Source organism: Phragmites australis, chromosome 12 (assembly GCF_958298935.1).
Source record: "Phragmites australis chromosome 12, lpPhrAust1.1, whole genome shotgun sequence".
Classification (NCBI taxonomy): Eukaryota; Viridiplantae; Streptophyta; class Magnoliopsida; order Poales; family Poaceae; genus Phragmites; species Phragmites australis.
This window is the reverse complement of record NC_084932.1, coordinates 16,682,220-16,754,308: the sequence shown is the minus strand read 5'-3', so window position 1 is coordinate 16,754,308 and position 72,089 is coordinate 16,682,220. Positions and strand designations below refer to the sequence as shown.

The window sequence follows — 72,089 nt, the reverse complement described above, 5'->3', positions numbered from 1 at the left end:
ATTCTATAAAAATATTGCTTTTTTACTTCACCTGTGACGTCCTTATGTGTGTTAAACATCATGGGCACACATAATCCGTATCTGGTTTTATCCGTTAAAATTGGGTGTGACAAGAACATATCAAGAATTCTCGCAACCACTACACCGCTACTCTGTTGCTATCAACCGTATCAAAACATGGTTGACCTCACTAAGAAGGCTTTTCCTGCAAGTGAATCGAGAATAAAAGCAAGAAAAAGATAGATGCAATCTAAATATTGCTAATTACCAATGAAGTACTTGAGTTGGAGTTTCATAAACCAATATACGACGAAATTGTCTAAAACAGAATAATCTAAGAAAAACCCGAGCCTAAGCTATGAAAGCTACTATATATATGTAGGGGGTATAAGAAGGTTGATCTAGGGTTGTGCAGTCATGGAAAGAGACATACACAACCTGGACTCTGACCCCGACAAGCTTACAAGACCCAACAAGGCCCACAACAGTGATGTAGCACCTTATTTAAATGACTCTAATTAATTCCTAATGAATCTAAGGGTAATACTAGATCCATTGGAAAGGTCTCATCATAAGCTTTCCAGCAAGTCTAAGAACTCTCCAATTGGACTCCGTATGCGAAAGTTATGCTCGTTTTATTGACATATTGTCCTGAGACTCCAAACTAAATTTGGAGTCTGACTAGAGCTCGACTTTGAGTCCGAGTAGATTTGGCCTTCTAGGGATGACGTCCAGATAAGATTACAGTGCTTCTCTAATGTTCCTAAACAGCAAAACAACACAAAAACTTAGTAGTATCCTATTGTGTTCCAACAAAGTATGAACAGTGAGGAACAAGTTCACCTTGTGTGTATTCGAAGAAGCGATATCCTCATCATTAGCTCATCTATTCTTTTTCACAGGGTATCAAACTTTTGGTGTTGATTTAGACTACACAGCCTCTTAAAAAAGTTCATCAAGATCTTATTCTTGAACTTGCGTGAAGAAATTAGCACCTAAATACCTCATGCACCAACTTGGCGCTCAACTAGATCATTGTACAGTTCTAGAATTGCCTTCAAAATACCTGCATGTCAGTCATGTATAAAACATATATTCAGCCTATTCCGCACAAAAAAAACTTTATGCGCTATAGGAACCAATACCAATTGTTTCTATTCTCACTCTCAACAAAGGTGAATGCCACAGGAAATACTTGGTTGTTCCCATCGATTCATATTGTAGTGAGTATCAGACCCTTCTACTTGCCAGTAAGCAATGTGTCATCGATGCAAAGGATAGGCGACTGTAGGAACGAGAATGGCGACTAGAGGGGGGTGAATAGGCGTCTCAACAATTTTTTTTCAAAATAGATGACCTTTTACTATTTCTCACCCAACGCACCTCAAAATGCTCAAGTGAAAGCAAAAGAATCAGAGAGACAAAGTAAGAAGACTAGTTCCATGGCAACATGACTCCACGAATAGAATATGAACCATAGGTTCCATTCAAGATCATTCCATGTGTCTTTGTGCACAAAAACTCGCAACTTTCAAAGAAACTAGAGAAGATGGACATCGGACATGGTTATCTTCCAAGATGATAATCTAGTGGCAAGAGGACTCAACACCTGCTCAAATACATGAGTATGTGAGTGTTTAAGCTACTAGCATCAAGAAAAACAACCTTGCAAAGGTCAAAAACTGCAGCTCAAAGAAAAGATCACTTGGTAAAGAATCTCTCCAAGTTGATGATCTAGAGGCAAGGGTACTCAAGCCCCATGAGCATACACTCGTATGTGAGTTTTATGCCTCTAGCAACAAGAAGAATGACCTCACGAGTTACTGAAATTTCAGCCCAACAACCAAAACGAAAATAAAAACCGAAAAACTTGCAAACTTGCAAGGGAACCAATAGAGGGAAACTAGAAGGAGGGGAATTCAAGCATATGCAAAAAAAACATAAACTTCATTACTCAAAGTGGTCAGCCTTATTTTAGACAGATTACAAAGATTTATCTCTCAAAACTCTCACCTATTATATACGCTAAGCACTTATACTTCTCTACTCTAAAACCCTAGCTCTAAGACTCTCAAATGGGAGGCATAAGGGGGCTTAAGTGGCTGGTTCAAACTCTCCCATAGCCCTACCCCTCTATTTATAGGCTTAGAAAATTTGACCCCTAAGTTTCCTAGCTTTTCCCCAAAATACCCTCTCTTGTAGTACACTCCTACCTACCACCGAGGGTATTTTGGTCTATTTTTTCTCCATTCATTAGACGGCCACGACGCCTTCACGACTTAGCTTCACCTCGACGCAAGCTTCACGATGGTGCCACGTACTACTCCAGTCCTCCCACGGATTTGAGGCTAAACCGCGAAACAGCCTGCATGCTTCTCAAAGTGTGACTCACCTCTTTGCTTACACCTTAAGCAAGCGCTTCGATGTCGACGCGTATACTCTGTCATGCGATCTTGACCACCGGCATGTCTTTCCCGCTCCTGATCCCTCAGGCTGCCTTATCACTTGCAACGGCATCCCCTTCGCTTGACTTTGTCAGCACACCATCTCCATCTGCCTTCAATGTTTTGCTTGAGCTCCACGTGTTTAGCTAGGATCACCCTTGACTCCGCCTGGCCTCCTTGATCATCTGGCACCAAGCACTCTGCTTGGCCCCGATCATCCTACCATCGACCGCCAAGTTGCATCCATCACCTGCACACCATGAGACAAGCAAGCACATATCTCCAACTCCAATTCCAACTAGTCCATAATCAATATGCTCAAATGAAATCCGAAATCAATTCAATCACATCAAAATTCATGCAAAACCGAAGATCATCAAACCAAATAAATGACAATATCAATCACTCATCATAAGTAAACCAAGGCACATTTCAACTTGGTTTCTCAATCTTCCTCTTGATGAGTGTATTGACAATCCTCAAAACACAAAGATTTTGGTTTGAAGAAATTAAAACAAGATAAGCTCATCCAAGTAATCAAAAACTCGAGAAAGAGAAAAATATGTCACTTGGCATAAGAAAGGTTGAAAAAGCCCTAAGAGAGGTAAAGACGAGCCAAGAACCTCAAAAGAGAAAGAAAAACTCAAAAAACCCCAAAACTCATGCTCCTCCTTGATGTTACACATTTTCCATTTTCCCCTTTCATTTCTAGATAAATGCAATTTTCTCCCCTTTGTTGAATATTTGTGCATAATATCTTTGGGCATATTTTCTCCCCCTTTGGCAATGCAAACAACAAGGATAACAGACTATACAAAAGATGCGCAAATAAAATGCAAGCCTACAAAGCTTCACATATAGATCACAAAGCACTTGCAAGAACTAGAGATGTCAGAGCACTATGAGAAGTAAACATTATAACTCAAAGGTGCACAAAGTCTCGAATTGAGTTCATGTCACAAGCACCGGGAGCGAAGTAAGTTTTGATCATGTTGTTCAATTATCCAAAAGATGTCACCACAAAAACATCCATAGTTTCATGATCAGTGCAAAGATTAGAGAAACTAGTACTATATCATGTTCAAACTAGGCAACCAAGTTCAACCCGACAAGCTATGCAAACACCCACATATCAATCCAAGCCTTAGTTTGACAACATGAAAAATAAAATTCTTAGCACATTAAAAAGCACAAGTTAACTTTCTCATTTGATCATTTAACTATCCTCAAGTGAGTAAAGCAACTATGGGTTCACTTCTTTGGCAAACCACATGAAGCCTTAAGCCACTGTATTGGATTCAATTTTAGCTTAAAACTTGATCATTTATTTTATTGACTCAACATAGGATTCGAGATATGCAATTTTTCACAAAGTCAAAACAAGTTGTGCCTTTGTGACATAGAAGAGCACATGCTCTCCCAAGGGTTAAGCATGGGCTAAACATTTACATAGACAAAGGTCAAAGACGCCCAATCCACTGAACTGAACAAAGCGGCCTAGCACAAGCTTTTCACAGAACTAGCCCTAATTTAAGCACTGATCAAGCTAAAGCAAACACTCAAGGGTAACAAGAGATTATGTTCACATTTCAAGTTTATTCTTAGAAAAGACACGCTTGCTCAACTGATTTTATGCCATGTTTCACTAAGAGCCTAAGTTTGCACAAATGGTTATACATCCACTACACTTAGCACAAATTCACAACTAGTACAAGAAAGTGCATAGAATATATAAGTGAAGCTTGCTAACATTTTTATCTTAAAAAAATGCTATGTAATGCAAATGCAACAAAAGAAAGATAGAGTACGTACAAAAACAACTCCCCCTCACACAATACCATAGGGATGACACACACCAAACTCTCCCCTCAGAAAGGCAAACCTTGTAGCATCTAGAGACTTGGTGGATATGTCGTCTAGCTAGTGTTGGGATCAATGTAGCTCGACTCAATGTCTCCCTTCTCATTGTAGTCTCTCAGAAAGTGGAATCTCACATCTATGTGCTTGGTTCTGGAACGCTGAACTAGGCTGTTGGCTAAGCTGATAGCACTAGTGTTGTCACACAAAAGTGGCACACTCCCAAAATCCAACCCAAAATCCCTCAAGGTAGCAACCATCCACAAAATCTATGAGCAATAGCTAGCAGCAGCTACATATTCACCTTCAGTAGTAGACTGCGCAACGCTAGACTATTTGCGAGAAAACCAACACACAAGAAAATACCCAAGAAATGACAAGTACCAGAGGTACTTCCTGTCAATTCTACAGCCAGCAAAATCCGCATTCAAAAAACCTCGAAGAGAAAGCGAAGAGGAAGCAGAAAACCAAAGCCCATACTCGAGAGTGTGCTTGAGATACCTTAGAAAGCGCTTCACCTCTTGGCGATGAGACGTCCTCGGTGAAGCCTGGAAGCGAGCATACTAGCAGACGACGAAGTGGATATCGGGTCTTGTCGCCCTTAGGTATAGAAGGGAGCTGATCATGCTCCTGTACTCCTACTGTCCACCTCCTCGCCATCTTCATCCAGATCAAGCACTGTCGAGGTAGCTATCGGTATCGCCAATGGCTTTGCATCTCTCATGTCAAACTTCTTTAGCAAATCCTTGGTGTAGTTCGTCTAGTGGACGAATGTACCTTGCTTACATTGCTTGATTTGCAGCCCAAGGAAGAAGTTTAGCTCGCCTATCATTGACATCTCGAACTCCCTACTAATAGTTTCTGCAAACTTTGCCACAAGTGCATGATAAGAGCCACAAAAAATGATATCATCTACGTAAATCTGAACAAGTAAGAAATCATTGCCATGCTTGAGAGTGAACAAAATTTTATCAACTGACCCCATCACATACCCATGCCCTAGCAAGAGAGACATAAGCCAATCATACCAAGCCCTAGGTGCCTGCTTAAGCCCATACAAAGCTTTCTGAAGCTTGTATACTCTACGTGGGTATTTGGGGTGCTCAAAGCCAGGGGTTGCTTGACATAGACCTCTTCCTCTATGAAGTCATTTAGGAAAGCACTCTTGACATCCATTTAATACAACTTAAAACCTCATGATGCCGCAAATGCAAGAAGGATCCTAATGGCTTCTAGTCTAGCTATTGGTGCAAAGATTTCTCTAAAGTCTATCCCCTCTACCTGAGTGAAACCCTGTTGTTTCTTAGTACAGACCCATCCTCCCCTTGTTTTTTTTTAAAACTCATTTGGTGCCCCTATGGTGTGAACATTAGGGGGTGGCTCTACAAGGATCCAGACTTGGTTTCTCTCAAAGTTTTCAAACCTTTCATGCATAGCATTGACCTAACTCGAATCAGATAAAGCATGTCCAACATCATGGGACTCAAAAGAAGCAACGAATGCAAAATTAGTAAAATAAGCAGAAGCAGACATGGACCTCGTTACCCTCTCCTCAAGATCTCTGATCATCATGTGTGGACGGTGTTGTCACTGAATGTGTTGAGGGGCCTTACGCCTAGAGGTGAACTCCCCCTCAAGCTGTGCGGGTGCAGGCTCGAGAGCAACCGAAGTGGAAGTAGAGGCTACAGGACCCTCTGCTCGAGTAAAAGAAGCAAGAGCCAGCTTTGGAGTAGGTGTAGTCGAGGGAAGTAGTGGATCATCCTCGTCATCACCGAGAGCTGGAAGATCGTCATCTACAAAGATACTCTCGCTCATATCCTGATCACATGCATACTTAAAGGCAGAACTAGCATAGGGGGTTGATTCATCAAAAGTCATATCAGAGGATTTCATGATTGTGTTAGTGTCAATATTATAAACCCTGTAAGAATGACCATGAAGAGAATACTCCAAAAAAATACCATAGGAAGAACATGACTCGAACTTGTCAAGGTTGCCACGCTTTAGGATGAAGCAACGACAACCGAAAACTCTCAAATGTGAAACCTTCGGCTTCCTCCCAAAACGCAACTCATAAGAAGTCAAATTCAAGATCGAGCACAAGAAAATCCGATCAGAGATGTAACACGATGTGCTAATGGCCTCAGCCCAAAACTTTCTAGGAGTCCTATGCTCATCGAGAATCGTCCTAGCCATCTCCACCAAAGTCCTGTTCTTTCTCTCAACCATGCCATTTTGTTGAGGAACGCGTGGAGTAGAAAATTGATGTTGAGCCATGTTCAAGGCAAAAAGTATCAAAGAGATAGTTCTTGAACTCAGCGCCATTATCACTGTGAATTACTTTCAATGCACCAGGGAGTTCTGTGAACAATCTCAAAGCTAAGCTCCGAAACTGTGAAAACACTTCATCCTTGCTCACAAGAAAGAAGACCCAAGAGTAGCGAGAGAAATTATCAACAATGACAAGAACATACCACTTCCCACCTGCCGAACGAACCTGAGAAGGACCAACAGTGTCTATATGGAGAAGTTCTCCCGGTCATTCAGTCATCACCAGATTGACTAGTGGGTGAGGAGTGGCAACCGTCTTGCCATGCTGACAAGGAGCACACACAAGGTTTTTCTCAAACTTGAGCTTGGGCAATCCTCGGATCAAGCCTAGGGCACTCAAATGAGTAAGCAAATGAAAGCTCATATGCCCTAGTCTCCTATGCAACATCTAAAGCTCAGAAGAAGGATGAGCAAGTAAATACCGAGAAGAACCAGAAGACTCAGAAAAATCAGCTCCAAAAACTCTCCCAACTCGAGAAATCTTACAAATCAAAGCACCAGAAGAATCAAGAACTTGAGAAGTATTGCGTTTGAAACCCACTCCAAAGTCCTCATCTAGCAACTGAGATACAGAGAGAAGATTTGTATCCCAGATGCTCCACCTAAGCCACATCTTTGAGAGTGAAACTCCCATTCATCCTTATCATACATTTGGCTTTCACCCTTCCTTTTCGATCTTCCCCGATTGTGATGTACTCATGTTGCTTCACGGGGGTGAGGCTAGAGAACCATGATGAATCTCCGATCATGTGGCGCAAATAACCGGAGTCGATGAGCCACTTGTTCTCCAGGCCTCCGTCTACCACCTACATATGAGAAGAATAGAAGGTCGATGGCTCAGTACTGGGGTTGGTCAAAAACCTCCTAGGAATCTAGCACTAGGTCATCTGCCCTGAAACAGAAACAGTAGGTAACTTAACACAAACACGCTGGGGGTGAGTACCACGATGAGAAAAATGTGGTCCACCAAAGCACTGGGACTCAAAGCCCCTTACACGTGGAACAAAACCATATGAGTCATGGTAAAATCCACGCGGGCACCACCACTTGGAAGATACTGAAAAGTGTTAGGGACTCGTGAGTAAAAGCGAGGAAAAGACTCATGTACACCAACAAAGGGGCAGTACATGTCTCGGGTGCTCTATTCCCACTCATGCCGCTCATCTCTCCTACAGCGAAAGCAAAACCCAACCAAGTGATCATCTATCTAGCAGTAGGTGTAGTGGTAGCGTCTCTCGGGAACTCGAATATCGGTCACTCGGGGCCCTCTTACAGGCTCTCTCATCTTAGGCTGTGGAGCTCTCTTGGGTTGTGGTGCGAGTTTCTTGTTTGTGGGTTGTGGAATTGGTTTCTTGATGGGTTGTGGTGTGGTATTGATTTTGAACTTCTCAGCTTCTAGGGTAGTAGGTGTGGTGAACGCAGTCTTACTCTCCCTATTGTAAGCCACTCTCTCCAAACCCAACCCAAGAGCCAAACCCCAGCACACATCTTGGTCTTGGCCAAGATCAAATTCATTTTCCCATTGCCCTCTAAACACTTCTCCACCAGAGAAACGAGATACTTATTCTCAGTCAGAAGCTTTTGAACTTGCCCTCTAACAAAGCTGAGTTTGTCCTGAAAGATGGTGCAGGTGGAACAATTCAGCTGCACATCCTTAGAACTCTCAGCACTCTCCAATTTAGACTCTAGCTCCTTCATGCACTTGTCTTTTAGATCAACATCCTTTGCAAGCAAAGGATAATTTTTACAAGCACCTAAGAGAGTAGACCTAGACTCCTCCTCGAGGAGCTTCTTCTCGGCACTCTCAAGCCGACTGGCGACTTGAGCATGCACATTACGAAGCTCGACAAGTTCATCCATGACAATCAGGAAGCTCTCACACTCCTCAACATTGGGCCTAGACCTAAGCAATGCAAGTTTAGTAGAGATAGACTCATACTTAGGTCTAAGATCCTTCAACTCATGCACAGCTTTCTTAGGTAACCTATCCTGACTAATGAGAGCATCATTCAAGGTATTGACTTGGATGGAAAGCTGGTCGTAGGAAGGCAATACCTCAGAGGGATCCAGCTCAGGGTCGCTGTCGTCATTGTGGTTGTTCGCCATGAAGCAGAGGCCGATGAAGTCCTTGGTCTTCTTCTTATTCTTTGCTTGTGGTTCATCCTCCTCCGAGCTCTCCTCCGAGCTAGAAGAGGTGTCGATATTGCTGAGAGCCACCACGAACACCCTAGAAACCGCCTTGGGCACCTTCTTGGCCCTCTTGTCATGGTTCTTCTTGAAGAAGAGCTTCTTATTCTTTTTCTTGTGCTTGTTGTAGTCGTGTTTGCTGTCCTCCCTCTTCTTGAGCTTGGGGCAGTTCGCCTTGAATTGGGAAGTGTCACCACACTCAAAGCAGGCACGAGAACCACCTCTCTTCCGGTCTCGGCGGTTGTTGTAGAAGCGGATGAACTTCTTCACAATCAGCACAAGGTCCTCATCATCCAGCGCGTTCACTTGCTCCTCTGTGACAGAAACTAAGGAAGATAAAGCAAATCCACTCGATGAAATGTTGGCATAAGAAAAGCCATATGCAGACTGATTGCCACCACCAGATCCAAAAACCAACACCATGTTCTGAGACAAGGGGTTTCCAAGACCGATACGAGCTGCCTTGGCTATCTTAGTGGACTTAGCTTGCTGATGAGCTCATCACAAGTCAACGTGTAGTACTTGGAGACTCTTCAATGCTCGAGATCTTCACTTCCCATATACTACGGTCAAGAGCATAGAGAAGCTTGATCGCTCTCTCATGGTCAGAATAGGGCAAAACACCAATTGATTGAAGAATGCTAACATTTGGCCATCAAAGCGAGCAAACATCGCATCCAAAGACTCTCTGGGGCCTTGCACAAACATTTGGTATTCTTGGTTGTGTGTGCTTTGGCATCTGGCCTTAATTGATTAGTGCCTTCATGAAAGACACTCAGAGTAGACCAGATCTCCCGGGCTATACAGAGGTGTTGAACCCTGTCAAACTCATTCGGACTCAGGCTTGTGAATAAAATATTTCTGGCCTTATTGTTGCCTCATATTGTTCGATTTGAACCTGAGTCGTGCGAGCAGTAGGGATCTCATAGTTGGAATCAACTATTTCCCATATTGCACTTCCTTGGCTTAGAAGATAAGCCTTCATGCGCACCTTCCAGCACGAAAAATCACGGCCATCAAACAGGGGAATCTTCCCACTTCTCTCCATGTCGCCTATGGATCACAAAGCCAGTTAAGGTCAACAAGTGATCAAACCGGCTCTAATAGCAATTGTAGGAACGAGAATGGTGACTAGAGGGGGGATGAATAGACGCCTCAACAAATTTCTTTCGAAATAGATGGCCTTTTCCTATTTCTCACCCAACGCACCTCAAAACGATCAAGCGGAAGCAAAAGAACCAGAGAGACAAAGGAAGAAGACTAGTTCCATGGCAACATTACTCCACGGATGGAATATGAACTATACGTTCCATTCAAGACCATTCCATGTGTCTTTGTGCAAAAAAACTCGCAACTTTAAAAGAAACTAGAGAAGATGGACACCGGACAAGGTTATCCTCCAAGATGATAGTCTAGTGGCAAGGGGGCTCAAGACCCACTCAAATACATGAGTATGTGAGTGTTTAAGCCACTAGCATCAAGAAAAACAACCCTACAAAGGTGAAAACTGTAGCTCAAAGAAAAGATCACCGGGTAAAGAATCTCTCTAAGTTGATGATCTAGAGACAAGGGTACTTAAGACCCATGAACATACACTCGTATGTGAGTTTTTATGCTTCTAGCAACAAGAAGAATGACATCACAAGGTGCTGAAATTTCAGCCCAAAAACCAAAACGAAAATCAATACCGAAAACAGTAAAACTTGTCAACTTGCAAGGGAACCAATAGAGAAAAACTAGAAGGAGGGGAATTCAAGCAGATGCAAAAAACATAAACTTCATTACTCAAAGAGGTCAGTCCTATTTTAGGCGGATTACAAAGATTTATCTCTCAAAACTCTCACCTATTATATAGGCTAAGCATCCATCCTTCTCTCCTCTAAAACCCTAGCTCTAAGGCTCTCAATTGAGTGGCACAAGAGGGCTCAAGTGGCTGGTTCAAACTCTCCCATAGGCCTAGGAAACTTGACCCCTAAGTTTCCTATCTTTTCTCCAAAATACCCCTCTCTTGTAGTACACTCCTACCTACCACTGAGAGCATTTGGTCCATTTTCTTCTCCATTCATCGGATAGTCGCGGTGCCTTCACGACTTAGCTTTGCCTCGATACAAGCTTCGCGATGGTGTCACGTACTCTTCTAGTCCTCACACAGTTTTAAGGCCAAACCGCGAAACCGCTTGCACGCTTCTCAATGCGTGACTCGCATCCTTGCTTACACCTTAAGCAAGCACTTCGATGTTGACATGTGTACTCCATCATGTGATCTTGACCGCCGGCAAGTCTCTCCCGCTCCTGATCCCTCGGGCCGCCTTATCACTTGCACCGGCATCCCCTTCGCTTGACTTTGTCAGCACACCATCTCCATCCACCTTCAATGCTTTGTTTGAGCTCCACATGTTCAGCTAGGATCACCCTTGACTCCGCCCAACCTCCTTGATCGTCTAGCACCAAGCACTTCGCTTGGCCCCAATCATCCTGCCGTCGACCACCAAGTTGCATCCATCACTTGCACACCATGAGACAAGCAAACACATATCAACAACTCCAATTCCAACTAGTCCATAATCAATATGCTCAAATGAAATCCCAAATCAATTCAAATCACATCAAAGCTCATGCAAAACTGAAGATCATCAAACCAAATAAATGACAATGTCAATCACTCATCACAAGTAAACCAAGACACATTTCAACTTGGTTTCTCAGCAACAATGCCTGCAAGCTTTAATACAAGTTCAAAGTCAAATAATGCGTGTTCTAGGACCAGCATACCATGTTCCTTCAACAACGGGTAGTGCACAATGTCATAATAAGTTCTTGGGTTCCTCTAACCAATGGTGTGAAGCAACAATGAGATATTATAATCCGATGCTTTGTGCATCCCAAACCTTATCTCAATTGTCTTTCACTTTGCCCTCCAGGCCCTCCAGGACTCGTCCTCAATTGCCCTAATTATGGATATGGGTTTAAAGTTTAGGTTGTTCACAATCTGTGTGTACATGAAGTTAGCAACAATAATTAATGATAGGTTCATGTGGTGCTTCTCCAGTTCGTCCAACTGCAAGTATGGTCTTCCACTATCGAGCACTCTTGATAATCAACCCACTTTTTCCTTGAAGGCATGCACCTGCCACGGGCAACCATTATTAATGCACTTCACATCATACTCCTTTGCTGAACTTGACAACCCTGAACTACCTCTGAAGAACCATTGAACTACAACTTCTTTGGCAGCTTGGATGCTATGGTATCTAACATCCTGGCACATCTCGTTATGACTGTACTCCCATGACACATGATAACCTTCATTCACCACTAAGTTTGTAAAATCAGGATAATTTCCAGTCGGCAAGGACCAGAACACCATCCTCATCGTCCAAGATGTCGTATTTAGGAACTTCCTCATCCTCCTACTCCTCCTGCTCCATCTATTCATTTAAACCAGGGATGAGTTCCCCCTCACCTATCTCACCTATTGGTTCCATCGGATCACAGGAGGATTGCCCAAAATCCGATTCTTCCACCTTATGTACCACCATTTCTTCTTCCTCTTTCACAGTACCTCCAGCCTAAAACTTCCCAACTTCCTCCATGTTCCTCTATTGAACAAACATAGGTGGCTAACCATTCTCATTTGCACACTCTAGGCACCTCCTCCAACCCGATGTAGTAGTTATTGGGAATAGATCCTATTAAACACCTTCACTTTTGTGGCTCACTACAACGCTAATATGGTCAGCTCTTATTGCTTGGAATCTAGTCTGAAACCCGGTATTAACCAGTTGTACAATACCCCAAAACTCTTTTCTATTGGTCTAACTATACCCTTGTCCACTGAGTTAAACCCCGATAGTTCTACTCCTTCTAGACCATAAACAATCTCCCCTTCTCAAAAAAATCTTGATATACCATTTATCTGACATACCTGCCTACAATCGACAAAAAAATTATACTATTACTTTAGCTTACAACAACTATATGTGCTAGATCTATAACAATAGAACATAATAAAGCAACTTCAAATGTTGTACTCCCAAATACTCAACCAACTAAGCTTCACTATTAAATCCTAGGTCTAACAATTATTCTACCTTGCTCTAAAAACCTACATCTAATAACAGTACAACTATCCTTACATTAGATATGCTAATATTGCTCTAATATCACTAAATCCTAGATCTGATGTCTAACCTATGTCCAAAACTAGATCTAATAAGATTATGATTTTTACCTCAAACATGGATGGATTCCGGTAGGGCTTTGCAGCTCTCACCCCCCCCCCCTCCTCTCCTCCCCCCTCCCCTCTCTTCTCTCTCTTTGAGCTGGTGAGAAGGGAACCAAATGAGCATAGTGTTCGACGCGAGGCTAGGCGTGGCTTTTTACAGGAAAAAACTTGTCGCCCATTGGAATGACAACATATTTTCCATAGGCCCTGTGCGGCACCAGGGCCATTGTCGTCCATCCAAAGGGTGATAGGTTGATGGCATCAAACATGGATGCTACCGTGGCCTGGTTGCCCAATGTGAGGCTGCTCACTCCTCCTGTCGCTTGTTCCAATTGTCGTTGGATAGTTGACAAGAGTATAGATGTGCAAATTTTAAAAATGAACACATATATTTACAAAATCCAAATTTAACAATATAGAGATTAATAAAATCTAAAATCCTCGACGTTGGGTGAATTCTCCAACCAACCTCAAATTTACGTTTGGATGAGGCTGGGGACTAGAAAATCCCAACCCGCTCCAACCCGTTCCACAGGAAAAATGAGCAAATCCTCCGGAGGTGGGTTTCTTTTCCCCACATGTTCTCCCCGTGTGCGACGCCATGCCTCCATGCCCCATGTTCTCTTCCCCGATTGGCTCTGCCTCCTCTTTTTGTTCCCTAGCCACTCAATGTCGCATTCTTCTCTCCTCATCGTGCATTTCTATGGCCCCTTCATGGCACAATTAGGGACCTTTGCCACATCCCACGTGTTCGTAACTTAGAACATCGTCTCCATGCAAAGGATGTTGCTTTGGCAGACACGCAATATGTTATCACTAGCTCTTGTATATTGTATTCATCCAGCCCTGATTGGTTATCTAGGAAAAAAACTTATATATGTAGTCAAAGATAATAAAATAAAAACCATCAACCGGCCATTATGAATCATCTGGATGGGGTAAGAAAAAATAATTGAACGCTCATACTTTCCCTCTGGTCATAGAAACTCTTGTTCCCTAAAGTCAATTCCCGTGTGACCTTGTCCAGGCTTATCTAGGTGCGCGTGATAGGTAAAGATACCCAGTCTATGGCTTACTGCTACTGTACCTATCTTACTGGTGCCAGACATTTAGTTTAGGAAAGACAAAAAAGTACACAAAGAGATTCAAATGAACTTACGAGAAATATGAACATTTTCTAGTGTAAACTTACTTTTAGTATTTACACATAAAAATTTTGGAGTTGGTCGACGTTCCAAGAATTATTGAAGACTCATCCATCCTCCATTGTGAAGAGAACCAGAGCGAGTAGACTCGACCACCGTGTAGAGACCCTCCCACTTCGGGGATAGATTGTTGCCGTTACGTTGGCTTTGAATGGGTCATAGAACTAGGTCCCCGGTGTTGGGAATGATCTCACGCCCCCCCCCCCCCCCCCCCTTTCGTATGGCAAGTTGAAGTCTACCGGTGGCTAAACACTGATGGATGTTACAGTGGTGTTTCAGGTAATGCAGGCGAAGGCCATGGCAAACCTTCGGTCAGAGCCCGAAGGTTGGCCTATAACCTCCCCATCCGTGCAGGCGAAGGCCACAACGGACCTTCGGTTGAAGCTCGAAGGTACGTCTGCGACCCCTGTTGCCCGCATAGGCAAAGGCTGCGGTAGGCCTTCGGTTGGAAGCCGAAGGTTGACCAGCGATTCTGCTCACCAGAGCAGGCAAAGGTATTGGCGTGTCTTTGGCCGGAGGCCGAAGGTCGACCCATGGCGTTGGAGGGCAGGAGTGGAGGTCGTATCATACCTTCAGTTGGAAGCTGGAGAGGGGCCCTCAGCGCAGCCATGAGACTGGCCGAAGACCACAAATGGACATCGAGGCCCACTTAACCACCCAGGGCACAGTTGTAATTATGAAAATGTACTTGATTGTACCATAATGCCCTCGAATATGCCGGGAATGTGGCAGTTGAGAGGGCTAAACTGTAAACCCTAGCATTAGGTAGTTGGGTACGGGCTATAAATAGGGCCATACTATACCTGAAGTGACGAGAGAAATCAAGATTATTTACTCATAGTACGTGTCACACCCTAGAGCCTTTGGTTTTCCCCTAGAACGAAGGCCTTCTTTGGTTGGGGTTAGCAGTTCCAACACCCAGTTTGGAGGGTTCATTATCGGACGTCTTGGTTGTAGCAGCTTCAGAGGGATTTGATATTCGGTTAATTATATCAACACTTGAGTCCTTTCTTGGTAAAGGTATTAATGGAGATGAAAAGGAACTTGAAGCCCTCGGGCGCTACCCCTCGTCCGAGAAACTGGTTCTTGGTGTAGACTTAGGTGGAGTCGGTGACATGTTGCATGGCGAAGATTCATCATCGTTCGTCATGATCCCCACTAACGGCGTCATCTGTCGATGATTTGTAAACCACCGATCTTACGAACTTGTAAATGAAGTAGGTGATACTCACTATAATCGAATCACACTTCACACAAAGAGATTTATACAAGTTTAGGCCTCACTTAGGATAATAATCCTACGTCCTATTTGTCTTGTATTGATCTTCGAGACTGTTTACAAGAGTGGACTTGGCTAGCCTAGATAGATCTAAACCTAATCGAGGGGCTCCTTGCATGTAGTCTTGGTTGATTTGATGAGGATATCACTCCTTCAGATATGTTCAACACTACTCCTCATGATATATAAGGACCAATTATAGTAGCACGTGCGTGACAATTAAACCACTAGGTGAAGTCGTTCCTCACTGTTCATGCTTTTTGGACGGATTACTACTACTTTCTTGTGATGTTTTGTTGCTTAGCAACATGGGAGAAGCACCACAACATCATCTGGACGTCACCCTCGAAGGCCAAGCCTACGCAAACTCAAAGTCGAGCTCTAGTCGAACTCTAAATTTAGTTCGGAGTCTCAAGACAGCACACCAATAACATGGGTATACCTTTCGCATACGGAGTCCAATTGAGACATTCTTAGACTTACTTGAAAGCTTATGATGAGACCTTTCTAAAGGATATAGTATCACCCTTAGATTCGTTAGGAATTAATAAGAGTCATTGAAATAAGGTGTTGTGTCACCATTTTGAACCTTGTCGGGTCTTGTAAACGTGTCAGGGTCGGTGTACAGGATGTGTATGCCGCTCCTGATGGCTGCATAATCCTAGGTTGACCTCCTAATGTCCCCCTATATATATAGTAGCTGTCATAGTTTAGGCTTGGATTTTGTTTAGATTATGTTGTTTTAGACAGTTTCACCGTATATCGATATGTGGAACCCCAACTTCGAGTTCTTCATTGGTAATCAATAATAATCAGATTGCATCTACCATGTTCTTACTTGTGTTCTTTAATTCACTTGCAGGAAAAACCTTCTTGGTGACAATAATAAGTTCTTTATTATTATGAATTATTTTTATTATGTGATTTATAGCTCATCACACTTGTTGCGATCTTCTGTAAAATGTTTTTATTAAAATACTATGATTGACTAGTTAACCCTAAAAGTCTAGGATATGGAGAACTTGACAAGTTCTCTCATCATAACCTACATTCTAATTGTCAATAGCTGCCAGTTCTAGGATACCAACAGTCTGGCCACTGGTGCTCCATTCCTGGATATACATGAAACAACTTTGGGGCTTCTGCTTTTTTGCCCTAGGACCACCAACATGTTAGGACTGGCCCTGATTTGGATGCTTGTTAGTTTCCTAGGATATCTATGGTATTGTACCAATTCATTCAGTAAATTTGACACAAGATACCATAAAGCTACACATCGAACACATCTTTTCCACTAACAATTGGGTCCCACATGTCAATTACACAATGTTTGCCCAAATTATTCATCGGCCAATGAAGTTCAACTTAAAACCTCACCAGTGTGAATTCAAAGATCAGTCACCTGTTTGATCACGTCCTAAGCATGCGACCATTCCACTCCTTTCTACCAACCCCAACCCAAGTGTGACCACCAACTCCTATTCCAGCCTTCTCTCTTGTTGTTGTCGTCTTGCGACAACCTCGTCAGAGCTGAGAGTGAGGGTCCTGCATTCCATAGCTATAAATCTATTGTTGGGGGTCGTTGTTAAGGACCCCCAATAGCCCTATGGCTTCGCTGGCCCACAACCATGGGCCCACGTCTCCCGAAGGTCGCTTTCTGACTTACAGGCTTCGGAGTAACTACCTCACGGAGCTATGACTCCGGAAGCCTCCATCTCCCAGAACCATGCCTCCCAAAGCCTCCATCCCCCAGAGTCATCCCTCCCGAAGCCTCTATCTCTCGGAGCCATGCCTCCCAAGGCCTCCGTGTCACATTCGGTTTTAACGGCCAAAACTAGATGCGGCTTATGTGTGCCCAGAATGTTCAACACACATAAGGACGTCACAGGTGAAGTAACAAAAGCAATACTTTTATTGAATAAGCGTTAAACTCTTACAGCAAGTGACATATATTGTCTTCTATGAAGATATCTGCAGCGGAATAGAAACACTGGTGCCCAACAATACCGCAGGCAACTAACCGGGAGAAATGTGCCTAGAACGTCATATCCTCGTATTGATAGTCTTCAACATCTTCACTCACTGAGCAGCAGCATATATGTCGCATGGTGTAGGGAAAATAGCAAGTGTGAGCACATGACATGCTCAGCAAGTGTGGGAAAAATAATGATATGCAGGCTTATATCAAGAATAGGCTAACACATGGTATTTTTGCGTAAATGCGAGTAATGAAAACATATTTGGACTCAAAAGCATTAAGCAATTATTAAGTGAATGTAACCCATACAGTCCAACACGCAGCATACAAGGCTCCTTACCTTGCATACCATAACCATCTAATACTCCCTGTACTATAACCAAAACCACAACCATCTAGTACTCCCTATACCAGAACCATAACCATAACCATCTAGTACTCCCTGTACCAGAACCATAACCATAACCATCTAGTACTCCCTGTACCAGAACCATAACCACAACCAAATCCATAACCACAACCATCTAATCATGTGAGGATCCAAGTCTCTCATAACCGTGAGCACGGCTGTTATAACAGTTTTACACTCTGCAGAGATTGTCCAGCTTTCCCCACGAATCAGTAAATTCCATGTTGTCATGTTCGTGAAACACTTAACACACGCCAGTGGTGTGCCGCCAAGAATCACTGAATGACATTTTCCACTAACCAGACACTAATCTAGTATGTGTCTGCCCACTAGGTTTCACCGCCAAGCTTTACGCGAGTTCAACTCCTACCCAGAAGCCCCTTTTTGCGCTGATACAACACACACTGGATAGACTCTAATCAGTATGTCACGCCTTACCCATATTAGCCTCGTGGTTGGTACGTTACTTCTTGGGTTGTCGCTCTACGAACCGGTCCTTACTTAGGTTACTTGAGCAAACACTAAACCAACATCATAACCATGACAACTATCAAAACCACTTTGCTCAAGGCCTAAGGTTCCATGTTGCTAGACCATTAACACATTAACGACCATTGTTGCATATGTTCATTAGTCAAGATTATGAAACTTCTCAACATCCCAAAAGTATGTCTAAGCAATCTACCCATAAAAGACACCTAACCATAAACCATGTAGGTTCCAAGGGATGATAAGGGAAAATCTAGGGAAAACCCTAACATAGGTGACTACCCATCATATTGACACTGCATGCAATTTTGTAAAACAAAATATTTAAAAACATAGATTCAAGATGATCAAGGACACTTGCCTTTTACCCAATGATGCACATCGTTATCGAAATCTTGGTCTTGAAATCCCTCGAACAGATCCGAAGCGTTGTCGACTAATCGCGAGAACTACCAACAAACAACACAAAGGAAAACACTAAGAACAACATACCAAACATCATTAAAACACTTTAAAAACACTATAGTTGGATAGGGATGATTTTAGAAATATTTAGATGTTAGAATCGCCTAAATCGGAGTTAAGATGAAAAGAGAACAGCTTTCGAGAGATGGATTAGACTGAAAAGAAAATGCTGATTTATCGGAACTATCTTCCTATGGGAAAAGGCTTTATTGCACAATCACTGCGTCAGGCTTGATAACATCATTGCGCAAGATTCAAGAAGTGTAGGGCAGACCAGACTTCGCTGACTAGGCTAAGGAGAATGATAGGACGTTGACTTGGCATGCTATGCAAGTAACATCTTCGATTAAAGAAAGAATACGCTTAAATCTAGTATCAACCACCTATGATGGATCAAAAAAAGCCGAAGGTTGCACTTCTAGGTTAAGGATAGTACTAGTGACTCTATGTAGCGGTGGTGATTCGGGTTTCGTCGGAGATGGCGATCGGGCAAGTGGCCTCAGACATCGATTTCGGTTTTAGTGGTGTTTCAGTGAAACAAGGGAAGCATAGCGTAGAACGTGAAAAGACTAACTCAGCGGTATGGTTGGTTTTGGAAGGGGTCATCCGAGGTAGCGGCAAAACAGCGATGACTGCTTCTCGGTTTTGTGGTGACTGCGAACAGATGCAGGAACGAAGACGCTCGCGTTCCAGGAGATTGGTTATGAAATTTGAGAAACCGTTTGAACAAAGATGTTCATATATCCTGGGAACACAATGCTACAACAAATTTTTGGGTAGATCATCCACTGAGAGGAAGAACAATCAGCAAAGATGAGATGGGTGATGGTTACGACGTGCTATGGTTGGCAATGGCATCCTAGTCGTGTTGCTGCACAAACGGGGATGGGCTCCTAGGGTCATGTAGAAGACTCCATGGGACACGCCGTGACATGGTTGGTGCATCCATACGGCTTTCGGATTGACGGGGAACGCAAATGTAAATACGGTGCGCATGTAGAATGCGTCCAGAATCCGGACAGTGGGTATGTCGACCTTGATTACGGTGGTTTGGCTGCTCTACTGGCCGAACTGGTTGGTGAGGGCATGGGGAACATCATGGGACATGCACCGGTGAAAGGGATTGGTGATTTGACCTCTGGTCCGTCGGGAACGTCGATGCCAATCGGCTACAGCGTGGCTGTCCCGCGGTTGTCCGCGACGGCAACGATCGTGGCGGCGTAGATCGGGCTTTGGCCGGGGTTAGGGCTTGGCTAGGGACTTAGTATGATGCTAAAACAGTAGTAAGGAAGGATAAGAAGGGGTCCTCACCTTGCTTTGACGATCGAGGAATGACGATTCGCGGAGAAGACAATGTAGCGCATCACAGGCGGCGGCGGCTCCGGAAAAGGCGGCGCTCCGGCGACACATGGACATGGCAGCAGCGATTTCTAGGGCTTAGGGGCATGGTATATGGGTAGGAGAGGGTGTGCAACTCATATTTATAGGGCTAGGGGCGGCTGCTTGAGGTGGAGTCCAAGCCGAACACGAATCGGATTCGAGTTCGAGTCGGTTACGGTTTCCTTTTTCGCAGCTCTGTATTCCGAGGATGATACTTCTATCGTCCGGACTCCAAATTGGACGTTTCTTGATTCTAAATTGTAGTACTCGAAACAATATATAACTTTGGTATTAATTAGAACTTCTTAAAATGTGATCTTGATTTCCAAAACTGCACCACAAGATAAACTGTTTGAACTCAGACTTATCTACACAACACTGATTTCGAGGGCCATAACTCCTAGCTCCATTATCTAAAAGAGAACTTCCATATGTTTGAATCTAAGCCCTTGACGAGGCCTACAACTTTGGTATTGTCAAGATTTGCATTTGAGGCCGTTTCGAACTCCGAAACTTCATACGAAGATGAGGTGTTCAGAACTCCGCGAAAATTTACAGATTTTATGGATCCTTTGTTGGGCCATGTAGAAGACTTGGCTAAGGGTTTGGACTTGAGCAAGATTGAGCCCAAAGACACTTTAGGTATATTTAGGGTTTACAAAAGAAACTTTGCAGAGAAATTTGAATAGGATTTGAATTTGAATTGAGTTTGAAGTGAATTTAAGATAAACGAAAAATTGAGGTTGAACAAGAATAGGAGTAGATATGGAATTTGAATTTTGGATTTGGGTAGAATTTTGAGAAAGATGAGTGATTGGCTTTAAACAAGGATTTGAATAAGATTTGAATTGAACTAGAGAAGGATTAGGTATGATCAAGGATTGAATAGAAGATGAATTCAAAAATTTTGAATTCCAACCATTAAGATACTTAACTTATTCACTACTGAATTTTGTAAAAACCTTTTCAAAATATTTTTCACTCAAAACACCAAAGAGAAAGGAAAAGAAAAGGAAGTCTAATGCATTTACCTAGCTCCTAACAAAACTCAGCATGCAATGCACATAAAATAATAACCTATATTGATTGATTGATTAAGAAAATTGGTTTTAAACCTATTCTACTGGTGAAGCTATTTAATAATCTTGAAAAAATTTAGAAACTTGAGAAATCTAAAAATTATGGTGTTACACTTCGTCTCCCGGAGCCATACCTCCCCCGGAGCCCCCATCTTCGAGGCTTAGGTAGGCTTCCCAAAGGCTACGGGGTAGGCCATCGGGACCCAAGAAAGATTGCCAGGAGAGGAATGCCGGTCATCCTTTGCCTGCAAGGAAGAGACCGGCATTAATTACCTAGGCTAGTGGGCGCTGTCCTGACACCCCAATACAACGGAAGTTATCCTAACACCCCTAACATTACGGCGCCAGGCCGCAATTGGTGACCGGATCACCCCTCTAGGTAGGGTAAAAAGTAGTTATGCAGGATAAGGCCATGTAACTCGGCCTGATCCTGGATATTTTGCACATAGCGGTAACTTGTACGCTAAGCTATGCCCAACCCAATAAATAAGGGGCCATGGACGTCTGAGCAGAGGGGCACACTCAACACAGCACGAAGGAGCACAATCACAAGTCTTCCTGTGATACTCTTCCTAGCACAGTCCACATTTTTACTATCAATACATTTGTGGTGTTCCTTCCTCTCAAACTTCGTCTCCAAACATGAGTCTCCTCCTTAAAAGAAACTCTCACCATACTTTCTGGGCAAGACAATCTCTTGCTCCAATAGTGCATCGTCCGTGGGGATTTCGAACACACAAGTGCTACGAGAGGTAGGATGCCACCCAAGAAGAAGACGATCAAGGCTGTGGCGATGACAATTGACCCCTCGGTCACACCTGTATGATAGTTCAGGTGACCAGACGCAGGCTGCCGACGACAACCCCCCAATCGGGGGGAGCGAGGGCCTTACAACCACCATCGACCTAGCCATGACCATAGCTGCGACTGGCACCGAGGGGCTCCCTACCCCGGAGACCCAGCAGCAACAGGGCGGGGTCCCCGCTGCACCCTTAGGGGTTGCGGCCAACACCACCGCCTAAAACACCATTCCATCCGAGTGTCAATCACGCCTAGCGGCACTCATGACCTGTATGAAGGAACTACAAATGGCCCTGCGGGTCGAGCAACAGGCTACACGCACAACCGCTGCTGCCCTCGTGAACCGGCGCTGTTCTGATCCAAGCTCTATGGGCCGATGAACCCTTCGACGTCAGGGCCCCGCACGTTAGGCCTTCGGAGCTTGAGAGCTAGCGTCGCGAGGATCCCCTGCAAGACTATGACTCCCCCCTGCAGGCCGACCTGCAGAGGACACCCTTTCCAATGGGCTTTCGGACCTCAAAGCTACCTAAGTTCAGGGGAGATTCAGACCCTGATGAGTTCATTCGGTCCTACACCCTCGCTATAGAAGCTAATGGGGGCGGACCGGCCACCATGGATAAATGCTTTCCTCTCGCCTTGGAAGGGGAGGCCATACGTTGATTCTGGGCCATGGACCCTGGCGCTATTCACGCCTGGTCCCAACTCTGAGACCTATTCCGCAGCAACTTTCAGGGCACCTTCATTGAGCATGTAACCTCTGGAAGCCTGTTCACTATCAGATAGGAGCCAGATGAAACACTCTACGATTACTTTCGTAGGTTCTCCCAGACCAAGGCACAGATTAGAGGCATATCAGACTCTTTGGTAATCGATGCAACGACCTAGGGCCTGGCCAAAGGCCCCCTGTATGATCGGCTGAACCGACATCCCATACGCATGGTGGAAGTCCTCATGAGCAAATTCGAGGAATATGTGCGCGCAGAGGAGGAAAACCCCCGCTGTAGGTGCTCACGAGCTATCGAGACTTCCCGTATCAACCCCGAGAAGTCACCCTCGGAGGCAGGACCATCACATGCCCTTTCTCCCCCAGCAAAGACGGGCTCCAAGGAGGCTCATACCTCTGGGCCACAAAGGGGCGGCAGCTGCAACGCCAAAATATCAACAATATCAACCCCAACCACGGGGCTCCAAACCAAAACAACCCCATAGGACGTGGCCTAGGACGCCCTGGAGGCATCCCGGAGAGAGGTCGCGCTCCGAACCGGCGCTCTGGGGAGGAATCCTGGTGCACTCTATACAGCGTAGGATGGGGACACAACGTCGGCAACTACCGAACCCTCACTACCTTCTGAGAAGAATACCTCGGTAGGTAGGCAGCGTTCACCTCAACTGAGGGGGCCACCTAGGAGCGGTCCAAAGATCGCAAGCTACTGGCTAGCCAGCGGGTTGATCATCTGGCCTTGCAGAACCCTCTGTAGCTGGCCCTACCTTCTCCGCCCCGATCATCTACAAGGTTTACAATGATGAGGGAGCACGGGGAAAATAGATCGTCTTCGCTACAACCGGCGGAGGGAGCTCCATCTGCGCTTTGAAACGGCAGCGGTGAGACTATACATGCGGGGTGTACCACATCGGAGCAACCAGCATCCATCGACAGGCCCCTGAATGGACCAACGCCCCCGTGACATTCTCCATCGACGACTCTGAGCGGTGAAATTTCCCCACTCTGATGCCCTGGTCATCTCAGCCAACATCGCTGAAGTCAAGGTTCCGAGAATACTGGTTGACAGAGGTAGCTCAGCGGACCTCCAATTCATACATGCCTTCGACTAGCTTTGAATCCAGTGGAGCCGGCTCTGGCAGGCCACAGACCCCTCCAGGGGTTCAATGGGCCCGCCTCAATGCCTTGGGCCAGATAGAACTCCCAATCATCTTTGGTGAAGGCCTCGCAGCATGGACAAAAGTAATCACCTTTGACATTGTGGACGCACCTTACTCCTACAATGCCATCCTGGGACGAGGAACCCTGAAAAAATTCGGAGTTGTGCCCCATCACAATTACCTCTGCTTGAAAATGCCCAGATCCCAGGGACTGATAGTTGTCCACGGTGAGCAAGACCTGGCTAGGCGCATCGAGTACAGGCACCCTACTCCACTCCTCGGTCGCCACATCGATGAAGTAACCCAAGAGGGCTCCAAGGACCCTCCGTCGGCATATCCCTGGAACTACGGCCCTCCGAGGCCACAAGCAGAGGGGGGACATAAAGCATGTCCCCATACACCCAGACCAACCCTACCAGGCCATCCAAATAGGGGCAGACCTCACCTCCGAGCAGGAAGCCCAGCTCCTGGCCGTCCTACAGGGTAACCTCAACACATTCGCATGGTCACCATAGGACCTCCTAAGAGTCAACCGCTGCATTATCGAACACTCTCTCCAGGTTGACCCAAAGGCCCATCCCGTACGCCAGGGGCTCTGCAAACTCTCCCCAAAGTAGGCAGAGGCTGCAAAGGAGGAGGTCCAGAAGCTGCTGAAGGCCGGATTTATCCGAGAGGTAATCCACTCCGACTGGCTCTCCAACACTGTCCTGGTCAAGAAACACAGCGAAAAGTGGCGTATGTGTATTGATTTCACATCGCTAAACAAGGTGTTCCCTCGGTACCCATACCCCCTTCCTCGCATCGACCAGCTAGTAGATTTCACTGCCGGCTGCGAACTACTGAGCTTCCTGGACGCCTACTCCGGGTACCACTAGGTGTGGATGGCGATAATGGATGAGAGCAAGACTTGCTTCATTACCCCCTTCGGGGTATACTGCTACGTCTAGATGTCTTTCGGTCTTCGAAATGCTGGGGCCACCTTCTCTCACCTACTACACAAGGTACTGCAACAACAACTGGGCTGTAATGTTGAAGCCTACATGGATGATATCGTGGTGAAAAGCCGACTCGAAACCAACCACGTCGCCGACCTACAAGAAACGTTTGATAGCCTCCGGGCTACAGGCATACGGGTGAACTTGGAGAAATGTGTATTCGGCGCCAAGGCAAGAAAAATGTTGGGATATCTCGTCTCCTAGAGAGACATCGAGGCCAACCCTGGCAAGATTCGTGCCATCACACAGATGTCACCTCCCACAAATCCAAAAGAAGTACAACATTTGGCCAAACGCCTCGCAGCCTTTAGCCGCTTCCTCGCCAAATCCGCCAAACATAGCCTCTCCTTAAAAATGTTGAGGGGCTCCAAACCGTTCAGTTTGACTCGGGAGTGCCAGGCGGCATTTGAGGCCCTCAAGACCCACCTTTCCTGCCTTGAGACACTCACAATACCCCTCCCCGACGAAGGGCTGCTCCTATACATGTCTATCTCTGCCTCTGCCATCAGCGTCGCCCTGGTACGGGAGGAAAAGAGTGACAATCACTTTGCTCAGAAGGCCGTATACTATGTCTCAGAGGCCTTAGTCGGGGCCAAGACGTGCTACACCGAGCTCCAAAAAATAGCATACGCCCTGCTGATGGCCTCACACAAACTCCAGCACAACTTCCTCGCCTACGACATCACTTTTCCAACCTCATACCCACTTGGCGACATGTTTCGCAACCGGGAGGTGATGGGACGCATAGGCAAATGGAAGGTAGAGCTAGCCCCCTTCATGGTAAGGTTTATGGCCCGCACTGCTATCAAATCCTAAATCTTGGTAGACTTCATCGCCAAATGGACTTCGGCACCCACCAAACCCACCACTACCCCTCCCCAAGACATCTGGACTATCTACACTGACGGAGCATATGGCTCCATGGGCGCTGGAGCCAGCACGGTCCTCATCTCCCCCACAGGCCAGTAGGTCCCGTTCACTGCTCGCCTAGACTTCAAGACAACTAACACTATAGCCAAGTATGAAGCCATCCTCTTAGGCCTCTGGAAGGCCCAAGCATTGGGGGCAGCCAGAGTCATCATCCGGACCGACTCTCAGATCTTCACCGGCTACATCGACAAAAGCTTCCAAGTTCGACATTCAGACATGGTAAGATACCTCGAAGCCATTCGCAAAGTAGAAGCACACTTCCGTGGTATATCAATACACAACATACCATGAATGGACAACGGCCAAGCAAACGCCTTGGAAAAAGCTGCCACCCACCGTTAGGCACCATCCTCGAGACTCTACACTAGTCGGCTGCTAAAACTCTTGATGAGACGGTCGCCACTATCCTCCGCATCGAAACCACCGACTAGAGAACTCTCCTCTTATCCTTCCTCAGTGGAACAGAAGAGCCGGACGACCCAGTTACACTGCGTCGCATTCAGCATCGTGCCAGGGGCTACCGTCTCATAGAAGATACTCTTTACAAAATAGGTGTCTACGCTCCCCTCCTTCGCAGCATCGCTAGACAAGAAGGGGCCAACCTTATCTAGGAAATACATGAGGGCCTTTGTAGAAACCATTTGGTGCCTTGCACCCTAGCCGGCAAGGCCCTCCGCCAGGGGCTCTACTGGCCTACAATCATATCCGATGCAAAAGGCCTCATCCGCACCTGCCAAGGATGCTAATGGATGGGACGATGAAGCCACTTGCCCCCGGCTCCCCTACAGCCAATTGCTCTTGTCTGGTCCCTAGCTCGTTGGCGCATGGACCTAATCGGCCCATTCCCCCATGCCAAAGGGAACCTTAAGTACACGATGGTAGCATTGGAGTACTTCTCCAAATGGACCAAGGCCGAACCCCTCAGGACGATCACATCGAAGAATGTCCAGAAATTCTTCTAGAAAACATAATCTACCACTTCGGCATCCCACGATAGCTCACGGTCGACAATGACACACAATTCGACTTTGGGCTCAGACAATTCTGCGATGACCTCAGCATCGAATTATTCTTCATTGCTTTTCGACATCCTCAGTCCAACGGGACCGTCGAATGGGCCAACAGCAACATTCTTTCCAACTTAAACTGCCGACTCGTCGACCTAGCTCAAGGCTTGTGGGTCGAGGAACTACCCAAGGTTTTATGGTCCCTCCGCACCTCTATCACGCAAGCCACAGGGTTCACCCCTTTCTGCCTCCTATATGGCGACGAAGCCATGACCCCTACCGAGGTCAAGGGATGCTCACTACGGGTACAACTCCCACAAATTACTGGAGAAAGAGAACTCTCCCTCGATCTCATTGAAGGAACGCGGCTCTGTGCCGTCCAGAACCTCGATTACTACATCGCAAAAACCAAGGCCTGGTATGATCGTAAGGTGGCGCCACGAAGCTTCGAACCTGGCGACATAGTACTTCGACGTGCCCTGGCTCTGGGATAATTGCACAACAAATGGGAAGGCCCATACCTGTTCCTCAGGTCTAATAGACCCAGCTCCTACCGCCTGGCCAACATAGAAGGAACCCCCGTACCACACAGTTGGAACACGGAGACCCTCCGCAAATACTATGTGTAGAGGCCCCCAGACTCCGCTCTCTCCAAAGGTCCAAAAACAAATAAAACCATAGATTACGCACCCACAAATAACCACCTTACCTACCGGTATCACCTCCCAAAAAACACCTACCCCACAAAAACAAACCCACACAGAGTCTATTAAGATCCTCCGGCATCTTGAAGGCACTACCTCCGTGCTGAAGGGGTAAGACCCTCCGGCATCTTGAAGGCACTACCTCTGTGCCAAGAGAACTAAATCCCTCCAGCATCTTGAAGGCAGTGCCTCCGTGCCGAAGAAGTATATCCCTCTTTCATCTTTAAGGCCTGGCTGATATACGTGGCAGAGAGGCAAACACCGCTCTAGCATCTTGAAGGCTTAAGCCTTCGTGCCGAACAGGCATAAGACCCTCCATCATATTTAAGGCATGGCTGACCTATGTGGCAAAGGGATAACCTCCCCGGCATCTTGAAGGCCTAGCCTCCGTGCCAAAAAGGATTCATACAAAGTAATGATCCTCCAACACCTTGAAGACAAAAGTCTCTATGCCAAAATCATCTCACCCCTACGATATCTTCCTTGCTCACACCTAACGCTACATTGTACCCCTCGGATATCGCACCCCGTGGCCATTAACAAGCCGCAAAATACGAAGGAACTGGGATAGGGGGCACAGGCAAAACGTCGATATGATATCAAAGCATTGATGCGATACAATTATAAAAACAAAACTAACACAATACAAGTTTATTCATACATGGCATACAAAGAGTGTGCACTCAACTAACCACTGTACATTGAATCTATGCCTCGCAAACTCGCTAACCTATTACTCCTCCCCGAAACACTACCGGAGGACGAGGGCGCTCGACTGCCACACCTCCTAGAAACACCACGGGACCTGGAGGATGGAGCCCAGTAACTACGCACAGGGGTCGACGCGAATGTCCTCCACGGAGGGAACCACAGCCTAAAGCAAAGCCCCCTCGACCTTAGGAAGACGAAGGGCCTACTAGGAAGGGATACGAGTCGAAGGCTGAGAAATCCAGCTCATCCTCCTCCTACTATTCCAGCGGGGACTCCACAGCCTACACCTCCTCCACCTTCACCTCGGCTAGGATAGGCTCAAGAATTTCCAAAGGCACCCATCCATCAGGATCCCAAGGGAGGACAAGGCATTGGAAGAAGAGTGAACCGGCAAACTCCCGGGCTATTTGAACTACACACCAGTCGTCCTTTTCAACAAAACATACATCCAGGCTAGATACAAGGGGGTCCTCCGGCTCGACCTTAACTAAGACATCGACGGCCACCTTTGGATCCACGCGCCCCTCAGAATCACGGGGCATAACAAAGAAACTCCACCGTCGGACAGACGGAGTGGCCCAAGACGCTTCGGACACACTTGATCCCTCCCCGGAGGCACCATCGCGGATCTGAGCGAGGCCCCCTCCAGCTTCGGGCCGCTGCACCTATGCACATAGATCGGACTCCAGTTAGCCTTGAAGGCATGAACACTCCAAAGCAACACAGGCGAACCACAAGAAGGAAGACATGACTCCATTTATATAATAAAAAAGCCCAAATACATAAAGCAGAAGGGGGTAGCCAACATACTAAGACCTTGCCCCTTTCGGAAAGAAAGAAAGCAAAAAATAGACTGCCTGCAACAGAGCTACACCTCCAGGGCATCCACACACGAAGACTGCTCCTGCGGGACAACGGCGCGAAGCGAAGACTGCAAGCTCCGAATGAAGGGCCAGACCCCCCGATGAAGAACCCGGACAAAGACCTCCTGGAACATCTGGAGTCACCTGACCTGCCATGTAGCGTAGCGTCATGCCCCAGCCGTGCCTTGCCCACAAGTTATGCCGTAAGTTCTCCAAAGCAGCGCGGATCTCCACCAGAGGTGCCTCGGGCCAAAAACCCTCGATCACGGAGTCTGGTACTGGCTACTCCAGTACTTCGAGTGGACCAACCCCCGCTTGGTGCAGCAAGGTCGGCTGGAGCACCGCGGCCACGTGTGCATTAGACCTCGCGTATGCCTTCGCCGCCCTAACCATTACATTCGCGGCAGACCGAAGCCAAAAGAGCGGCATCACCGAGGCCTCCGAGTCGAAAGGGAGTGGCGGACACCTAGCCCCAAGGCAGCTCAGGGCATCAGAGGTGATCCGGGCAACCTCCGACGCAAGTGCAGCTAACCGCTGGCACTCCGAGCGCACTGCTCCCTCCGATGCCTGAGCCTCCTCCAGCTCCCGAAGGGTCTTAGCATCACCTTCAGCCAACACCCGGGTTGCATTGGCTGCATCGGTGAACTCCCTGGCCTCCCGAAGGTCTTTAGCAGCCTTCCGTGCCTCAGCCTCCACGCGCTCCCGCTTCAAAGCCACCTCCCACCAGAGACCCTCCTCACGCTCACAGAGCACCATCTCCTCTCGAAGACGATCCTCCGAAGACTCAGCTTGCTTCCGAGCCTCCTCCAAGGCTTGACGAAGGCCGTCAACCTCGTCATGGGCCGCGACAAAGGCTACCCCCCATCTCCCAGTGCCCTTATCAAAATTGCTTGCTACAAGGCACAACAGAAGAAGGAAAAGGACCAAATAAGCTACTGAGAATCAGGCACTGGACCCGGTAAATCATGACTAAACCACTAAACCTGCAGGGTCACCGCTACCAGATGTGTCTCCACTTCCTCCAAAGGGCGCTGGGCCAAGGATCGCTCAACCTCTCCACTCCGGAGAAGAGAGGAGGCCACAGCGAAGGCCCTTGATGCCTCCGAGTGCAGCGCGAAGTCATCCAAAGTTAATACCCCAAGGCTGGGGCCCCCCTCGACCGTCACGGAAGGAGCCCCAGCGGAGGGCAAGGTGCCCACAGCACCGGCTACCCGGGCCAAGTCACCAGCTGGCTTGGGGCTCCATGGAAATGAGGCCACATCCCCCAAGACGGCCTTTGGGGTCACCTCCGGAGAAGTTCTCGACCCCTGCCGGAGCTCCCCAGCCTCCAAGGGGGATTCGAAGACACATACACCTCGGTGGTCACTGCGAAATACCATGAAACACAAGGTCAAGATCCCGATGCATGACCCAAACAGAAAATAGATAACAAAGCAACAACGCCTCACCAAGACCCCAAGCTCTCTCATAGAAGGGCCCGTGACGTCATCGACGTCCAAACCGGCAAACCCAAAATCTTATTCCACGGAGGCCATGCCTCCTCTCTAGCTCTGGCCACCGGCAATATTCGGAGAGCCCAAGCCCTTCCCCCGGTCACTACCACTGAGCTGACCCTCACATCTGGGTAGGTCGCTTGTGCTCCTGGCCCACCTCTGACGCTTCCTGTAGAGCAGTGGCACCACGGATGACTCAGCCATCGAGCCAGTCTGTGAACCTCTGGAGACAGAAGGCTGCCGTGCCCGAAGTGGCTTTGCATGGATCGCAGGAGCGACACGCGCTCGTTTCTCGGTAGCTTAGGCTCCAGCGGATCCTGCCACGCCAGAGCCCCCACTCTGAGATAAAAGCAGACGTGGTTGTACTGCTCCCAACTCTGTGTCAAAGCCACCCGCTGCTCCCGCTCCGCGTGAGTAGGTGGGCCCAGGATCCCCTCGACGATCTCCTCTGCGTGCTCCAGCGGGAGACAACTATCTGAAAGAAAAAGGTAGCTCACATGTGTGAATGAAAAACAAGACAACAAAGATGACTCACCAGAGCTGACGAGGGGGGGGCAGAGTACACCCTCGGCCACTCTTCTGCACCTTGCTCAAAGGCGTAGTCCCAGCCTATTTGAAGGGGCCGAATGCTCAACATGGTGAACTCCTTCACGAGATCATGCATGCTCATCCTTTCAGCCACCTTCTGGAGAAGGGCCAACCACGAAGCGAATTGGTCATCAGTGATCCCCGTCTCCGGCTCCGGGACATATGCGATATCTCAATTGGTGGAGCGAAGGGGGGATACGAGACCAACATTGTAGTAGAACCACTGCTACAACCAGCCGGTATACCACCAACCGTTAATAGCCTTCGTCGAGAAGGCATCGCGGTATTGTGACCGTATCTGGAAATTAACGCTGCCGAAGCTGAGGCGCCTCTTTCGTCCCCTCACCCTTGACCATCTTCGGCTGACAACTGGCGAAGTGGAGGGTTACAAAGAAATCCACCCTCCCTTCGCACCCCTCCGCCCGCATGACCCACTCGAAGGTGGCCAGGAAGGCGATGATGTTGGCATGGAGCTGCGGAAGCTCCACATAGTAGTGCAAAGCACCGCCTCGAGCAGTGGCGCCGACGGAAAACCAAGCCCGCTTCGAAGAAAGCCATGAACACCATGACTTCGTGGGCTAAAGGCTCCAGGACCTCCTCATCCAGTGGAGGCCGAACGTTGGCTCTGGAGGGAATCTTCCCCTCCCTGACCATCCGATCAAGCTTCTCATCATCGATGGCAGACACACCTAGCACGGTGGTCTGCTGGGGATGACTCTTGCTAGCGCGACGGAGCTCTACCCCAAGCAGCGGCCCCATAAATAATGGGTGAACTGGTGCCACCTGAGGGCCCCCCACCGTGGCCGCACTGGCAGTTTTGCTTGCCGCCTGAGTTCCTGCTCCACCCAGGGCACTCGAGTCAACCATACGGATCACAAGAAGACGGCGAAAGGCGCTGAACGGTAGAGAAGAAAGAAGAGCATCAATTGACAGACACACACGCAAAGCAAGGGCAACTGGAGGCCAAGGGCAGATGAGAATAAGGCGCGGGTGAAAAGGCCTCTCATGGTAATCCCTCCCCTTATTTAAAGGTAAGGGAGAGATTACCACCCCCCCACCTAGAAAAATGAGCGTATACCCTATCCCTTGGCCTATCAGGCCAACATGATTTCGAAAGTCATGATGATATTACTGAGGAACGTCTTTATCAGAACATTTTTGCTTCTCACTTTGGGCAGTTAGCAATAATCTTTCTATGGACGTCCGGAAATTTGTTTCATGTAGCTTGGCAAGGAAATTTTGAATCATGGATACAGGATCCTTTACACATAAGGCCTATTGCTCATGCAATTTGGGATCCTCATTTTGGTCAACCCGCCATGGAAGACTTCTAGAAACATCTCAGATGCAAGTCCACTTTCGATATATCTCTGTCTGTATACTGTATACACGGATACAGAATCCGCTATATCCGTTTGTGAAATAAAGACTAAATCCCACCCTCAACCCCATATCCAAATAAAAGCAGTAAGGAAAAAGTTTTAAAGAGAAGAATCAATGGATTCATGATTAAACCCCTCCTACTTCTTGTATAGATCATGGGAAAGCGGAACCGCGACCCCCTAACCATAGGATGCCACACGTCCCACGTCCGCGTGACAAGGCGTAGTCACGCCCTTCTCACAGGGCGCATTCAATGCCCCTTGTCACTAGCGTCATTGAATGGACCGTTCAGATCAAGTGGGTCGAATCTTCCCAAGCAAGCCAAGGGATATTAGGGACCATAAGTCATCGATAACAAGCTAGGGACCGCCGGAAGCCCTGCTCTGAAAGAATCACGGGCCCAACACTCCGCTGGCCGCCCTCGCGAGGGCCTACTGTTTGGGGTCCTTGTTAAGGACCCCCGACAGCCCCATGGCTTCATTGGCCCTTGCCCATGGGCCCACGCCTCTCAAAGGCCGCTTTTTTATTTTCAGGCTTCGGAGTAACTACCTCCTAGAGCCATGACTCCGGAAGCCTCCATCTCTCGGAGCCATGCCTCCCCTAGAGCCCCCGTCTCTGAGGCTCAGGCAGGCTTTCCAAAGGCCATGGGGTAGGCCATCGGACGCCAAGAAAGATATACTAGGAGAGGAATGCTGGTCATCCATTGCCTGCAAGGAAGTGAGGCATTAATTACCTAGGCTAGTGGGTGACGTTCTGACACCCCAGTACAACGGAGGTTATCCTGACACCCCTAACATCACGGAGCCAGGCCACAATTGGCGACCGGATCACCCCTCTAGGTACAGGCACCCTAATAGTTACCATAGTAGATATTTATCTCCTATGTAAGGTAAAAAGTAGTTATCCAGGATAAGGCCATGTAACTCGACCTGATCCTGAATATTTTGCACATAGCGGTAACTTGTACGCTAAGCTACGCCCAACCCTATAAATAAAGGGCCATGGACATCTGAGCAGAGGGGCACACTCAACAAAGCACAGAGGAGCGCAATCACAAGTCTTCCTGTGATACTCGTCCTAGCTCAGTCCATATTTTTACTATCAATACATTTGTGGTGTTCCTTCCTCTCAAACTTCTTCTCCAAGCTTAAGTCTCCTCCTTAGAAGAAACTCTCGCTGTACTTAATAGGGCAAGACGATCTCTTGCTCCAACATCTATTATTTTTTTGTCTCTAGTTATTAGTCGCTTGAGTGTATTTGCTCTATGTCATGAGATTCTCTCCCAGTTCGCCTTCTTCGCTCCAACCCTACTAGAGCTTCAGTCGCAACTCCCAGATCTGTGGCCGGAGCTGACAGATCAGGGGTTGCCATCGCTAAACCAGTGGCTCTGCTACTAAACAAGATGGTTGGAGTTCAAGACAGCTCCATTGGAGCTAAGGGTGATTCCCGGGTGTCCATCCTTTACCCTCATCATCCTCCTCACCACAATAGTTGTCGGCATCACTGTCAGTCCCTTCATCTATCGGTTTAGGATGGAGGTAGCTAATAATAAAGGAGGTTTATCCTTCCTTCTCCCCCGATTTCTCGCTCACCATGGCTCGGATCTGTGTTTTACCACTACTACCATGTCACCTCCTCCATTTTGCCGATATGGTGCCCCCGCCATATTGTTGCCGCTCATGACCTACTCCACCTTAGAACACCTCTCATGCCATCAGGAACCACCACGGCCCATCAATTTGTGCCCATGAACCCTAGATCCATGCTTCTAAAGTCAACTCTCAACTCCTTTGCTCATGTTCTGCGTGTACTCCATTGATATCATCATAGGCCGACAACACCAAGCATCAACTATTGGCACCATGTAGATGGTCAGAGCTTACCGTGTCGATGACGACAAGTCCCATGGCCAGCAACCTACCCTTTGGGGTCAAATCCTATAGCGGCGGCTGTGTGCATTCACAAAGGCGTGTTGCTCCTCATGCAACCTCAACTTCTGAAGAAGCAGAGGCCCTTTTGCCCTGAGTGTTTTGCTGTACAGCACAACCAAGTCCAACGATGACAAACCTCGTTGGCGTTCAATTGACCGCCAAGCTATTCTCGATCAAGGTTTACAAAACCGTTTGGAGCACAAAAACCGAGACCCGGTGGTAATCGAGAAATTACGGTTATAGCAATAACCGCTCAAAATTCAGCGAGAATTCACTCAAATTCACTCGGTCAAATTTGAAATTCGGAAAGAATTCGTACCGAATTGACCGAACGATAACCGCTCGGTTTGCACTGGTTACTGAGCTGTTTTGCTGATTTATCGAGCAGTTTTGCTGATATATCGAGCGCATTTTCTGCTCGATTTTGTCAGTAACCATTCAGTTTTAACAATTTATCGAGCGGTTTTCTCGAATTTCAGTAATGTTCAACAAAAAACAAAAAAATAGCTCAACCTTGTAAAATCAATAACTAATTCATCTAAGCTTCAAATCAAGTGAAACAATTTTTTTCCCTTGTAACATGATCTTCATTGTAAAAGTATTTATACTCATAAAAAAGTTGAATATTTTCTGTGAGAAAATGTATTTGCTAAACCAAGTTAAATGCATAGTTTACTCTTTGCTAATCCAAAAATCATGAAACCAATTTGTTAGTATTCTTACATGATCTTATGTCTTTTAAAGATACATGAACTCATGAAATAGTTATTGTAACATGCAGCATTGTCTAAATGTGTTGCAACTAGATTAATTCATAACTAACCAATCACACCTCCAAAATTTGTGAAGCCACTTTTATTAGTTTACTTATAATATGCTTTATCTAGGAAAAATAATGGTAGACATGAAAAAGTTAATTACGGTGATGTTTCTTAACATATTCACTTTATGGTTCTGAACTTTGTAAAAATCATGGAGAAACTAATAAAACTTTAATTGAAGTTTAACCAATTTTAAAGATCCTCTTCAGATACATCCTACACAAGAAAAATATGTGTTTGCATGTTAAGTTTTTTCTTAACATGAGTTAATAAATGAGCTACGCGCTTCAAGTTTTTTCTTTTTTTTTTCAAACTTCCTCCCTATCGAATATGATGCAAATGACATTATTATAAAAATTATTTTCACGGAAGTTCTTAGAATTATTTTTAGTTTTTTTTAGGATTGTTTCTATTTTTTATTTTCTATTTTTTAAAAATTTTAATTTAAATTCGGTAACCGACGGTTTATATTATTAGAACGGAACCATGAGATCGGTTATCACGAATTTCAATGATAACCAACGAATTTATTAACCCTGTTCTCGAGTTGTTGATATCATCAATAGACATCAGCGGAGCATGCAAGCACGCCTTCGAACACGTCTCCAGTGATTGTGAGTGTACGTGTCAGTGTCGATAATGCATGCTGCTTCATTGCAGTTACAGTGTTGTAATTGACGCCCTCTGCAGTTAAGTGCAAGTGCTCGTATATTATAAAAATATATAAATATTAAATATAAATTCAAGATATAGAGATATAAATGTGCTATGGGAGTATTACTAAACGAATACGAGCGATACCATAGTTTGATTTCAGATGAGATTAAAAAAGAGATTATTCCCTAATTTCTGTGCTAATTTATTTATTTATTTTTGTTTGTAAGATGGGTTACATATCCATAGCGACGATACGGGACGATTAGAAGTTGAGGATGAATACTAAAAATAAGTAAATTATTTAAATTTTAAAGATTTTTAACATATGAGAGAAGAGTAGAGAAAAAATGGCTCAGAACCGACTCGAATTTATTCCAAATGTATCGAGAAAAACTTAAAACATCGTCTATTGCTCGCGATTACTTGAATTAAGGTGTGCGTAGAGTTTATCTTGCAAATTGCAATTACTCCACTTCATTTTGGAAAGACAATTGGTTGATAGACTTGACGATTTACTTGGGAAAAATTTCATGTTCGATTATATATCTATATATGCTCTGCAGTTAGGAAATTAAGTTGAATGGTTGATATGAGGCAACAAGCATCCTATGGTCAGACGTCCAATGCCTATTTACATCCTTTTCCCAAATAAGCCTATATTCTGGTATTGCCTAAATGACATTTTTCCTACTGAAGTAAGCCACTTGAAACAGAATAGAAATTTTTCACCTGAACTATGCAACAAAAAAAAACAATTGTTTCAACTAAAGTATAATCATGACTGATCTAGTTGTTCTGACAACTAATATAGCATGTATGCTAAATAGAATTTCGGGAAATTGTAACTCCAATAACATGCCATTGTATAGTTGATAATTGAAATCAGAAAAGAAATTTGGTCTTACCGTAAAGCAGACATACTAGTATGAAGTTTAAACGGTGTTATCTCTTCTTCAATAGTTTGGATTGAGTCGTTGAATTCGGAATATGCAACTCTGCAAGTAGTATCATCAAATGCTTCCTTGTCTACTTCAAAATGCAGGGGAATATTTTGAATTGGAAATCGAAATGCGCAACTAAGAAGTTATGGACTACAGCAGCTGGTGCAAAACCTGATGGTTCTGAATTTGAAAGTGTGGATGCACCACTTGAGCCCCAAACATGGGAAGGGAGTTTCTTGTGTGGTTTGTTGAAGAGCCAGCCACATATTTTTCTAGTTGCTGCAGCAAAGCAACTGCAAGAACTGTCTAATCAAAGAGAAGACACCTTGAATCGCTGGGAACACAGTATTGGTTCTAAAGGGGACTGCCTTCACAGGTTGGTAATTACTCTCTGGTTTACATGCAGGAAACATGTAGTCAAACAGTAATTTTGAGCACAAACCATGATGCTCTTTTGTGAACTTGTAAACACCATTCATTTGAATCGGCAATTTTAGCTTGTATCACTTATTTAATTATGAAGAACAACATAATAGTTATTAAATAAATCCTCGGTCTGTAAGCTACTTGTCCTTTGAGGAATAGTATGGCACCATTAGCAACTACTCTGACTTATTAAGTAAATGCATAAAATAGAGGTTGAAGCAACACTAGGATACACCATTTTGGTTCTGCATGTTGCAACGAAGACTCAGATTCAGATCAAGATTGTGTTACTGGAAGTTTAGTGACGAGAGGAAACAGGATCAAACTGACAACCTGTTGCCTTGTTCTTTGTTGTGTGAATAAGATATAAAATTGTAGACCATTATGTATCTAAAATAGTAGATCAAATAAGATAATAACAGGGTGTGAACTCATATATGGTTAGAGGGGTTCTAGGTGATGTTACATGTGTTATATGTTTCTTCAAGAGCTATCGTTAAGAGTTCACGGAATCTAGCTCGCAGTATTCATTATGGATCATATCAAGAAGATACCCTGATATGGCAAACAGTACCAAACCCTGAAAATATTTCTGAGTGTACTTAATAGATTGCTTGTTCTTTTGACTTTTGGTATTGTAATTTGGTCTGGATAATTAACTAATTTGTTGGGGACCCTTGCAACTAGGAGGATTGCTGAAATGAAGGAGCAAGAGTGTCAGCCTGCTATTGAGGACATCATGTATATGCTGATTGTTTATAAGTTTTTCAAGATTGAAGTTCCAATGGTTCCAAATCTATCGAAACTCATCAGCAACAGAAGATTACAACTATGGCCACCAAGGGAGACAGATCTTGAATCCATTCACGGACCTGAGGTGCTAGAACTAATTAGGGAACACTTGACCAGCATTATCAGATGGGTGCACAGAAATGGTCCCAAGATCAATCGCTCGACACTTCGTATTAAAAGACTGCAATTTGGTCGGATATATTCCGCTTCAATAATGTATGGGTACTTTCTGAAATCTGTCAGCATCAGGCATCGTTTGCAGCTGACTCTCACTCATTCTGAAGAAATTTTACCTCCAATTCAGTTTCTGAATGCTCAATTTACTAGTCCCCAGAAACAAGAACAGGAAGAGGCCGTTGGAGGTTCTGGGGAAACATCATCTTCCTGGAAACCAAGCTCCGTTGTCAACCTGCATGACTTGAAGGGTTACATGATGGGCTTTGATCCAAAGACCTTGCAGCTCTGTGCGAAGCTGCGCTCTTGCGAAGCTTCTAATCTCATCGAGAAGCACAGCTGGGCACTTATCGGAGAGAACATGGTACTTCCCCAAGAGAACAATGAAGCGGTTATACTTGATCCTTCAACCCTAAAAAGATTGTTGCTTGAAGCCATTGCATTCGGTTCCTTCCTTTGGGATGTGGAAGATTATGTGGACGAGATTTATAAGCTGTCGGATAGCTGAGGACAGTGCTGCAGAAAGTTCTTACAGCCTTGTAGATATGAATCCAGCTGAAAGAAGAATTTTTGGCACCTCACTAGTCTTTTGCTGCAGAAAGTTCCTCCAATTGCAGAAGACTTTCCTGAAGCCTTGTACATATGATGAACTAGCTGTTATGTACATGTACATGTACACCTTGATCTCAAGATTGATTTGGAGGTGCTTGGGTGTATGTCACTCGTGAGACATGTTTGTTTCTGTAGGAGTTTTGTAGTGCTACTGCATTGACAAATCCAATCCAAACTGTTGCTACTTTCAGAATTTTTGGCACGCGTTATGAGACTCATTTCGATGTAATTTTCATCACTTCAAATCATCCTGGTTTAGAACTCAAAAGCATCAACCTGTCTGTAACTTTGAGGACACCTAACATAATTTCACATGACTAACTAGCAGCATGATGACACATGATAACCAGTCAAGCAGGCAACACCTGAAAGAATGGGGCCAGCCAAATTCAGACCCATCAGTTGTCAAAAGTCAGATGTCCAAAACTACTGTGGATTTAAAGTTGCAGCAAACAAAATGTAATCTGATGATCTTGGTGAAATTTAGCAAGAATAATCTTACATGAGGCAGAACACTTTGTCTGAATTCTCAAAGAAATTGTGGACCCAAACATTTTGTAAGATGAAATCCTTCTCCCATGGTAAATGTGAGGTCAGTAACTAGTAAACCTCATCCTCTCCCCTTTTGATTTTTCCTCCCTCCATTGCAGTCACTGCTCTGGCCCCACGGCCACAGGAAAAGGCAGTACACAACTGGCTGTCCCGCACTGCATTTAAGGCCAACTCCTCCACTACCTCACTCACGGGACAACAGAAGCCCTCCATCAAGAGAACAGCAAAGATCCAGTGCAGAAAGAGAGAAAGCAAGAAACTCTATGACACACTGAACATAGGAGAGGGCTGGAAGAGGAAGAAGCGGTCCCAATCTCACTCTCTCCCACAATGGAAGAGGGCAAACTGATCTTGCTCTCAAGGGCATGGGCAGCGGCATCGCTCCTGCTGCTGCTGCTCCTCCAGGGGAGAGGAGGCCACTGCATCAGCCAGGGCATGGAGATGGAGATGGAGATGGAGATGGACTCAGAGGCTCACCGGAGGCAGCTCTGGGAGGCGACCACCGGCAGGAGGTACATCAGCTACGACGCCCTGAGGGGCGACGTCGTGCCGTGCTCGAGGCCCGGGGTGCCGTACTACAACTGCAGGATCACGACCACCGCCAACCCCTACAACAGGGGGTGCGAGAGCATCACCATGTGCAGGGATGCGGCAGATCCCTAGATTCTTGGAATGGAAGGGGCTACGTGCAATGTATGGCTTCTTCAAGTGTAATCTTTCTCTATTATCTTATTTTTTTTCCTTTTCTCTTTTCTTGGTCTTTCCTCCTTCGCTGGAATATTAGTAAGTGTTGTAAGGAAGGATTAATGGATAAGCTTCATGTTTTTCACCTCACTACTCTTTTGCTTCTGGTGTGGAGGTGCATGCGTGTGTGTATGTATGTGAGCTTGGATTGGGAGCTGCATGGAGGGGCTCGTGGCAGTTTCATCAAGTATCCTCTGGATTGGGATGTGTGTGTGGTGCTGTTGGCACTGTAAGATGTTGATGAACAATGCTATAGATTATCTGAGAAAAAAAAACTACTCAGCTGCTTTCTTATGTTTTTTTTTCTTCTTGCCATTTTTAAAGACTCTTTTTTTTTTTCTTTTTGCCATTTCGTTCACCTCTTTTAGGTTACTCAAGAATCTGATCGCAGGAGTAAATCTCCAACAAACTAAGACAAAGAACACCAGGGCAATATCAAATAGGGAAATGGCGATGCCACAGTTCCAGAATTTTTGAGAATATGCAACTATAGTCATAATGTTCATTTTTCTCATAGAGATGAGAAGTTTCCGGAAATTGCAACAATAAGTTCATAACGTCCTCATTATCTAAAAATAAAGTTCAGAAGATCCTATATATTGGTAGAAAAATTGGACATTTTAGTGAGGAGAAAGCGTAACTTCATTTTCCCAATGTGTTATACTGAATGAACAACGGCAGGAAACGTCAGCTCCGTGCCTTTCAGTATGCTGGAGTCCTGGACCTGAAAATGATGTGATGTATGCAGCTATCCATTTGCTTCTTCATTCAGAGCTCAGACTTCATTCCACATGGATGCACCGACACACTGCACGGTTTTCCTTTTTTTCGCAAACGGCCAGAGAGCACACCCAGTTGGGTCCCTGACAAGAAATTGACTGTTGTCTGCAGGTTCTACAAAATTTGGTCAACTATGTGACTGTAGATATTCTTGTGCATGCCGACAATGGTCAGTTTTACTATATTACCTTGTGGTTGTGGGCACAATTTAGTGGTTTCAATGTACAAGCCAGGTAAATCAGCTGCTTGAAATTTACATCTACACCGGTTAGCCACATATTGAGACGGGAAATATTTCAGGTTACAACCATTTGCGAATAACTTTGCTGAATTATTTATGAACCATCTCTAGTAATTTCATCGTACGCAAGTAGTAAGAAAAATGCTTGGGAATCTTGGGATTTATCGTTAAGTCGTAAACGGGCCAAGGACTATTGCATCATGGTATTTCCTGAAGGTGGTGAAAAATTTCGCTAAAAATATTGTTACAAGCTAGAGTCAAATCTATGCAAAAAAAAAATGTTGCATAGACGCTACGTACGACACGCCGAACGTGCCATGTACATACGTACGTACCCAGAGGTAGGGTGGTACAGTTCATCAAAGCTAATTAATACTCATCAGCAACAGAAGCAGAGCGTGAAATATTCACTTCGTGACACTTCAGTCACGCCCGTCTGAGTACGTCACAATTCTTGTGACACTCATTGATAATGGTTTTTTGGCAAATTATGGGCCGGTCGATTTTCCAAAACTACATCTGAAATAGTATAATTCATTCACATACAAGGAACGATAATCAAAAGTGAAAGAAGAATCAAATATTGAGTAATCAAATCATTCATTCTTTAGCTAAGTGCCATATTAGCTCCACATTCCACCCTTTTATTTTTTTACAAAACGCCCGAATTAATTATTCCCATCGAAAAACTTCGGCTACTGAGCAGAGAAGATTTGAAAATCATGGCATAGGACTCTTTTTTTTCTTTATTTATATTTTTCTATATGCACAATGGTTCAAATTTCTATTTCCTAAATCATTTGTTTGGAGGTTGTACGCGGACCTTTTCAAATTGTTCCTTTTTTACAAACAAAAAACTTGTGCCAAAATAACAGATCAGAAGAACAAAAGGCATTGGACACGCAATGGATTTCAGCGTCCCCGCCAAGATCCCCACTGCCAGTAACGGCAGAACGATAAGGGTAGAAACCAAAGGACTATAATTGGCAAGCACTTGATTGACATTCCCATATGATTGCAAGCGAACGGTTCCTAGAAGAAAATCAAATTGACGGAACTTGGATGACCACCAAACCAGACCAAGGTTTCATTTACCGACCGGAGCTCGGTTACCGAGCTCCGGCGGTAACCGAAAATGCGCGATAACCGCGTTTACCGGTCAAAAATTCAAAAAAAATCGGAGAAAATTCATTCGGCAAATTTTAAATTTTTGCGAAAAAATCATGTTTTTGCCCTCTCGGTAACCGAGCGGTTTGGGTCGGTTACCGAGCGATTTTCTCGCATTTTTGATTCGGTCGGTTACCGAGCGGTTTGGGTCGGTAACCGCTCGGTTTTCTCGATTTATCGAGCGGTTTTATCGAATTTCAGCGCAGTTCAACAAAAAACCTAAAAAAGGGTTCAATCTTGTAAAATCAATAACTAATTCATCCGAACTTCAAATCAAGTGAAACAAATTTTGTTGGCTTCCTTGTAACATGATCTACATGATAAAAGTATTTATACTCATAAAAAAGTTCAAAATTTTCTGTGAGAAATTTTATTTGTTAAACCAAGGTAAATGCATAGTTTACTCTTTGCTAATCCAAAAATCATGAAACTAATTTTGTTAGTCTTCTTACATGATCCTATATCTTTTAAAAATATATGAACTCATGAATTAGTTATTGTAACATGCATGATTGTGTAAATGCGTTGTGACTAGATTAATTCATAACTAACCCATCACACCTTAAAAATTAGTAAAACTACTTTCATTAGCTTATTTATATTATGATTTACGTAGAAAAAATAATAGTAGACATGAAAAAATTAATTACAGTGATGTTTCTTAACATATTCACTTTATGCTTGTGAACTTTGTAAAAATCACAGAGAATTTAATAAAACTCTAAATAAAGTGAAATCAATTTTAAAGATTCTCTTAAAATACATTTTATACAAGAAAAATATGTGTTTGCATGTTACACTTTTCCTTAACATGAGTTAATAATTGAGCCGCGCGCTTCAATTTTTTTTATTTTTTTCAAACTTTCTCCCTATAGAATATGATGCAAACGACATTATTTTTGAAAAAAAATTTCACAGAAGTTCTTAGAATTATGTCTAGTTTTTTTAAAGATTTTTTTTGAATTTTTTTAAATTTTTTTATTTTTTTAAATTTTTTGAATTCAAATTTCGGTTACCGAGCGGTTTTTGAAATCGGACCGGACCGGGAAGGTCGGTAACCGCGATTTTTGAGCGGTTACCGACGGTTTTTTGAACCCTGAACCAGACCAGAGTGGTAGGAGGCTTTTATGAATATGTCATCCTGACGGGCAGACGAAATCCATAAGGCATCATCATCATAAGGGCGGCGGCATAGGGCGATGATGCACTGCGGCAGAGAAGACAGTTGGCAGAAGGGCGGAGCAGGTGGATGATTAGTACAGGAGGTCACACCGTGTTGCCCTACTCCTTGTACTTCATGCTCTCGAGCGTGAACCCGGGCATGTCGAAGGAGTCGGCGAACTTCTCGACCTCGGCCTTGAGGTTCTCAATGTCCTTGTTGTTCACCAGGCCCTTGTTGAAGTACTTGAGGAGCTTGCCGTACTCCTCCTGGATGTTCAGGCAGATGGTCACCGCCTGGTGGAGGAACTCGCCGATCTGCTCAAAGTCCTTCTCGACCAGGCCCCTTGAGGTCATCGCGGGGGCACCTGAAAACCATACCAAGAATGCATAAGAAACATTGCTTTAACACTTGTACAACAAAGAACAGTGATATAACTGAACGAATTTCCATCCAACGATCACCAAAAGATATCAGTAACGCTAGATAGCGTCAGGTACGAACAAATGTTCTACAGTGAAGCTTGGGGTGCAGTACTTTTATTGTATGACACTTATCCTGTAGAGTTCTTAGCTGTGCTAACATGCACTTTCAGGGTAAAGCATTAGCTCAAGGATGATCCTGGACTTGAAGGTCCAAACACAAGTCATTCATCACCCATGTAGGCCATGGAGTTTATGACACCAACAAGGCTAGGTTTGGATCTTCACTACTAAATCATTAACATTTGCAAGAACTACACTATTTCTGTGTTGGAAAATGTGAAAAAAATAGCCAAGTGAAATGGAACAAAATTAATAAAAGAAAGAGATCCTATGGTGCTTCAGAGTATAGTCACCCTTCACACAGAACCCGAAAGGACTAAAAAAAGTACAAGGAACAAACACTCAATATGGATGTTGGACCTCACCAGTGGTCAAGGGCCACGGTCCAACACTAGACACTTGCAATGTAGAATTTAATTAAAAGATGCCACTTGGCATAAGCGGATATGTGAATGTCTCAAACAAATGTCAGAAAACATTGAAAGTTCACCACTTTCTGAAGTCATTTTGTTCACAGATGGAAAAAAGGCTACAGAATGGACCTGTTTGGATATGGGGGACTGGGACTAAAATACTTAAGAATTAAATCAGTTCCCATAAAAAAAGAATTAATTCAGTTCCCATAAAAAAGGAATTAATTCAGTTTTGAACTAAATCCAAAAAAAAAATCCTAGACAAGCCGTAACTTTCAAAGTGCATTGTAAATAAAAATATTGTAATAATTTATTGAGGCTTGCATCACCAGCAGAAGTAATGAACAAATTAAATGATACTGACTAATGCGGACACCACCCGGAGCCAATGCACTGCTGTCACCAAAGACAGTATTCTTGTTCAGTGTGATGTGGCAAAGGTCACAGAGCTTTTCGACCTTGTTTCCTGCAAACATAAGCCAACATTAGAACAACTTATAATATGTCCTTAAGAAAATAAAGTCCAATTAGATTGCTAATTTACATACCAGTCAAACCAAGAGGGCGGAGATCCCAGAGTACAAGGTGGTTCTCAGTTCCATCAGTCACCATCCTGTAGCCCTTGCTCATGAGATAGTTTCCAATGGCAACAGCATTGGTCTTCACTTGCTTTGCATAGGCCTTGAAGCCAGGTGTCAAAGTTTGCTGCAGCGCAACGGCAAGTGCAGCAATCTGGTGGTTGTGAGGGCCACCCTGGAGTGATGGAAACACCGTAAAGTTGATCTTGTCTTCATAGTCATAGACAGCACCCTCAGGCTGGCCCTTCTTGGGAGGCTTAGGGCCTTTCCTGTAGAAGATCATGCCAGCCCTTGGCCCTCGGAGAGACTTGTGTGTGGTAGTGGTAACCACATCACAGTATTCAAAAGGATTTGCAGCTTCCTGAAAAGGAGGAACAGAAACAGTGAGCGCTTTTTAAACAGACTATTGTACTACTTAAACATTTTCTTAATCACCAATTTGTGACGCCCAAAGAAGACAATCTTAAAGGATTAGCCAAATAATATGATACTTTGCTGGAGATTTTACCACTTTCCTGGTTGTGTTACCCACTGTTTTATGATATATTTATGGGTTTCCTTATATGTATACTTAATGGAAGCATTACATGTTTGTCCATTTCTGGACATTACAAAAAATAGAGAAAATGAATAGTACTAATGTGCACATAGAAAAATAACATTCTAACAAGAACCAAACAGGAGGATTATGCACACATCCTAAATCTTAGAAGGCAGGTGGAACATACATGGTGTTCAATGTTACATTGCATCTATATCATCTACGACAGGCATGCCCCATACAACAAGTCAACATGTGTTGTACAATAGATTAACCTATAAACAATTCTAAACTCAGAACAAAGTACTAAAGTGTATAAGATGGAGTAAGAATCAAGCACAGTTTCATCAATGCATGGCACATCTAGAGTAACATCACCCACATTCAAATAGTACATTAGCCAAATTTAAACATCACATGCACAACTATGTAGTAGATATCTCTAATATATGTTGTCGAAGAGTAGAATCTATTTAAAGAGTCCTCGGTTGTTTCTCTCTCTTGGAATGATGTGTGTTCCAAATGCACACCCACTAACTGCTTAAAATAGAACAAGTTCCAGTTATAACGCTGGTGTATGAACACATTGGTTGCTTGCCCTTATTTGTCCAAATTTGTTCTCAAGTAACTCTCACACCTCTTTCCCTACATTATCACAGGCTTGTTACATTCAGTCCCAAAGTTCACAATTTTACTGATTGTTCTCCTAAAAGATTGTTCTTTTCAAACCTTGTAATCATCTAAGTCTTACTACATAATTTCAAACAAATTATACATTTGCAATCCTGAAGTACCATTGGACATTTTGTCATTCATTAGAACCTATGCATGATGTATTGATAAGCAAGGAACTGAGCCTAGCTCAGTTCGAGTCCTCTTCGACGCGAATTTGGATGTCTATTTCTTTTTATTTATAATGTCACATAGTTCCTCCTAGGTTGGTCGAATTTTATGTATTGATAAGCACGCTATCCACTATAATACTAGAAAATCAACAAATCAATTGACGTTGGCAGCAATTTTTCTGGGCTTAAAATAGAAGTTTCGCCATCAATTTTTTAATGTGAAGGACAAAAACTGCATGAAGTAGTGTGAATAAAGAGAACGGATCAAAACTCCAATGGTGGCTGAAGACATATGCAGCAGGATTGAAAATATTAGAAAACAATAAAAATAGATGGAATATTCAGATCTATCGCCATCAAGGGAAGATAAAATATTTGAACAAACTAAAGCAGGCGAATTTCAGTTTCCGCGATCACAAGACACCATCTTGCTATTTAGAAAACAAGTTACGAGACAAAGCAACAGACAGCAAGAGCCCATCCCAAAAAAAAACTAAATCAGTAAAAGTGCAAAACACTCAGATCTTGTACATACGATTAAATAATCCAACATTTCAACCAGCAACCCAAACAATTCATCACCTAGGTTGCTGATAGAATCCAAACAACCACATACCCAGATCCATAGCCATTTCAATCAATCCAATAACAGCACCATCTAGATCGCAGAACCCAACCTTCAGATGATGTAAAAATGGGAATGCACAGCACGAAATAGCAATAGCAATCTTTACGAGTTATACCTGCGCAGCTACGAGCCCGCTGATGTGCGCCATGTCGCAGAGCAGCAGGGCCCCGACCTTGTCGGCGACGGCCCTGAGCCTGGCGTAGTCCCAGTCCCTCGGGTACGCGCTGCCTCCGCAGATGATGAGCTTGGGGCGGAAGTCCATGGCCTTCTCCTCGAGCTTCTCGTAGTCGATGCACCGGTGGTGGCGCTGACCTTGTACGGCAGGCTCTCGAAGTAGATCGAGGTAGCGGATATCTTCTTCCCTCCTGCCGTGTAGTACCCGTGCGTGAGGTGGCCGCCGGAGGGGAGGTCGAGCCCCATGATCCTGTCGTGCGGGTTGAGGAGCGCGGTGTAGGCGGCGAAGTTGGCGGGGGAGCCCGAGTATGGCTGCACGTTGACGCCCCAGGAGGCGGGGTCGAGGTGGAAGGCTGCCAGCGCGGGACCGGCAGAGGTTCTCGATCTCGTCGATGACGTAGTTGCCGCCGTGGTAGCGGGCGCCCGGCATGCCCTCGGAGTACTTGTTAGTGAGCGGGGAGCCCAGCGCCTCCATGACGGCGAAGGAGGTGAAGTTCTCGGAGGCGATGAGCTCGATGCCGCGCCGCTAGCGCGCTCCAGGAGGTCGTGGACGACGGGGTCCGCGGCTTCCAGAGGGGTCAGGCCCCACGACGCAACGGGATCCATGGCGGCTGTGGAGGATCCAGAGGTGTGGAGGTGAGGGAAGAGAGGCCGCGGGGATATACAGCGGTGGAGATGGAGGCAAGGTTTTCATGATCCCGATCCCGATCCTAGATCCTACGAAGCCGAAACATCCGAATCCTACTATATATCCTAATTTTATAGAATCATAATTTTAAATAAAAATTATATATAATTTTATAAGGTTGTACAATCATATAATCATATAATACTATGTGTTACCTAGCCAAGCTTTATAATAGTCAGTCGAGCTTCTTCTTACATCTGTATAAGTCATACATTGTAAAACTCCGCATAAATCTGTGTATACAAAATTTGAATTTAAAACCATTTTAATATGTGTGTAATTGTGTTATATTCTTAGTGAAACTCCGCAGTTTGTCTTTAGAACCTATTGTTAATGATGTTTTAAGCTTATTAAATGTATTTCTAATATAAAAATAAATTAAACTCTAAAAATAATAATCTCGTAGGATCGTGATTCTACGATCTGATCCTTTGATTTGATCCTACTTAGCATAAAATCCTCTCTAGAATCTAGATCTAAAAACCTTGAGTTGGAGGGGGGAGGGCGCGTGTGCACATGTGGAAGGTGGGTGGTGATGGTAGGGTAGGTGGCAACAGATCCTCTCATGTCGGGCGATTCATATCAAAGAGCAGTTCATCACACCAACATAGTTAAACAACAATCCAACGGTCGTAATCCTCTTACGCTAGTGCTATGCGCCATGTGGCCCTGACCGTTCTACGTTCGAGTGGAGGGAAAAAGGTGAGTTCCGAACGCGAGACCCTCAGATGGAGGGAAAAATTGGCCGTCCTATTTTGGCGCGAGGAGGCATTCTCTGGACTGAGAAGTCGATGAGCTGCTCTGCACTCTGCTCTGCTCTGCTCATGTGCGTAAATCTCCTCTACCTCTCTTCCCCCATTTCCCTCATCGATGGTTCTTTGGAACTGATCAAGCTCCCCCTTGTTCCCTTATCAAGTTGCCTTGGAATTTATCAAGCTTCCCTCTTATCCCATAGAAGAAGCAACTAATTGAAGATATAGGTCTACCATTAACACAAATTCTACACTCCTGGGATGGAAGGAGATAGGTGTATTCTTTCTGAATTTGCGCCTTGGTCGGTGATCCATTTCTTTTGATGCAACTCTAGTTTGGTGCAAAGAGTTCTGGAGTACAATTTCTTTCGATATATGTTTTAGTTCTCTTTCATCACATTCTGGACAACATTGAAATCTATGTTCAGTGGAAATAATCATCCATTACATTGTCTATTCAGTTTTCATCGAAAAAAGGATCAATATTCAGCGTTCATATTTTCTGTTTAGATAGCACCTATCAGGTTCAATGAAAAATGGCACACTAAATGTTCAATGTTTAGTGAGAAATTTTATTCTTCAACTTGGCGCTATCTAATACTCAATTGATGTAAAAACAATAGTGCTGAGATGGAAGTAGATAGGTGTGAATACAACTTCATATTTGTTCTCTATGAATATGTATGGTAATATGTAATTGGTGATCGTAGCATGTGTATTCAATTTTTCGGCCAGCATATGTATGCAATAATCTTATACTTGGTGGCATTTTTTTTTTACAGAGAGAACTTGGTGCCTAGTTTGATACCTCATGTTGGTATGGAATTCGGAATTTTAGATGAGGTTTGGATGTTTTTGCTTAGCTATGGAGGTCACAAGGGTTTTGAGGTCAGAAAAAGATATACGAATAGAAGAAACGTCGATGGCAAGGTTACATCATGTAGATATGTTTATGGAAATGAGGATCATCGAGGAAAAGACTAAAGGGATCATCAAAGTGTCCTCAAGCTGATACAAGAACCGTCTGTCAAGACCGCATGGGGTCTTGCAATGGACCAAAAGAAGGAAAATTATAAAGTGACCGAACTAGTTTTGGAACACGATCACGCCCTGCACTTCCCACAAACCTTGCACTTAATGTTGTCACAAAGAAAAATTTCAGATTTACAAGCTTTTGAGATTGAAATAGCCAATGATGCTGGAATTGGGCCAAAGGCAACATATGAGTTGGCAACTTACCAAGTTGGTGGATCACTTAATCTTACCTACACCCTTCATGATCACAAGAACTATTTGCAGAGCAAGCACCAATGAGAGGTGGCATATGGTCAAGCAGGTAGCATGCTTATGTTTTTTCAAGAAAAAATTGCCGAGAACCTATCTTTCCAATATGTATTGCAAATGGACTATGAAGAACAAATAACAAACATATTCTGTGTTGATGCTAAAATGATCTCTGACTATGCATATTTTGGTGATATTGTTAGTTTTGACACTATATTTGGAACAAACAAAGAGAGCGAGCCTTTTGGTGTGTTTGTTGGATTCAATAATTTTAGAGAAACAGTAGTTTTTTTGGTGCGGCTCTTATGTACGATGAAACATTTGAGTCTTTCAAGTGGTTCTTTGAGACCTTTCTAAAAGCACATAATGAGCGGTGACCTAAAACAATATATACATATTAAGATTTTGCAATGGAAAAAGCAGTTGGAGAAGTATTTTCAGAAGCATGACATGGACTATGCACCTTTCATATTATGCAGAATGCTGTCAAACATCTAACTCAAGAGAAGAATGAAGAATCAAGTATTCTCTCGTATTTTAGCGCATGCATGTATGAGTACGAGGATGAGGCAAAATTTGAAGAGGCATTTGACATGATGAGGAAAAAGGTGAGCAAGTGAACTTTGTTGGATAGTATATACAAGTAGAAAGAAAAATGGCCTGAATGTTATATGAAGGATGTTTTCACACTAGAAATGAGAAGTGTACAATTGAGTGAGAGTCTGAACAATGACTTCAAAATTCATTTCAAATCTGATTTTGATATTATTTGGTTTCTTAAGCATTTTGAAAGGGTGGTGCAAGGAAAAAGAAATAATGAACTGAATTCAAAATTTGATTAAGGAAAAAATTACCTGGAATCAAAATGAGGGCACCTATGCTGTGCAAGCGAGAAAGCTTTACACATATGTTATATTCGAAGCTTTTCAAGGTGAATATGAAAGATCCATGGCAACATACACGAAGGCATTGGATGGAAATGAATATCTTGTAGCAATTGGGAGTCTTGAGGGAGATTTGACCTTTGAGGAGGAGTACAAAGTTATTGGTGATCCTTTGGAGCAAACAGTTGTATGCAGTTGTGGGAAATTCAACGGAATTGGGATATTGTATGCCCATGCTCTGAAAGTTCTTGATTTGATCAACATCAAGTCACTACCGACTCAATATATACTAAAGAGTTGGACACAGGAAGCGCGGAGTGGAACAATACAAGACAACAAAGGAAGAAACATAATTGAGAATCCAAGGTTGTATGTTATGCTTCAATATAATTTCTATCCCACAAATTTCTCAATTTGGCACATTGAGCCCCAAGCTATCGAGAAATGCAGCTTGTTAGTAAACAATGCACTTGACATGCTTAGCAAGGAAGTTGAAGAACAAATCAATGAATGTACTAGTACTGCTAATCATGTACAGTCAGCATAGATGTTATGTCCCCAAATGACTTATTGAGTAATGCACGCCTAAAGAAAAAGGAGATCTGCATAAGAGTTTCAAAGCGAAAAAGAACTTGGCTTGATAAGTGATGAGCTCATGGCTCCTTCAGATACGATCAATACCACCAATAATCCTCAAATCTCACAAGGTCTAATTACAAGAGCACGTGCACAACAATTAGACCACTAGGTGAACTCGTTTCTCGTTGTTCATGTTTCCTTGGATGGATTGCTACTAAATTCTTATGATATTTTATTGCTTAGAAATATGGGAGAAGCACTACAACCTTACCCGGACGTCACCCTTTGAAGGACAAGTCTACTCAAACTCGAGGTTGAGCTCTAGTCGAAGTTGTGGTCATGGTCGAGTCTCAAGGCAGCACGTCAGTACAATGGGCATAACTCTCTTATACGAAATCCGTTTTAAGCGTTCTTAGACTTGCTAGAAAGCTTATGTCAAGCTCTTTCCAATGGATCTATGGTTGACCAAATATTCCTTATAGTTTAGTCAGAGTTGAAGGAATAAAGTGCTGCATCACTGTTTTAGACCCTGTCGGGTTTTGTAATCATGTCAAGGTCGGAGTCCAGGTTGTGCATACCTCTTTCCACGGCTGCACAACTTTGTTGCTGGTCCAAACCACTTTGAGCTTTTCCCAATTTTGTTTTCAGTTTTTGCATTGTTGAGTTTGAGTCCATCGTCAGTGTCTTTGTTACTGGTCGAGTCATCATGTTCTAGTTTCTAGTGTTGAGTCTTTACTGTCTTAGTCGTCGTGTATCTCGATTTGCCCTTGTTTGCTTTAGTTGAGATTGTGTCATAGGCCGTGTCGACCACTAGTCAAGTTCGACTATCAACTCGGATTCAACTACTAGTCGTGTTCGACCAACTACTCTATTTTGACCACTAGTCGGGTTCGACCATCAACTCAAGTTTGACCACTAGTTGTGTTCAATCACCTACTCGAATTCGACAATCTTCTTGGATCTGACCACTTAGTCAGAGTCGCACGCCTTCTCGGATCCGACCACCATAGCCAAAACAGAGGTAGCCAAAGTTCAGAGAGAGAGAGTATCTTTTTATTACCTTTATATCCCTGCTCTCCGAAGTTTGTGACCCATATATCTCTTTCGACTTAGAAAAGTCAGTAGAAGAGTTTTGAGTTTGTGTCACACTCGCAAAAAAAAGCAAGCAAGAAGTAAAGAGTGCCAAAAAAAGAAAGCAAAGAGTGCAAAAAGAGAGAGAGAAAAAAAAGAGAGAATTAAAAAAAAGAGAATCAGTTTGCATTGCGAATTTTGTTCTATTATGCTTGTGTCTGATATAGTCTTTGGCTTGCTTGAGCTAGTTCTAGGAACGTGATCGAGCCAGCAACTGTGACGAGTACTGTGAACTTTTATTCAGCTTTGCTAATCTGATTTCATTAATTGCTATTCCTTGCTACTAAATATTGTCTGTCCAAGCTACACATTCTCTCGATCAGAATGATATCTTCCCTTGCAACTACCTCACTCGCACTCGATAAGGTATCACGAACCAACCACCAGTTGTAACTGTGGTGATTGGTAAGAACACTTGCAAGAGAGTGGTAAGACGCTTGAGAGTGTATGACCTCACCTCCATAACCTAGTAGTCGATAGGTATAATTTATTTTTCATTGTTTTCTATCTTCGACTAACCATGGTAGGAGAAGCATCGAATGCAAAGGAGTGTGTTTTTAGGGAAGAACTCACAATGTTGTTGGATGATCATCGACAAACTATTAATGACAACATTGACAAGAAACTTGCGGGAACCAATACCGCATTGGAGCGACTCAATGAAAGCACTGCAATGCTCAATACATGCTTTGATCGATTGGTTAATCCGCCACCGAACAATGGTCAAGTGGATCCTCTTGGTGCAGTCTATGAACAAGAGGAGTCCGTCATGGATGATGAAATTTTGAGACAAGAACATGACGCCTTTGATAAACGACAAAGAAATCGATTGAACTTGAACCGTCAAGATATGAGAGGTAATAATTTTCAGCAACGTAACACACGTATTAATGATGATCCATTTGCTAAGGTTAAGTTTACTATAACATCTTTTGATGGTGCTTATGATGCTGAAGGTATTTAGATTGGGAGATGACCGTAGAATAGAAGTTAAATGCTCATTTAGTTCCTGAAGTGCATAGAGTTAGGCAAGCCACTAGTAAATTTAAAAATTTTGCAATCATCTGGTGGAATAGGGTATGCATTGATGCCTACTACATAGAATGCTTTAAAGGTTGCTATGCGTAACAGATTTGTTCTACCCTCTTTTAAACGTGATTTGCATAAGAAATTGTAGTGCTAAACTAAGGTGATAAATCTGTAGAAGAATATTATCAGGAGCTTCAAATTAGTATGTTGCGTTGTGATATTATTGAGGATGAAGAGGCTGCAATGGCACGCTTTTATGGAAGGTTAAGGCGTGAAATTTAGGACATAGTTGATTACAAAGAATACGATAGTGTTCCTAGATTGTTCCAACTTGCTTGTTTGGCAGAAAAAATATTAGGGATGACAAAAGAGGCCAAGGAGAAATTCTGGAAGCACGACTACATCCAAATCAACACCGAGACAAGTCAAAATAGCCCCACATTCAGCTACACGGTCTGCTACCCCTCCTCGAGTAGGGCGCGTTCAGCAATACCTTCGACACCATCACACGCTCTCGAGGTAAGCAAATCCGTAAGTGTGCAAGGTCCAGCGAAGAGCTCTTCTTCGGTTACCTTGACTGGTAGCACGATTAGGACTATTTGTCACCGATCTAACCATGCAAGTGACGAGGATGGATGTGAGACAGATATCAACAATGAGGAAGTGTTTGATGCCACTGCCACGGAGGATTATCAGACCCTCATTGTGCAACGAGTGCTAAGCACTCAAATGGAGCAAACGTAATAGCTACAACACCACAATTTGTTTTAGATGTTGCTCATAGTCAAGGATTATCGTGTTGGAGTCATTATTGATGGAGGAAACTGCAACAACTTGGTAAGTTCAGATATGATCAAGAAGTTTGCCTTACCGACAAGAAACAATCCTCACCCTTATCATATTCAATGGTTCAACAACAGTGGTAAGGTGAAGGTAATACAAACAGCTAGGATACATTTTTCTATTGGTTCATACCATGATTGTGCTGATTTTGATGTAATGCTCATGCAAGTATGTTCACTTTTGTTAGGACGACCATGAGAGCTTGATAAACACATCACGGTAGAAGTAATAAGTACACCCTTATGCATAAAGGAAAGAAAATAACTTTTTTGCCTTTAACCCCTACTGAAATTGTGAAATGTGAACAAGAGATAGCTGAAAATAAAATAAGAGAGTTTGAGAATGAATCTAAAAATTAGCAAGTAGCAGAAAGATTTTTTCACCCAAAAAAGAGAAACTAACAGCAACTTCTAAGTCCGATGGAATTAGACTGAAAGGGTGTGTTATGCTTGCTACTAAATTTGATCTTGCTGAAATTTATACTAATAAGCTGTCATGCTATGCTTTGATATGCAAAGAGGTCTTAGTTTCACTCGAGAATATATCTAGCTCTTTGCCTCTTGTTATTGCTAACCTTTTGCAGGAGTTATTGGATGTATTTTCATCTGAAGTTCCCCCGAGATTACCACCAATTTGAGGGATAGAATATCAAACTGATTTGATTTCGGGAGCAACTTTGCCAAACTATGCTGCATATAGGACCAACCCGGAAGAGACTAAGGAAATTCAGCGACAAGTCCAAGACCTTTTGGATCGCGAGTACATACGAGAAAGTCTTAGTCCTTGTACTGTTCTTGTTCTTTTGATTCCTAAGAAAGATGATAGTTGGCGTATGTGTGTTGATTGTAGAGCCATTGATAATATTACTATAAGATATCATCACCATATCCCTAGGTTACATGATATGCTTGATGAGTTGAGTGGTTCTATAATTTTCACTAAAATTGACTTACGAAGTGGATACCATCAAATTAAGATGAAACATGGAGATGAATGGAAAACTGCGTTTAAAACTAAGTTTGGCTTGTATGAGTGGTTAGTATGCCTTTTGGGTTAACTAATGCACCTAGTACTTTCATGCGATTGATGAACGAAGTTTTACGCTCTTTCATTGGAAGATTTGTGGTGGTATACTTTGATGATATCTTGATTTATAGCTAGTCACATGAGTCACACTTTGTTCATCTACGTGCTATTTTTAATGCTTTAAGAGATGCACGTTTGTTCGGTAACCTCGAAAAGTGCATCTTTTGCATGGATCGAGTCTCTTTTCTTGGCTATGTTGTTACTTCACAGGGAATATAAGTGGATGAAGCAAACATTGAAGCCATAAAGAGCTGGCGAACCCCTAATACTATTACTCAAGTGAGAAGCTTTCATAGTCTTATGGGTTTCTATCGGCGCTTTGTGCGGGATTTCAGCACCATTGCTGTCCAATTGAATGAATTGATGAAAAGAAGGAGTGGTTTTCAAATGGGGACCTACACAAGAAAAAACATTCAAGTTGTTGAAAGAGAAACTTACCCATGCTCCTTTACTCCAACTCCCTGATTTTGATAAGACCTTTGAGCTAGAGTGTGATGCTAGCGGGATTGGAATTGGAGATATGTTAATTTAAGAAGGTAAACCTGTTACTTATTTCAGCGAGAAATTAAGTGTGCCAAGTCTGAATTATTCTACCTATAATAAAGAATTGTATGCTTTAGTTTGTGTGCTTGAAACTTGGCAATATTATCTATGATCCAAAGAATTTGTTATACATTTTGATCATGAATCGCTAAAATATATTAGGAGTCAAGCTAAATTGAATAAATGACACGCTAAATAGGTCGAATTTATTGAGTCTTTTCCATATGTCATAAAACATAAGAAATGAAAGGATAATGTGATTGCTGATGCGTTTTCTAGGCGTTATATCATGTAATCTCAACTTGATCATAAGGTTTTTGGTTTAGAGGCCATTAAGGACTTATATGCTGCTGATTTGGATTTTAAAGAAGTGCTTGAACATTGTAAAGAAGGGAAAATATGGAATAAATATGTGCCGAATAAATGATTGCTCTATCGTGTTAACAAGTTATGCATTCCAGTTAGCTCCGTTCGTCCTTTGTTGTTACAGGAGGCGCATGGAGGAGGATTGATAGCACATTTTGGAGCAAAGAAGACTGAAGATATGCTAGCCGTCCACTTCTTTTGGCCAAAGATGAGACGAGATATCGAATGCTACGTGTCCCGATGCACCACTTGCAATAAAGCTAAGTCTCGCTTGAGTCCACATAGTCTTTACATGCCTATTCTTGTTCGTAGTGCACAATGAGAGGATATTTCTATGGATTTTGTTTTATGACTGCTTAGGACAATGAGGGGGAGGGATATCATATTTGTAGTTGTGGGTAGATTTTCTAAAATGGCACATTTTATACCTTGTCACAAGAGCGATGATGCTACAAATATAGCTAATTTATTTTTCAAGAAAATCATTCGATTACATGGAGTGCCTAACACTATCGTCTCGGATCGTGACACAAGATTTTTGAGTCACTTTTGGAGATCACTATGTGTAATAAATTAGGGAGAAAGCTGCTATTTTCTACTACGTGTCATCCCTAGACCGACGGTCAAACAGAGGTTGTCAACCGTACATTATCGACCATATTACGGGTTGTTCTAAAGAAAAATTTGAGGATGTGGGAAGAGTGTTTACCGCATATTGAATTTGCTTACAATAGGTCAGTACACTCCACCACTAAGGTAAGTCCATTCCAGGTAGCGTATGGATTTAATCCCCGTGCTCCTATTGATTTACTACATTTGTCTACTTTTGAAAAACTTAATTTAGATGCTAAGAAACGTGTTGAATTTATTCTTAAGTTGTATGAAACAACTAAAAAGAATATAGAGAGCATGACTAAAAAGTATAGAATTGCTAGACGTAAAGGTAGGAAGGAAATAAAATTTGAACCGGGTGATTTAGTTTGGTTGCATTTGAGGAAAGTTAGGTTTCAAGAACTAAGAAAATCAAAGTTGATGTCTAGAATTAATAGACCATTTAAGATAATTGAGATAATCAATGACAATGCATACAAATTGGACCTATCTATAGATTTTGGGTTTAGTCCCACATTTAACATTTCAGATTTGAAGCCCTACATGGGAGAAGTAGACGAGCTTGAGTTTAGGATGACTCCAATTCAAAAGGGGGAGGATGATGAGCTCATGGCTCCTTCGGATACGATCAATACCGCCAATAATCATAAATCATACAAAGTCTAATTACAAGAGCATGTGCACGATAATTAGACCACCAGGTGAACTTGTTTCTCGCTGTTCATGTTTCCTTGGATGGATTACTACTAAATTCTTGTGATATTTTATTGCTTAGGAATGTAGGAGAAGCACTACAACCTTACCCGGACGTCACCCTTCGAAGGCCAAGTCTACTTGGACTCGAGGCTGAGCTCTAGTCGAAGTTGTGGACGTGGTCGAAGTCATGATCGTGGTCGAGTCTCAAGACAACACGTTAGTAAAACGGGCATAAGTCTCTCATATGAAGTCCGTTTTAGGTGTTCTTGGACTTACTAGAAAGCTTATGTCGAGCCGTTTCTAATGGATCTATACTCGACCAAATATTCCTTATAGTTTAGTCAGAGTCAAAGGAATAAGGTGTTGCATCACCATTCTGGACCCTGTCGGGTTTTGTAATCGTGTCGAGGTCAGAGTCTAGGTTGTGCACGCCTCTTTCCACAGCTGCACAACCCTAGGTTGACCCCCTATAAATATACGGTAGCTGTTATAGTTTAGGCTCGGCTTTAGCTTAGATTGTTCTATTTTAGACAGTTTGGCCGTTTATCGGTTTGTTGGACCCTGTTGGGGATAATCTCTTGCCCCCCTTCATATGGCAAGTCAAAGTCTACCGGTGGCTGAACCCTGATGGATGTTGCAGTGGTGTTTCAGAAAATGCAGGCGAAGGCCATAGTGGACCTTCGATCGGAGCCCGAAGGTTGGCCTGAAACCTCCCCCATCCATGCAGGCGAAGGCTACGGCGGACCTTCGGTTGGAGCCCAAAGGTAGGTTTGCGACCCCTGCCGCCCACGTAGGTGAAGGCTGCGGCAGGCCTTCGGTCGGAAGCCGAAGGTTGACTGGTGATTCCGCTCACCGGAGCGGGCAAAGGTACTCGCGTGTCTTTGGCTAGAGGCCGAAGGTCGACCCACGGCGCCGGAGGGCAGGAGTGAAGGTCATGGCGAACCTTCGGTTGGAAGCTGGAGAGGGGCCCTCAGCGCAGTCATGGGACTGGTCGAAGACCACAAATGGACGTCGAGGCCCACTTAACTGCCCAGGGCACAGTTGTAATTATGCAAATGTACTTGATTGTACCATAATGCCCCTGAATATGCCGGGAATGTGGCAGTTGAGAGGGTTAAACTGTAAATCCTTGCATTAGGTAGTTGGGTATAAGCTATAAATAGGGCCATACTGTACCTAAGGTGAAAGGTGAAATCAAGTTTATTTACTCATAACACGTGTCACGCCCTGGAGCCTTCGGTTTTCCCCTAGAATGAAGACCTTCTTTGGTGGGGGTTAGCGGTTCCAACAAACCCCTAACTCGAGTACATCATTGGTAGTTAGCAATATTCAGATTGCATCTATCTGTTCTTGCTTGTGTTCTCGATTCGCTTGCAGGAAAAACCTTCTTGGCGATGTCAACCGCGTCTTGACACGGTTGATAACCACGGAGTAGTGGTGTAGTGGTTGCAAGAGTTCTCAATCTATTATGGTAGGAGCCTTTGGATCATCAATGTTGAAACTCCATCAATCGACTTATCTTATTACCTTCAGAAGATCGGGCAAACGCGCATCAATAAGAAGTGCAAGACTAGGAAAAAATTACCGAGTAAAAAAGGAAAAAGTTCAATGGTATTATTTCAAAAAAATCTGCATTTCAATGTTATTATTCAGTCATATGTTTTTTCTTGGAAGGAACAAGAGGCTGGGGAAGAAGCACTCCATGTTGGTGCAGCAGCTCAACTGGCAAATGATAGTGCTTCTAAGGACAATGAGGAGTCTAGAGAATACATGGTCCTTAATAGCTTCACTCACCTCTTGACGGGACCAGTCAATGATGATCTTCTTACTGAAGAATTATTTTAGCAATGGAGTTGTGTTCTGGACAACAACTCAAGATTTGGTGCAAATAGTTCTGAAAACACTTTTGTTGGATATATGGTTCATTTTGTTTTGTTTAGATGATGCAACAACCTTTTTGTATATCTTGCTTAGTACCATGTATGGTGCAACAACCTGTGGACTACTTTGATACTAGCAGCACTAAATTCCCTTTTGGATAGGTGTGTACTGAATGTTTTGTAAAACCATGATGTATATATATGGTTCATTTTATTCCGAATTTACAAACTCAATTCACAATCTCAATCCACATTCTTAATTTACAATTTCAATTCACAATCACATTCAACTACAATTCACATTCTCAATTTACAAAGTCTTCAACCTGAACTAATGTATAGTGTTTTTAATTTTCAGCCTTGAGTGTTCAATGTTCAATGTCCAGGCATCAATTTGCGGGAAAAAAATGTTTGCAAGTGTTATGTGTTCACAGTCCAGGCATCGCATATCTCAATTGGAAACTTGAAGTCATCGCACTTCTCAATTGACAACATTTAGTCATCGCTGAATGAATTCACAAAAACATTCAATCATAGGATTCTCAATTCAGAAAACATGCGGCCACTTCATTTCTCAATTGACAACATTCGGTCACTACATTCTTAATTCACAGAAAAATCACAAAAAAAATATTCAGACATGGACACAATGCTTCTGTAGGAAGAACTGATGCTTTTGTTGATGCTCTAGGCTGTAATCGCTTCTGATGCAAATGCTGAATGTTGCTGCTCCATTTGAAAACCGATGCCTGAAGCTGCTACTGATGCAGGTCACATCCTCTTGTGTTGGATCGAGCTCGAGGGCATGAGAGCTTGGGGCAGTGTAGGCTTAGTGGATCAATGGTGGAGGTCGGCGGTGTGACACTCGGCCGACCTCCCACGGTGGTGTGGCACTTGCGCGGTGGATCACGGCGGTGTGGGCTCGGCGGCACAACACTCCTGTGGGAACCATCCAAATAGTATTCTAATTAATCATTAGGAGGATCATTATTCACAATCACAACCTTAGTGATAAACCAAAATACCATCCCGTTAGTCCCGACACGTATTTTGTGCACAAGATCGGAACACATGCCTTTCCAACATGTACATCACAATGTAGCTTAAGAAAGAGCGAGTAATTAAAGTTATAATACAAGTTCTTAAGCATGCAACCATTTGCAACAGTTTACACAAAGAGAAACTACACAGCGAAAGATTAAAACCTGAACAACAACAAAAGGAGAGTGGAGCCATGCCCTTAGGCTCCACCCCAAAAGTTACACCTCACCAGAGTAGGATGCACTACTGTTGCTCACCACCTGCACCGATGGGCACGAAGTAGCCAAACAACGCCTCACCCTCACTAGTAAAACCTGAAAGAGTAGCATAAGTACGAAGGTACTCACAAGATTTAATTCATATAGGGCATATATAAATAGCATGACTCAAAGGATCATGCATCGAGCTATTAGCAAGAGTACGACCACAGAGTTAAGTAAAACATATGTGGTAAGCAACCTGGACAACTACGTGTGAGCATCTATACTTAACCGATATACTAGTGTATCCTGCAATCCACAACTTGATCATGTTTGTATAGGAACCATAGTAACTCATCAACAATATCCACCGACCATTTCCATCAAACCATAACCTTATTCCACATTTGTAAATACTACGACCGATGCAAATGAATGGAAGCATGCTTATTACCGAGAGCGCAGCATTTCAAAATGTTTTTACACCCTGCAGGGGGTACAACTTTACCCACATGACTCGAGGACCATTCGACTTGTGCTACATGCGAAAGTACAAACAAGGGGGTACTCGTGTCAACCCCTCTCATACCTGAAACCACCACTTGCAATGCTCCGATGGTACTGGGGTTACCACGAGCAACTCCCGGCCATGCTCTGGCCCCCCAACACCTTGCTTCTCCTTTTCTTTCTCTCTTACGTATCATAGAGCCATAAGACAAGTGTCATCACGGTATATGATAATCGGCTTACCTTACCATTAGATCAGCATGTGGTGAGTACAGAAAGTGGTAGAGCCAACTGCACCGACGACTGGCCTTAAATGATGCAAACGGTCTATAGCATCCGGGCTCCTCTCTCCAACTACCCAGAGGAATCCTCCTGGGCAGAAGATACCCCTAACACCACCCATATCTCGCCTCAATCTCACATCTCAACCATCATCTCAACCTCGTCTTAGTATCTATGAACAGTGATTAAGTCCTAGGCAAGCGAACAACGGCAGCACCGTTGCTCGACTTCTACCGAGGACTTAAGCATTGCTAAGCATTTCGAATAATTCTTGAAGCTAGACACCGACTATATCATTAAGGCTACAAAAATAAGGATTTATCTATAAGTCAAGGTAGAGACAATGCATCAACATAGGTTTTACCTATATCAGCCCGACACTGGACTCAACATATGCAAACATACATAAAGCATAATTTATCAATTTAGGCTCTATTCAATTTGAATAAAGGGTACAATACACTTAGATGCTTGCCTTGCTGCTCCGAGGTTTGCCCGATACTTCCCGCATAGAACTCACAGAAATACAAAAGGTTGGCGTTGTCCTCGATCGTGCTCGCATCACGCTCCAGACCTTCATTCACTACTAAAGAACGCATGCAATGATGAGCATGAATGAAGTGCAAGATGGATGCTCCACAGTGTATGACAATAGTGGAGATGCAATGCTTCATGTTATGGGTTTATAGCTTTAAGGATTTTCTTAATTTGAATTATCGTTAAGCATCTAATCATTTACTAGATTAATTAAGCTTAACACAAAGCTTAACCCCAAATCGGAATTTAACCATATCTAACATGTAGGTGATTATTTTTTTGCTGCACAGGGTATACAAAAAAAGTATTAAAAAATTGACCTCATCAATTTTGGACTTATCAATAATTAATTATGAGTTAACAAAGCTTAAATCCATCTTCATTAACTAATGAAATTCCAGTATATATTTGGTAGCTCCTAGCATTTTTAATATGTAGATTATGCTCACAAAGCCCAAAAAAATTGGTTTCACTATTTTGGAGCAATAATATATTTTCTATGCATTTTACAACTTTCAAACAAATTACTAGTTGAACCAATATTCAAATTCACAATTTCCGATTCAACCAAGTATTTTAAACCCTAATTCCCTTTTACACCAGGCTTGAGCTAGCTATTATGTAGGTGATTATTATATTATTATTATAAAAAGGATGCATTTGTGAAGAAGTTCTTCACAATGCATCACACACTCAAAGAAAGATCCAAATCATTATATAGCACACCACCAAACTCAACCAACTCACTCACTAGCACACGATTCTAACAACTCAAAACATCTAAGGGGGTAACCTCCTAAATGAACTCATAACTCTGCTGAAGCCTCAAGGTGTTGGTGCTCGGAAACGATAGGCTTGGAGACGGTGCGGAGAACATGGGGTCTCTTCCTCAGACTCGGAGTCAGAAGAAGAAGATTCCCAGCAATCTAGGTGGAGGTGCTTCTTGTTGTGTAGTTCACTCTGTGATGCGTGGATGCCCGATCTTCTGTGGGTAATATGATAAGTCGATTTGGTGGAGCTTCGATGTTGATGATCCAAAGGCTCCAATCAGAACAAATAAAGAACCCTCACAACCACTACACCACTACTTCATGATTATCAACCGTGCCAAGATGCGGTTGACCTCGCCAATAGGCTTTTCCTGCCAGCGAATCGAGAACCCAAGCAAGAATAGGTAGATGCAATCTGAATATTGCTGATTACCAATGAAGTACTTGATTTGTTATTCAACAAACTGATAAATGGTGAAACTGTATAAAACAAAATAATCTCAGCTAAACCCAAGCCTGAACTATAACAACTACTGTATATTTATAGGAGGATATGAGGAGGTCGATCTAGGGTTGTGCAGCCATGGAAAGAGACGCACACAGTCTAGACTCCGACCCCAACACGATTACAAGACCCAACTAGGTCTAAAACGGTGGTACAACACCTTATTTCTTTGACTCTAACTAAACTATAAGGATTGTTTGTTTGAGCTCATATCCATTGGAAAGGCCTCATCATAATCTTTTCATAATGTCCAAGATCGTCTAGAACGGACTTTGTATGAGAGAGTTCTGGCTGTTTTACTGACGTGCTGTCCTGAGACTTGACCATGACCACAACAACGACTCCAACCACGACCACGATTAGAGCTTAGCCTCGAGTCCGGGTAGACTTGGCCTTCAAGGGGTCACGTCTAAGTAAGGTTGTGGTGCTTCTTTCATGTTCCTAAGCAATAAAACATCACATGAATTTAGTAGTAATCCATCCAAGGAAGCATGAACAGCGAGAATCGAGTTCACCTAGTGATCTAATTGTTGTGCACATGCTCTTGTAATTGGAACTTGTATGATATGAGGATTATTAGAGATATTGATCGTATCCGAAGAAGCCATAGGCTCATCATCCTCCCCTTCTTGAATTGGAGTCGTCCTCGACTCAAGCTCATCTTCTTCTCCCAAGTAGGGCTTCAAATTATAAATGTTAAATATGAGACTAACCCCAAAATCTACAGGTAGGTCCAATTTGTATGTATTATCATTGATTTTCTCAATTATCTTAAATGGTTCATCAGCTCTAGATATCAACTTTGATTTTCTTAGTTCTGGAAACCTTTCTCAAATACAACCAAACTAAATCACCCGGTTCAAATTTTATTTTCTTCGTACCTTTACTTCCAGTAATCCTATACTTTTCAGTCATGCTCTTTATATTCTTTTTAGTTGTTTCACGTAGCTTAAGAATAAATTCAGCATGTTTCTTAGCATCTAAATTAAGTCTTTCAAAAGTAGGTAAAGATAGTAAATCAATAGGAGCATAGGGATTAAATCCATATACTACCTGGAATAGGCTTACCTTAGTGGTGGAGTGTACCGATGTATTGTAAGAAAATTCAATATGCGATAAACACTCTTCCCATATCCTCAAATTTTTCTTTACAATAGCCCGTAACATGGTCGATAATGTGTGGTTGACAACCTCTATTTGACCGTTGGTCTGGGATGACATGTAGTAGAAAACAGCAACTTCGTCCAAAATTTATTCCAAAGTGATTTGCAAAAGTGAGTAAAAAACTTTGTGTCATGATCCGAGACAATAGTATTAGGCACTCCATGTAGTCGAATGATTTCCCTGAAAAATAAATCAGCTATGTTTGAAGCATCATCGCTCTTATGACAAGGTATAAAATTTGCCATTTTAGAAATCTATCTACAACTACAAATATGCTATCCCTCCCCCTCATTGTTATAGGTAGTCCTAAAATAAAATCCATAGAAATATCCTCCCATGGTACACTAGGAACAGGAAGAGGCATATAAAGACATGTGCATTTAAGCAAAACTAAGCTTTGTTGCAAGTGTTACAACGTAAAACATAGCGCTCGACGTCATGTCTCATCTTTGGCCAAAAGAAGTGGCAGCCACATCTTTAGTCTTCTTTGCTTCAAAATGTACCATCAATCCTCCTCCATGCACCTCCTGTAACAACAAAAGACGAATGGAGCTAGAGCTAGTTGGAATACATAGCTTATTAGCATGATAGAGCAATCCTTCATTCAGCATATATTTATTCCATATTTTTCCTTCTTTACAATGTTTAAGCACTTTTTTAAAGTCTTAATCAGCAGCATATATGTCCTTAATTGTCTCTAAACCAAAAATCTTATGATCAAGTTGAGATAACATGGTATAACGCCTAGAAAGCGCATCAGCAATTATATTGTCCTTTCCTTTCTTATGCTTTATGACATATGGAAAATACTCCATAAATTTGACTCATTTAGCATATCATTTATTCAATTTAGCTTGACTCCTAATATGTTTCAGCGATTCATGATCATAATGTATAACAAATTCTTTGGGCCATAGATAATGTTGCCAAGTTTCAAGCACACGAACTAAAATATACAATTCTTTATCATAGGTAGAATAATTCAAACTTCACCCACTTAATTTCTCGTTGAAATAAGCAACAGGTTTACCTTCTTGAATTAACACACCTCCAATTCTAATCCCACTAGCATCACACTCTAGCTCAAAGGTCTTACCAAAATCAGGGAGTTAGAGTAAAGGAGCATGGGTAATTTCTCTTTCAACAACTTGAATTTCTTGTGTAGTTCCCCATTTTAAAACCACTCCTTTCTTCATCAATTCATTCAATTGGGCAATAATGGTGTTGAAATCCCATACAAAGCAGCGATAGAAACCCGCAAGACCATGAAAATTCTCGCTTGAGTAACAGTCTCATCCACTTCTATTCCCTATTGAGTAACAACATAGCGAAGAAAAGAGACTCGATCCGTGCAAAAGAAACACTTTTTGAGGTTACCGAACAAACGTGCATATCTCAAAACATTAAAAACAGCACGCAGATGATCAAAGTGTGACTCATGTGACTTGCTATAAATCAAGATGTCATCAAAGTATACCGCCACAATTCTTCCAGTGAAAGCACATAAAACTTCATTCATCAATCGCATAAAAGTACTAGGAGCATTAGTTAACCCAAAAGGCATTACTAACCACTCATACAAGCCAAACTTAGTTTTAAACGCAGTTTTTCATTCATCTCCAAGTTTCATTCTAATCTTGTGGTAACCGCTTCACAAGTCAATTTTAGTGAAAATTATAGAACCACTCAACTCATCAAGCTTGTCATCTAGCCTAGGAATAGGATGACGATATCTTATAGTAATATTATTGATGGCTCTACAACCAACACATATATGCCATCTATCATCTTTCTTAGGAACCAAAAGAACAGGAGCAATACAAGGACTAAGGCTTTCTCATACGTAACCGTGATCCAAAAGGTCTTGGACTTGTCGCTGAATTTTCTTAGTTTCTTCCGGGTTGTTCCTATATGCAGCATGGTTTGGGAAGGTTGCTCCCGGAATCAAATCAATTTGATGTTCTATTTCTTGAATTGGTGGTAATCGAGGGGGTACTTCAGCTGGAAAAACATTCACAAACTTCTGCAAAATGTTAGCAACACAAGGAGAAAAAGAGCTAGATATATCATCGAGAGAAAGTAAAGTATCTTTGCATATCAAAGTATAGCATGGCAGCTCATTGTCATAAATTTCAGCAAGGTCAGATTTTGTAGCAAGCATAACATACCTTTTCAATTTAATTCCATCAGACTTAGAAGTTGTTGTCACCTTCTTTGGGTGAAAAATTTGTTTTGCTACTTGCTGATTTTCAGATTCATGCTTATGCTCTTTTCTCTTATTTTCAGCTATCTCTTTTTCACATTTTATTATTTCAGCAGGGGTTAAAGGTAGAAGGGTTATTTTCTTTCCTTTATATTACTTTTACCATGATGTGTTGCATCTATATCGAACTCCCATGGTAGACCTAGCAAAAGAGAGCATGCTTGCATGGTTACTACATCAAAATCAGCACAAGCATGATATGAACCAATAGAAAAATGCACCCTAGCCATTTGCATTACCTTCACCTTACCGCTGTTGTTAAACCATTGAATATGGTAAGGGTGATGATGGGTTCCCTTCGGCAAGGCAAGCTTCTCAATCAAATCTGAACTTACTAAATTGTTGCAGTCCCCTCCATCAATAATGACGCGAACACGATAATCCTTGACTACGAGGAACATATGAAATAGATTGTGAGTTGTTGCTATTCCGTTTGCTCCATTTGACTGCTTAACACTCGCTGCACAATGGGGGTCCTATATTCTCCATGGCAGCAGCACCGAATTCTTCCTCGTGGTCGATATTCATCTCATGTTCGTCCTCTTCACCTGTAATGTTAGCATCAAGAGCATATTCATCCTCAACATCACTAGCACTTACATATCCACCATCCTCTGTTGTAATGTACGCTCACTGACTTGGAAAATCCTTCATCACATGACCCATTCCCTTACATCAGTGGCAAATAATCCTAGTTGTGCAACCAGTCGAAGCAACCGAACAAGAGCTCTTCACTGGAGCCTGCACACTAGTAGATTCACTTACCTCAGGAGCGTTTAATGGTGTCGAGGGTACTGTTGAATGCACCCTACTCGAGAAGGGGATAATAGACCGTGAAGCTGAACGTGGGGCTATTTTGTCTTGACCAGGCATTGATTTTAAAGTAGTCGAGCTTCCAAAATTATTCCTTGGCCTCTGTTGTCATCCCTGCAATTCTTTTTCTACCAAACATGCAAGTTGGAACAACCTAGGAATGCTATCATATCTTTGTAATCGACTACGTCCTGAATTTCGTGCCTTAACCCTCTATAAAAGCGTGCAATTGCAGCCTCTTCATCCTCAATAATATCGCAACATAGTATGCTAATGTGTAGCTCCTGGTAATACTCTTCTACAGAACTATCGCCTTGGTTTAAACGCAACAATTTCTTACGTAAACCATGTTTAAATGAAGGTGGAACAAATCTATTACGCATAGCAACCTTTAAAGCATTACATGTAGTAGGTTCTAATCCGTCAATGCATACCCTATTCCACCAGATGATTGTAAAAGTTTTAAACTCACTAGTGGCTTGCCTAACTCTATGCATGTCAGGAACTAAATGAGCATTAAACTTCTGTTCTACCATCATCTCGTGTAGCTTGGACAGCCAGTATATAGTAGCAAGGAATAATAATAATTGAAATAAGATTAGTAAAGCTCAATAAGAGTCCACAATACTCGTCACATTTGCAAGCCTGAACACGTTCCTAGAACTAGCTCAAGTAAGCCAAAAACTATAACAGACACAAGCACAATGGAACAAAATTGGCAATGCAGACTGATTTTTTAATTCTCTCTCTTTTTTTAAACTCTTTGTTTCTTTTTTTTTTGCGAATGTGACAGAAACTTAAAACTCTTCTACTGCCTTTTCTAAGACTAGTGAGATACGTGGGTCACAAATTTTTTTGGGAGAGCAGGGGTATAAAGGTAATAAAATGATCCGAGAAGGTGGGCGACTCCAACTAAGTGGTCGTGGCAGCTACATGGTCGGACCCTGAGTGGGTGGTCGGAGTGACTAGTCGGAACCCAAGTGGGTGGTCGGAGTGACTGGTTCAAACCCGAGTGGGTGGTCGGAGTGACTACTTCGCTATGACAGACAAGGACTCGATGCTAGAAAAATTGAAGACAGTGACTTGACCAGCAGCAAAGACACCGACAATGGACTCGAACTCAACCACGCGAAAATTGAAAACAAATTGCGAAGGGCACAAAGTGGTTTGGACAACGGAATAACTATGATTTAAATCTTTTTGTAGGGCAATTTTCTGGACTCTAGTAATGGAACAAAACTAAACTAAGGGGATAATTGAGATTTCCTAATGGCAAACGAAGCTATGGTACCACTTGATGCGGGGATGCTTGATCTTCTTTAGGTAATTTGATAAGTTGATTTGGTAGAGCTTCGCATTGATGATCTAAAGGCTCTAATCAAAACATATCAAGAACCTTCACAACCACTACACCACTACTCCATGGTTATCAACTATGCTAAGACATGGTGGACCTCTCCAAGAAGATTTTTCCTGCCAACGAATCGAGAACACAAGAAAGAATAGGTAGATACAGTCTGAATATCACTGATTACCAATGAAGTACTCGAGTTAGGGTTAAAAAAACCGATAAATGGCAAAAGTGTCTAAAACAAAATAATCTATGCTAGATCCAAGCCTAAACTATGACAGCTATTGTATATTTATAGGGGGACGTGAGGAGGTCAACCTAGGATTGTGCAGCTGTTGAAAGAGGTGTACACAATCTAGACTCCGATCCTGACACGATTACAAGATCCAACTAGATCTAAAATGATGGCATAGCACCTTATTTCTTTGACTGTGACTAAACTATAAGGAATATTTGGTCAAGCTCAAATCCGTTGGAAAGGTCTCATCGTAATCTTTCCAAAATGTCCAAGATCGCCTAAAACAAATTTCGTATGAGAGAGTTATGCCCGTTTTACTGACATGCTATCCTAAGACTCGACCACGATCATAACCACGATTAGAGCTCAGCCTCGAGTCTAAGTAGACTTGGCCTTCGAGGGGTGACATCTGGGTAAGGTTGTGGGGCTCCTCCCCCTTCCTAAGCAATAAAACATCACAAGGAAGCATGAACAGCGAGAAATGAGTTCACTTGGTGGTCTAATTGTTATGCACGTGTTCTTGTAATTGGACCTTGTATGATTTGAGGATTATTGGTAATATTGATTATGTCCGAAGGAGCCATGGGCTCATCACTCTGTGCCTGAGCTAGCTTGCCTCTGACATACTGCAACTCCTCGGTGGAATGGTCCAGCTCATGACTCAGCTCCAAGGCCAGGGTGATCTGCTCTCCAAGCTTGGTACTGCCTTCTGCGGGAAGAGTGGTGACATTGGTGAATCCACTGCTGCGCTGAGGGTAGTGGATGAACTGGGTGAAGATTAGCTCTTCGCGGTAGCTCTTGGTGGGATGGCATAGTGGATGCTTGTCACTTCATAGGCTCCATGCTCTGGTAGCGAACCGTAGATCACCACTTTGACTTTTCACTCAGGAGGACCATCTACGTACTCAGTTTTTAGTCCTACGTACTCAGGTGCCTTTTCGGATCCCAGACTATGAAGTATCTCCTAGAGCTTGGCGGGGAACCATCCGACGCGGCGTCCATCAGAGTGGTAAACATGGCTCCAACTTTGAACACAAGACGTTTGCGGTCTTGTAAAAGCCATAGCATAGGCCAAGGTCAACGGTCGAGCAGGGAGACGACCACATGTGCTCTTGCATGCAGTCAAACAGGTACGAGCCATCTACAACATTTTAAAAGGGAAAGAAGATGTCAGTAGCAGGGTTTGAACATAATCAACCAAGAAGCACAAAAAAGCAAAGGCAGAGTTTTCGCAAATAGTTTTCTTAACCAAAACAATCCTTACGGCTCAACCATTCTAACTAGGCTTGCGTCCTACGGTCAACACGGTTCTGATATCACCTCTGTCACACCCGATTTTATAAACGGACAAAACCAGATGCAAACCACCTATATGCCAGGATCAACTTTCATACATGCAGCGACTTCATTAGTGTATCACACATAGTGCTATTATTACATCATTTGACTTAAACAAGATAGAAAGACCTAAAAGTCTTTAACTAAAGCACACTAGAGAAACACAGCGAAGCTCCCATCTTCCACAGGCAATTGACTGGAGGTCCACCAGCCTAGAAGTCTTCAACTTCATCGATGAAGTAATATGGTTCTTCTTCATTATCTGAGCAGCGTTTGATGGATATTTGGATCGAAATAGTAAGTGTGAGTACATGTAGTAGTCTGAAAGTGTGGGAAATAAATGACATGCAAGTTTATGTAAAGGAACATGCTGATCTTTATTTGTGTTTCTTTGTATTTTGCAGCTACCACCGAGGTGGATGCATCTTCAACTCCCCCCAGAGGCTTCAGAGCCCCGGCAGGGGTCGGGGACTCCTCCGGAGGTGTCTCTAAAGGCCGCCTCGGGGGACGCGGCCTCGTCTCCGCGGAGCCCCAAGCCGACTGGTGACTTGGCCCTAGTGGCCGGTGCTGGGGGTACTATGCCCTCCACCGAGGCACCCTTCGTAACAGCCCAGGGGGGCCCTGGCCTTGGGGTTTTTACTCTTGATGACTTTGCGTTGCGCCTGGAGGTGTCAAGGGCCTTCGGTGCGGCCTCCTCTCTTCTCCGGAGTGGAGAGGTCGAGCGATCATTGGCTCAGCGTCCTTTGGAGGAAGTTGAGGAGCGTCTAGTAGCGGCAGCCCTACAGGTCAGTAGTTTAGTCATGATTTGCTGGGTCTGGTGTCTGGTTTTAAGTAGCTCATTTTGTCCTTTTTCGTCTTATGTTGTGCCTCATAGCAAGTAATTTTGACGAGGACACTGGGAGATGGGGCGCCAGGCCTTTGCCGCGGCTTGTGACATGCTTGAAGGCGTTCGTCAGGCGTTGGAGGAGGCCTAGAAATAGGTGGAGTCTTCTAAGGGTCGTCTTCAGGAGGAGACGGTGCTCCGTGAGCATAAGGAGGGTCTCTAGTGGGAGTAGATTTTGAAGAGGGAGCTCACGGAGGTTGAGGCGCGAAAGGTTGCCAAAGACTTTCGGGAGGCGAGAAAGTATGCTGATGCAGCCAATGCAGCCCGTGTGTTGGCCGAAGGTGATGTTGAGACCCTTCAAGCTGTGGTGGGCAAGGTGCGGCGAGACCTGAAGGAGGCTCAGGCATCAGAGGGGGTACTGCGCTCGGAGTGCCAGCAGTTAGCTGCACTTGCGTTGAAGGTTTCCTAGATTACCTCCA

The 72,089-nt window shown here is 43.5% G+C and overlaps 2 protein-coding genes and 1 pseudogene across 2 annotated transcripts; 2 read left to right on the top strand and 1 right to left on the bottom strand.

The window, feature by feature from the left end:
* The first annotated feature begins 36,539 nt into the window (after nucleotides 1-36,539).
* Nucleotides 36,540-39,438, top strand: LOC133886184 (UV-B-induced protein At3g17800, chloroplastic-like). Its single transcript, XM_062325921.1, has 2 exons — nucleotides 36,540-37,410; nucleotides 38,148-39,438. Exons 1-2 carry the CDS (start codon nucleotides 37,130-37,132, stop codon nucleotides 38,932-38,934), a joined length of 1,068 nt encoding a protein of 355 aa, XP_062181905.1. The 5' UTR covers nucleotides 36,540-37,129; the 3' UTR covers nucleotides 38,935-39,438.
* A 191-nt stretch (nucleotides 39,439-39,629) lies between these two features.
* On the top strand, nucleotides 39,630-40,424 carry LOC133886185 (rapid alkalinization factor 23-like). The gene has a single exon (XM_062325922.1). The coding sequence runs from the start codon at nucleotides 39,921-39,923 to the stop codon at nucleotides 40,251-40,253; it is 333 nt and encodes a 110-aa protein (XP_062181906.1). The 5' UTR covers nucleotides 39,630-39,920; the 3' UTR covers nucleotides 40,254-40,424.
* A 1,905-nt stretch (nucleotides 40,425-42,329) lies between these two features.
* On the bottom strand, nucleotides 42,330-48,137 carry LOC133886818 (serine hydroxymethyltransferase 4-like; annotated as a pseudogene).
* Between the last annotated feature and the right edge of the window lie 23,952 nt (nucleotides 48,138-72,089).

What these genes read in the sequence shown, in the direction of transcription:
- LOC133886184 (XM_062325921.1), top strand. Translation starts at nt 37,130, where the DNA reads ATGCAGGGGAATATTTTGAATTGGAAATCGAAATGCGCAACTAAGAAG. An exon ending in AAAGGGGACTGCCTTCACAG is followed by an intron (nt 37,411 to 38,147) that starts GTTGGTAATTAC and finishes CCTTGCAACTAG; the next exon opens with GAGGATTGCTGAAATGAAGG.
- LOC133886185 (XM_062325922.1), top strand. Translation starts at nt 39,921, where the DNA reads ATGGAAGAGGGCAAACTGATCTTGCTCTCAAGGGCATGGGCAGCGGCA.